The sequence below is a fragment of the Lolium perenne genome, chromosome 3, assembly GCF_019359855.2.
Source record: "Lolium perenne isolate Kyuss_39 chromosome 3, Kyuss_2.0, whole genome shotgun sequence".
Taxonomy (NCBI): Eukaryota; Viridiplantae; Streptophyta; class Magnoliopsida; order Poales; family Poaceae; genus Lolium; species Lolium perenne.
This window is the reverse complement of record NC_067246.2, coordinates 222,108,822-222,179,719: the sequence shown is the minus strand read 5'-3', so window position 1 is coordinate 222,179,719 and position 70,898 is coordinate 222,108,822. Positions and strand designations below refer to the sequence as shown.

General features: G+C 46.2%; 3 protein-coding genes, 1 long non-coding RNA gene and 1 pseudogene across 5 annotated transcripts; 2 read left to right on the top strand and 3 right to left on the bottom strand.

Moving 5' to 3' along the window:
- The first annotated feature begins 10,299 nt into the window (after positions 1–10,299).
- Positions 10,300–16,808, top strand: LOC139829683 (ABC transporter B family member 3-like). Its single transcript, XM_051369600.2, has 12 exons — positions 10,300–10,584; positions 10,670–10,724; positions 11,386–11,561; positions 11,769–11,990; positions 12,112–12,350; positions 13,070–13,595; positions 13,670–13,943; positions 14,044–14,677; positions 14,763–14,991; positions 15,106–15,372; positions 15,464–15,727; positions 15,970–16,808. The coding sequence occupies exons 1-12, from the start codon at positions 10,300–10,302 to the stop codon at positions 16,609–16,611; spliced, it is 3,813 nt and encodes a 1,270-aa protein (XP_051225560.1). The 3' UTR covers positions 16,612–16,808.
- Positions 16,809–32,170: 15,362 nt separating this feature from the next.
- Positions 32,171–33,427, bottom strand: LOC139837623 (uncharacterized; annotated as a pseudogene).
- A 2,711-nt stretch (positions 33,428–36,138) lies between these two features.
- Positions 36,139–37,589, bottom strand: LOC127343462 (uncharacterized). Its single transcript, XR_007877259.2, has 2 exons — positions 37,177–37,589; positions 36,139–37,074 (listed from the first exon to the last, which is right to left on the bottom strand). It is a non-coding gene; the product is annotated as an uncharacterized lncRNA (long non-coding RNA).
- LOC127343459 (ABC transporter B family member 11) lies at positions 36,327–43,509 on the top strand. The gene is made up of 12 exons (XM_051369599.2): positions 36,327–36,913; positions 36,987–37,041; positions 37,583–37,758; positions 37,951–38,172; positions 38,287–38,525; positions 39,872–40,397; positions 40,471–40,744; positions 40,846–41,482; positions 41,570–41,798; positions 41,901–42,167; positions 42,255–42,518; positions 42,761–43,509. Exons 1-12 carry the CDS (start codon positions 36,632–36,634, stop codon positions 43,400–43,402), a joined length of 3,813 nt encoding a protein of 1,270 aa, XP_051225559.1. The 5' UTR covers positions 36,327–36,631; the 3' UTR covers positions 43,403–43,509.
- Positions 43,510–57,915: 14,406 nt separating this feature from the next.
- LOC127343460 (ABC transporter B family member 4) lies at positions 57,916–66,218 on the bottom strand. 2 transcript variants are annotated; one of them, XM_051369603.2, is made up of 12 exons: positions 65,828–66,218; positions 63,932–63,986; positions 63,284–63,459; positions 62,963–63,184; positions 62,641–62,879; positions 61,806–62,331; positions 61,459–61,732; positions 60,723–61,350; positions 60,412–60,640; positions 59,951–60,217; positions 59,607–59,870; positions 57,916–58,611 (listed from the first exon to the last, which is right to left on the bottom strand). In XM_051369603.2, exons 1-12 carry the CDS (start codon positions 66,071–66,073, stop codon positions 57,967–57,969), a joined length of 3,771 nt encoding a protein of 1,256 aa, XP_051225563.1. In that variant the 5' UTR covers positions 66,074–66,218; the 3' UTR covers positions 57,916–57,966. The 2 variants fall into 2 exon arrangements, with proteins under 2 accessions (XP_051225563.1, XP_051225564.1); XM_051369604.2 differs by lacking the exon at positions 63,932–63,986 and having other exon boundaries at positions 65,828–65,948.
- Between the last annotated feature and the right edge of the window lie 4,680 nt (positions 66,219–70,898).

The window sequence follows — 70,898 nt, the reverse complement described above, 5'->3', positions numbered from 1 at the left end:
AGCAACTTCTTTATCTGAGTCTTGACTAACTGTTTTGGCAGTCATAGCGCTGAACCATGCGGAAGAGAACAAACGGATACACGAGCGGGTGCATGCTTTGACTCAGCTGTCCTCATCCGAAGAAATTTTCTGGCGGGAACACTCGAAGGCCTCGGCTGTCGTCAAATTTCAAGATCGAGTACACCAGGTCCACCAGTTTTTCGACAAATGCTACAAGGCTATGAGGGTAGTTTGGAAAACAATGTTTCCTCTTAATGCAGTTCCTCCTACCCTCTTGACTTTGATGTCTGAATTTGGGAGCGCCAAGAAGGTTCGGGAGCTGGTAAGATCTCAAGTCTTTGCAGGGGCCAAGTGCACACTTTCCCTTGTGCTTGCTTGTTATCCTTCAGCTTGCTTGTTGTCTATTGCCAATGCAACTGGCGATCTCGAAGAGTTGTACCCGAAGGTTTTGGCACCTGCCCATATGATTGTCGACAGGCTTGAGGAAATGTCAAAGGTACCTGAGGAAAAGGAAACTCCGCAAGGGTGATGTAAAGGTGTAAAATTACTTTTGTAAATTGTTTTGGCTAGTTCTTCCGAGTGTTCGGATTTTTGAGCCGCAACTTTTTTGTCTTGGTTGATACATGAGTATGTACTTTTACCATGCCGTTGGCAAATACTGAAAGGGGCGAAGCTTAATTGCCCGTTGTATGTATGCGTATTAGTTGGTTAGCAAATCATTATGAGTGATCAGCTCGTGTTGCAGGTTTTGCTAAACCTGTTGTATGCGCAACTTTGCTTTCAACCGTTTGTAAATTTCGACAGTCAATCCCGAATTTTTCGGGTGTATTGATTCTGCCGATGAGCCCGTTGCTCTCTGATATTTCCATAAGTGAAATATCGAGCGTGGGTTGTGTGTAATTTTTTCCGAACTCTTGCTTTATACGGCACTCGTAGAGGCATCTGAAGCAGAGGGAAAGGTTACGTCATTTTAGCACTCGTAGAGGCTTTTTTTTGGAGCATGATTTTCCGCCCTGTACTATGTTTGCATAGTGATGGGGCTTAGAAGTTTGTAGTTACTGCAATGCTGAACAAGAAGCGAAGCTTTAAGTTCTTATTAATAAGGTAAGCATGATGCTAGAGGGCGAAAAAGAGGAAGGCCCTGTTTATAATGAAAGGAAAATAAAGGCTAGTAAACTGCTTAGTCAAGGAAGGGGTTCTTCTCTTCTTCTGGCTTCTTCTCCGCGTTAGTGATTGTTGCAGCGTTGCTGGTTTCATCAGGGGTTTGAGCGGTGGTTGCCAGCGTCTTGCTTTCTCCTAAACCTTCTGTGCCATCAACTGCCGAACCCTTTGCTGCCGAGGCTTCTGCTGCCGAAGCTTCTGCTGCCGAAGCTTTAAGGGCGAGAGCGGCTGGCTTCTTCTTGATTTCTCTGCCATCTTTTTCTTCCTTGATCTCTCGTAAGGATAGCTTGGGCGGAGGACCGACGATTTCTCGCTGTGGCCCAAACTTTGCAGCAATCCTCTGAAAGTCGCGATCACAATTGTCCGAGCGTGAAAAGCTTCCATAGACTGTGATGTTTGTCCCATTGTTCCCAGGCATTTTCAGCTTGAGGTATGCATAATGTGGTACAGCCATGAACTTGGCATACGCTGGTCTCCCGAGTATAGCGTGATACTGTGACTCCCAGTTCACGACTTCAAACTCGATTTTTTCCTTCCTGAAATTATCGGCTCTACCGAAGATAACATTCAGGTAAACTTTGCCAAGAGAGTAGCCCGGTGCGGTTGGAAGGATCCCGTGGAAGTAGGTGTCTGTTTCTTCCAGCATGCTCATGGTGATCCCCATGCTTCTGATGGTGTCGACGAATATCAGGTTTAGTCCGCTTCCGCCATCCATGAAGACTTTGCTCATCTTGAACCCCCCAATTTGTGCTTCGACTACCAATGCGGCGTGTCCGGGTTTTGGTATGGTCATCGGGTGATCTGCTCGACTAAATGTAATGTTCTGAGTAGACCAATCGATGTACTCAGGGATATTTGCCATGATGCTTTCTGCCAAGTTGATCTCTCGGGTGAGCTTCTTCATCTCCCTTTTCGAAACACCAGTCCTGTGGATCATGCTCATCTGCCCACGTGGTGGTGGAAACGCCTCATTGGGTTGATGGGGTTGAGCCTGCTGGACCTGATGCTGCGGTGGAGGTGGGGGTGGTGGTGGTAGCTGTTGCTGACTGTTCTTTGGATGAGTTTGTGCATGTCAAGGAACTGCCGACAGTCCCTGAGCAGGTGACTTCACTTCGTTTTGCCGTCTTTGGAATCGACATACGAATGTAGGTAACAGGGGGCGTTGACCTGTTCGGCGTAAGGTAATTCGGGAGTTCTCTGCTGTCGTGGTTTATAGTTACCACGGTTCCCAGAGTTGTTCCGGTTACCATCGTGCCTGTCGTCTCGATCGTCCTGCCGATCGGAATACCCTGCAGCTACCAGATTGTTGTCATCGTAGTTGCGGTTTTTCCTTCTCTTGTGACGATCCCTTCGGCCACCTGAGTCGTGCTTCGGCTGGTAATCGTCTTCGTCATCACTACGCTGCCGTGGCCTTCGTACGTTGTCTTCACCATCAGCCCAGCTGTTGGCGATTTCCATTAATTTGGTTATGGTTTTTGGCTTTTTGCGCCCGAGTTCTTCTATGTAACTTTCCCGCTGGACGCCGTCGCTGAAAGCGTCGATTGCTCTGTCGACAGATACGTCTTCGGCAGCATTCAAGAGCTTTGTGAATCTCCCGATGTACGAACGCATCGACTCCTTCTGCTTCTATCGACAATTCCGTAGTTCTTCGATCCCGACGGGCCTCTTGTATGTTGCTTGGAAGTTGGCAACGAAGGCGTCTACTAGGTCGTCCCATGATTTGACAGAACCTTTCGGCAGCCCCCGTAGCGAGGCTCGTGCTGAATCCTTCAAGTAAAGCTGTAAGCATTGCATTGCCGCTATCTGGTTTCCTTTGTGCAAGATCACTGTCTGCAGGCAGTCGTCTATCCAGGATCTTGGTTCCTGCTGCCCATCGTACTTGGCAGCGTCGGTAGGGGTAGGCTTATACTTTTTGGGCGGCATCGCTTCGCGTATCTTGTAACTTAAACAGTCGGCTCCCCTGAGCTCGCCGTCGTACTCCTGATCTTCATCCGAAGAATCGCTGTCGTCGTCCTTCCTAATGGCGCGTCGTCGCCTTGCTTTGTCGATCCTACTCTGGGTGATCTCGTCCCGAGCATCTCTCGCATGATGTTTTGACCCACTGCCTTGGACCATAGTCCTTTCCTTCTGCAGGACTAGGTTGTTTCCCAATATCGCGAGACTTTCGAGGGCACCTCGGTGAGCTTGAGCCATGGATCCTTCGGGGCGCTGACTGATGAGGTAAGCGGCGAGGTTGGTCGTTGCTCCTGCAACGGTTTTCGGTCGTGGCATGCCCGTGGTATCCGTGGTCATAAAGGATTTAGTTAGATTCGATGTTATCTCTCTGGCGTCATCTTCCGAAAGCCTGGGCATCCTTGACCGATGCTTGCCTGCTCCCTGAGTGTTTCGGGAGGCGCTTCCTTGCGAACCCCTTCGCTTTTCACTGGATCGGTCCGCCGCGGATAGGCGTCTCTCGAGGGTGGCTTGCTCTTTAGACAAGTGTTCTCGGTTTTTCTCTAGTATAGAGCGGTAAGCATTGAGAGTTCCAACCGAAGTCCCTGCGGGGAGCGGCATGTTGTCGAGTACTGCTGCCCTTGCTGCTGCCCACTCCTCATCCGCGATGGTATAATCGCTATCGCGGTTGCTGGCGCTGTTCTCGAAACTTGCCCTTCTGCTGGAGCGGGGGGTATGGTCCTCGTCCCCTCCGCCTTGTGTTCCCTGTGTTGTTGGCGACATAGACCTGATGGTGTGCCGCCCTTCGGGTGGTTCCCTGGATGGTACTGTCGATACTATCCTCTCCTGATGAATACTGGGCATTGCAGATGAATGGCGTGTCGCTAGATCCCAGCCCGTGCCTGGTGTCGCAGTTCAGGCAATAATACAAAGTTAGTTTCGAAGATGAGGAATCGTCCGACCCTACTGACATGGAGGACACCGAGCGAGGAGTCGAGGGCACGGGGGAGCACGTCGATTCCGTCAGACCAGCCGACAGGTCGAGTGATGACGATGCGCTTGAACTCGTCGATCTGGAGGCGGGGGATTCCAGCAGTCGAAGGATTCCTTCTGCGTTGACGTTATAATGGACGCTGCCGAAGGTCATCTCCATGTTCCCTTGTAGATCCGAAAAGTTCGAGCGGGAGGAATCGCTGTGTGGAGTAAACTCGTAGGAGCCGAATCGAATCGGGCTTCCCAGGATTGGCGACGATGGTGTCGACGAAGTTGCTGACGAAGTTGCCGGAGAATTTGCCGATGAAGCTGCCGATGTCATGATCGGATCTGCCGATGCCCGGCCTTGTGCCAACTGGGTTCCCACAGACGGCGCCAATTGTCGAGGGTGCTCCTCGGCAATGCCCTCCGATAGGGGCTTAGGGTTGATGGAATCCTGCAAGCTGACACGAGACATCAGTACACAGACAAGCGGGGAGAGCGATTTACCCAGGTTCAGGGCCCTCGATGAGGTAAAACCCTTACATCCTGCCTGTCTGTTCTTTGATTACGATGAAAACAGGTTACAATGGGGTGCCGAATACTTCGGCTGAGATCTAGTCGAGATTGATGTTGCTAGGGTTACTTAGCTCTAAACTTTTTCTGGCTAAGGTTGCTAAGATTGTTCGTGTCCCTCGGCAGCCTCTCTCCTGGCCTTTATATAGGAGGCCAGGTCCCAAGAGGTCCAACCGAGTACGACTAGGTTTACAGTAATTTTAGATCTAATCTTTCCTTGTTCGGCTGCTTCTTTGTCTTGCTCGCCAAGGAATCTTCTGGTGTGCCACCCGGTTGGGCCGCCTTGCCTCCAAGTGCTTTCATGGGCCTCCAACTAGGGAATACAGGATAGGGCAACATCGGTTACCCGAAGGGTAATGCCCACGTCATCTTCATCAACGCTGTTGTCTCCCATGAGGAGGGAGTAGTTCTCCATCGAGGCTAAGGGCTCTACCGGTAGCTATGTGGTTAATCTCTCTCTCATGTACCCCAATACAATGATCTCATGAATTGCTTTGCATGATTGAGATCCATATGATGAGCTTTGTATCACTATTAGTCTATGTGCTACTCTTGTGATGTTATTAAAGTAGTCTATTCCTCCTCCACGGTGTAATGGTGACAGTGTGTGCATCGCGTAGTACTTGGCGTAGGTTATGATCATAATCTCTTGTAGGTTATGGAGTTAATTATTACTATGATAGTATTGATGTGATTTATTCCCCCTTCATAGTGTGATGGTGACAGTGTGCATGCTATGTTAGTACTCGGTTTAATTTGCAAAGATCTATTATGCTCTAAAGGTTACTTAAATATGAATGCCGAATGTTGTGGAGCTTGTTAACTCCGGCATTGAGGTGCTCTTGTAGCCCTACGCAATTAGTGGTGTTCATCATCCAACAAGAGTATATGTAGCACAAAGGAAGAGAACTTATTTATTTATGTGATCAATGTTGAGAGTGTCCACTAGTGAAAGTATGATCCCTAGGCCTTGTTTCCAAATACTGCAATCATCGCTTGTTTACTGTTCTGTTACATGTTTACTTCCTGCAATATTATTACCATCAACTGCACGCCAGCAAGCACTTTTCTGGCGCCGTTACTACTGCTCATATTCATTCATACCACTTGTATTTCACTATCTCTTCGCCGAACTAGTGCGCCTATACATCTGACAAGTGTATTAGGTGTGTTGGGGACACAAGAGACTTCTTGTATCGTGATTGCAGGGTTGCTTGAGAGGAATATCTTTGACCTCTTCCTCCCTGAGTTCGATAAACCTTGGGTGATCCACTTAAGGGAAACTTGCTGCTGTTCTACAAACCTCTGCTCTTGGAGGCCCAACACTGTCTACAAGAATAGAAGCACCCGTAGACATCACTGCTCGCTGCTTTTTTGATAATCATCTCGATTGTTTCCTTCATTATTTCCGCGGAAGCCGGCCAATATTTGGCCGGGACCGTTGTGATCTGAGTACTGTCGAGGAAAACGCCGTCTATTTTGGAAGTTTCTGTTACGATCCTCCTCGGGCGACCTATGCCGCTTATTATTGACATCATCCTCTCCATCTGCCCAGCGATTTGCTATCTCCGTGAGTGCTGCTACTGTCTTTGGATTAGTCCTTCCGAGGTCCTCAATGAAATCCTTCCTGCGGATTCCCCCGACAAAAGCATCTATCGCTCTCTCATCAGATACATTTTCTGCCGAGTTTTTGATAATATTCCACCTTTGTATGTACGCCCTCATCAACTCGTCATACTTCTGTCGACAGGCTCTCAACTCCTCTATTGATGCAGGTTTCTTGCACGTGGACAAGAAATTCTTTACGAACAGATCCTCGAAGGTTTCCCAACTGTCGATAGATCCAGGTGGTAGCTTCTTGATCCATGATCGAGCTGCGCCACTTAGATACACCTGGATGCTCTACATAGCTGTCGCCTTAGTTCCACCCATCAGCTTTACTGTCTCCAGGTAATCAACCAACCAATCCTCGGGATCTTGCAATCCGTCGAATTTCTTATAACTATCAGGCAATTTGAAATCTGACGGCACTCACGTTTTGCGGACTCGTCGAGTGAAACAGGGGAGTCCACATAGATCTTCGTCATCTACTTCAGGTGAGTGCCGACGTTCTCTCCTTTCTTGTCGCGCCCTGTCAACCCGTGTTTGCGCCACTGTGTCTCTAGCCGACGTTCTTGGGGTGGTTGGACTGCCCCCACAGGTCGTGGACTATTTTGCCTCACGGCACCTTCGGGAGGTGTGCTTGTACTTGCAAAAGCTGTTCCCATGACTCCGACTCCTGCCAAAGCCATGTTATACAATGCCTCTCTTGGATCTCCCGCAGGTGGCCTGTTTGCCAATATAAAGGCCTGTGTCGCCATATATCCTGCTTCCGGGGTTTTTGGGATAATGTTCCCTCTTGTGTCGATCGACATGAAGGACATGTCGAGGTTTTGAATTAAATTCTCCCTATCGGCCTCAGGTATATTTTGCAATCGAGATCTTGCTCTATTTCGAGCTGCTCTGTGACTATCTCCCGAAGTACCTGATTGTCGGCTCAACTCCGCCCTTCGCCTGCTTGACTCGGCAGCTGCCTCCCTTCTTCTATTCAGATCAGCTGTCTGTTTTTCTAATTCTCGTCCAACACGGGCGAGTCTGTATTGGTACGCTTGCAATTCTTCCGCCGTAGCAGTTGTGGTCAATGGTTCCGTACCATCCATGGCTCTTGCGGCTCTGTCCCACGCTGCTTGTGGGAGTTGAACCCTTAGACGTGGTGTGGGCCCGACATATTTCGTGCCTAAACCTCGCCTGAGATCGACATATGGGTTTCCCGCATCGTCAAAAGCCTCTGATGTTTCCGGCTCTGCTCGACTTGCCTCCTCAATGGCATATACTTGGTGATGTGTAGAAGCTTGATTGTCGTCGATATCGGTGACACCGTCATATAGATCGGCGAAAACCTCACGAATAGAAGTAGATCTGTCGACGAAATCGAAAGCATCGACGCTGTCGGAGTCGCTGCTTATATTTGAGTCCGCAGACGACCCGACGGATATGTTGCTCAAGATCTTGATGAGTTCGCCACTTGATGCAAGCTTGGTGGAGATTGCCAACGAAATTTCTTCATCGCCAGACTCGAACGATGAAACCGATCCCGATGAACCGGAGCCAGCTGCACCCGATCTCGCCGAATCCGATCTTGCGAGACGATGAGATCCTTCCTTCCCGACGCGGAAGTGGAACTTTCCGAACGCCATGTCCATGGGCTCCTCCAGATACGCATATGCATCCATACGGGAGGGTGGGTGAGGAACAAAATCGACTAGAGTGGTTTCGATCTGTTTACCTTGATCCATCACATTGCTTGCTACCGAATATGTTGATGATGTCGAACGTGCCATCGAGATCAAAACCTTGTCGCCTCTAATTCCCACAGACGGCGCCAATTGATAAGGGATTAACTTATCAATGCCTACGAGTTGTAGACTAGGGTTTAGTTGGAAGTAGAGGGCAAGTAGATCTCGAAGGTTTCAGCCGGAAAAGTACTCGACTGCTATGAAAACTAGGGTTGCGTGAAACAATGAGTCGATCCTTTCTTTGTCCCTCGACTCCCCCTTATATAGGAGGCGGAGCCGAGGATTTCGTGATGTACAAGTTACAGAGTCCGGGAGGGTTTCTGAACCGTCCCGTAACAATTACAAGTTAATATTCCTAATACAATTCTATCTTTCCAAACTATATAAAACCTCGGGTCGTGGGCCTTCAGTATACCCCGGGTACCTTCTTCGGCAGGCCCATTTGGGATGCCTATGTCAGTTCCTTCAATGATGTATGCATTCACGTTTGAATAAATAACATAAAAACCTGAAACTCTGCCGCGACAAAGAAACGGCCATTTTCTTTACCACGGCAGAGAGCCTTTAGTCCCGGTTCGTATTACAACCGGGACTAAAGCTCCTCCACCCTGAGCCTCTTGGCCGCACCACGTGAAGGACCCTTTAATTCCGGTTTATATTTAGAACTAAAGATGGAGGCCCTTAGTCCCGATTGAGCAGTCCCGGTTGCCTAACCAGGACTAAAGGCCCAAACAAACCGGGACTATGACCCTTTTTCTACTAGTGATTTGAGCAATGTAATAATAGACGAGTAGTTCCCTTGTACCCTTAGCTTTTCTTTCTTGTCAAACTCTATTCTTATTTAATGAAGCGAGGCAAGTCTTTTGCCTCCGCTTTAAAAAAAAATAGACCTTTTGTCCAAGGTTTGGTTATTTCCTCCACAAAAATGAACACTAACATCACGCTCAGAAATATAACATTTGTAGTCTTAGTAACAAGGTGAAGAAACAAGCTATTGGAGATGATTGCTTTTAGAGTTTGTTGTTTCTTTGTGCGATAGTTGGTGTTCTGTGCTCTCTCTTTCTGGTAACAGTCGAAGGAACAAATGGTTGAATGCTGTCTCAAGTGCAGGATGCGCCAACATGCATGCCCAGGCCTCTTGCGGAACAAGATGCTGATCTGCCGTTGAACAATCAGCTATGGTGAGGTCCAAAGGTGAAGAACGCCGCCAACTCTTGCGTGGAATAATTACGACCAGACCACATGCTATGCATGCTTGGCACCCAAGGAACGCCTGCCGTCCGTGTCCGTCCGTTCTTCCGCTCTCACGTGCCTGGAGCCGCCAAGAAAAAGGTCGACGAATTTTCCAGACCACCTTGCAGGTCAAGGCACAGTTAAAAATAAACTGGGTTGTCGCTTGTCGTGGAGACGCTGCGCCCCAATCGAGCTGCCTGGGCGTGCGGCTACGCTGACCAGTCTGTAGAAAGGAACGCCCGTCCCTGTCCATCTCTTTACACTGACGACTCAAGGGGGGAAATCAAAATTGGTATTTACAAGTTTTTAAAAGTATGAAAAACAACCAGACATAGTCAATTATGTATCCTAAAAATATGCAAAATTGCAACGCAAAATATTCCTTGCATTATTGGCAACACAAAAATGACAAATCTAATAAAATTTGGAGATTTAAAAATATGCATACTCTTAGATCCACAATTTTTTCATTTTTGTGTAGCTCAATATACAAAGTATTTGAAATTGAAATTTTGCACATGGGGTACATCCAGATTTTTTTAGATTTTTTAAAACTCTTAAATATGGTTTTTGATAAGAAAAAAATAACAGGATCTCCACTCGTGAATTGTTCCATGAATACACCCCCATTAGTCCTTCTTTTTGAAGTATATACTCCATATTCGATAGTCATATCAGCTTACTATGGTCCACTCATTTCCCCATCGAGAACAATTGTTTATGAACAATAGAGAGCCCCATCTAGGTAAGCTAGCGCATGATGTGAGGAGATCACTTGACTTGTTGCACCAGTACCTGTAGTCGTTCCGAATCTTCCCATAATCACATCTCATAACAACATAATAATCCCGTAGCACTTAGACTTGTTGCACTGCGTTCGCTCATTCGTGTGCCTTTTTTCCACCGCAAACTTTCCCGGTCGCTTCCAGCTACCAAGCACCCAACAACTATACCTTGGCGTCAAAGCACTTAGGGAGGCCGGCAGAGTGCGTATAAATAGTTGCCTACACCACTCCCCGGGGACAGGAACTACACGCGACCCACTGCGGCCGGGCTCGTACAGCACATCGGCAAAGCCAGCTGCCGGGAAATGGACGCGACAGCAGCAGCAGATAGTAGTGGAGAAGGAATACGCCATGGCGGCGGCGAGGGAGGAAAAGATGGCCGGCCGGAGAAGGACGAGGCCAAGAAGAAGGTGCCGTTGCTCGGCATGTTCAGTTACGCCGACCGCATGGACGTGCTGCTGATGGTGGTCGGCACGCTGGGCGCGATGGGCAACGGAGTGGCAGAGCCACTCATGTCCGTGCTCTTTGGGAACGTCATCAACTCCTTTGGCGAGAGCAGCAGCAGCGACGTCCTCCGCCGTGTGACCAAGGTGTGCCACGGCTTACGGTGATCAGTGATCACCACTTCACTTGAACAGTAGTTAGCCGATTTAACAGCGAGTGTTCTTTCAATAGGTTGTGCTGAACTTCATATATCTGGGCATTGGGACAGCAGTTGCTTCGTTTCTTCGTAAGTGCAATTTCCATTCTGTTCCTAGAATGCATGCATGTTACCTGTCAATGGAACTTTAGATGTCAAGCAATAGTACACAGGAAAAGATAATTATACATTGGGTATATAACATATGTAAATAAACTGAACTGCAGAGGATAATTTACCAACTTATTTCTTAGTGTAAGTATCACATGGAAACCTTATCCCTGAAAACTCCATGGGGAGAGCTGGTATTCTATAAACTTGCGAGACTTATCAAACTCAACTGCATTTCAAAGGCATGAAACAGTGATGCACGATCATATGGCGCTACGACACTCAAAAGCAGTTCTCACGATATTAATTCCACCTATATTCCATTGTTAGATTCCAATGTATGAGGTAAATACTTCCAGTTAAAGATTTTAATAGCTGAGCAATGCGGAACTAGGAAATGTAAATTAAAAAAAAAACTCGTTTGAGTGATGAAAATGCAGATAGAATGATTAGAACAGAGCAATCATCATCAGTTATCATGTATTTATCCCATGAGAAATGCCAATTGCATTCCCAATAATCGAATATGTTTTCTGCATGTTAGACCATGATCTGAGATGCGGATATGTAAACATGGAGTGTAGCGGAACTTTGGTTTCATTGATGCAATAAAATCGAAGGTTCATTGCTTTTTTTTCAGAGGTGTCTTGCTGGACGATGGCAGGAGAAAGGCAATCGGCCCGCATCCGTTCTTTTTACCTGCAATCAGTTCTGAGACAAGATATTGCATTCTTCGACACAGAAATGACAACTGGAGAAGCAGTTTCTAGAATGTCTAGCGATACGGTCATAGTTCAAGATGCTCTTGGTGAGAAGGTAATACTTTCTTTGGGATACCGAATAAATAAACATAATATCTTCATCACATTGCATGGCGTGAAATGAAAAGTGTCAGTGTTTTTTCTTTCAGAAAATTATGGCGATTACATAAGTATATGTGTTCGTTAACTAAGTGTGTCCCATAAATTCAAGGCAGTCCACCAAGTGCTGCAGGTGTTGACATTCATGCTTTCTCCTTTACAGGCAGGGAAGCTTTTACAACTCGCATCCGCCTTCTTTGGTGGTTTTATCATAGCATTCACAAGAGGCTGGCTCCTGACTCTTGTCATGCTAACATCGTTACCACTAGTCGCGATCGCTGCTGCAGTGTCTGGACAGATGCTAACCCGAGTTTCTAACAAAAGACTAACATCGTATAGTGATGCTGCAGACACGGTTGAACAGACAATTGGATCTATACGAACAGTGAGTTAAAATTATATCAGTTATTTGAAATAATATATTTTTCTCAGTTAGTTCGAATTATATCAGTTATCAGTTATTCAATAAAAAGCAAAAAATAAGTTAGCAACTCTCATGTGAGCAGGTTGTGTCCTTCAACGGTGAGAAGAAAGCTATAGCAATGTACAATAATTTCATAAAAAAGGCTTACAAGACAGTTATTGAGGAAGGTCTTATCAACGGTTTTGGAATGGGCTCTGTCTTTTGCATCTTATTTAGCAGCTATGGCCTAGCCTTCTGGTATGGTGGAAAGCTAATCATTGACAAAGGTTATACCGGAGGGAAGATCATCACTGTTTTGTTTTCTGTAGTGACTGGGGTAACGTGAGTTTCTAAAAACTTTACATTGCAAAGACCTTTGTTGATAATACAGTAGTCACGTTCAGTGCATCTAACTCTCAGTATTTTGGTCTAAATGGATGGTTGGAATATAAAACATCAAATAATAGGATTTTAAATCTAGAGAACCTTTTTCTTACACATGCCATGTGAATACATATTTTTCTCTAAATATTTATAAGAAACTCTACGTCGTGACTTGATATTCCTTTCAAGGAGCCTATTTACTCATTTATCGTTTAATGGTAAATAATGCAATTGTCAATAATTGAGCTCAAGATTAGTAGTTTAAAAAAATATAAATACATGTAACTCAAGAGATTCAAAGTGCCTGCTTCCCTTTGAGGATAAAAGAAATCCAACAATAATCCTAAAAGAAAAAACATAAAAATTCTACTTAAATAGAATTAAACTAGATTGATCCACTTGCTACTTTATCAGCTCATACAAGAAAATAAACTCTCTTGCTAAGAACATCAACCCAGTTTACGACAGGAAGCATAATCCACATGAAGCTATTGTGGAAATTCTGAGCAAATAAGTGTCTCAACCATAAGAAGATAGAACAACTACTAGAAAGTTATAAGATGAAGATATTGCCAAATAATTGAAAACTGTACTTCATGTCAAGAAATAGAAAATTTAACCATTGCATATTGTATAATAATGTCCTAAACGTGGCATTTTCCAAATGTTTGTAACAGTTCGTTAGGGAATGCAACACCATCAATTTCTGCAGTTGCAGAAGGTCAATCTGCAGCATACAGACTGTTCGAAACAATTGAGAGAAAACCAGAGATAAATTCAGATGATACTAGTGGTATGGTTTTAGAAAATATCAAGGGGGATGTTGAGCTAAAGGATGTGTACTTTCGCTACCCCGCAAGACCTGGGCAGTTAATATTAGATGGATTGTCATTACAAGTAGCCAGTGGAACAACAATGGCCATAGTTGGAGAGAGTGGAAGTGGTAAGTCAACAGTTATCAGCCTAGTTGAAAGATTCTACGATCCACAAGCTGGTGAAGTTTTGATAGATGGAATGAACATCAAGAATTTGAGTCTTGATTGGATAAGAGGGAAGATCGGTCTTGTTAGCCAAGAACCAGTGCTTTTTATGACCTCCATTAAAGAGAACATAATCTATGGTAAAGAAGATGCGACCCTTGAAGAGATCAAGAGAGCAGCCGAGCTTGCAAATGCAGCAAACTTCATTGACAAGCTACCAAATGTATACAAAATAAAATTGAATTCTCCAAATATTTTGTTGAAATTCAAACTAACACTATTTTCATTTCATACCAGGGCTATGATACATTGGTTGGCCAGCGTGGCACTCTGCTTTCTGGAGGACAAAAACAAAGAATTGCAATTGCGAGGGCTATCCTTAAAGATCCAAAAATTCTTTTGCTAGATGAAGCAACAAGTGCATTGGATGTGGAATCTGAGAGGATAGTTCAGGAGGCACTCAATAGGATAATGGTAGAAAGAACCACACTCGTCGTTGCTCATCGTTTGAGCACTGTAAGGAATGTGGACTGCATCACAGTTGTTCGTCAAGGGAAAATAGTTGAACAAGGTTAGAGTCTCTTGAATATGTATTACTTTTCCCATTCAATTTTTTCTGTTGTCACTCTATGACGATTCATTCACTCTACAAACATATCCTACATGTACAGGTCCTCATCATGAATTGGTGAAGGATCCCATTGGAGCTTACTCCCAGCTTATTAGGCTACAAGAAACTCGTGGTGATGAAAAGCGTAAAATACAAGATTCTGGAATGTCCAATTCCTTATCAAAAAGCAGTAGTTTGTCAATCAGACGGTCAATGACTAAAGATTCATTTGGCAATAGCAACAGATACTCCTTCAAGAATCCGTTAGGATTGTCATTTGAGTTGCATGAGGATGAAATCACGGACAACCACAGGAAAGACGACCTTCTCGATGGGAAGACCCTTAAGAATGCACCAATTGGACGTCTTTTTAATCTTAACAAGCCAGAGGTGCCATTTCTTCTGCTCGGTTCTATAGCAGCATCGGTGCATGGAATCCTTTTCCCATTATTTGGCATTATAATGTCCAGCATTTTAAAATCATTTTACGAGCCACCAGACAAGCTGCGAAAAGATTCTAGCTTTTGGGCACTGATATGTGTTGTTCTGGGGATTGCATCTTTGATTTCAATCCCAGCAGAATATTTTTTGTTTGGAATTGCTGGTGGTAAGCTTATAGAGCGTGTTCGTACTCTGTCATTTCAAAATATTGTGCGCCAAGAAGTTGCTTGGTTTGATAATCCCACAAATTCCAGGTATCATATTCAGATGTTTTCATAATTATTTCATATTCTCGTCTATGTGTATACAAATACTAACATTCTGCTTTATCACTTACAGTGGGGCACTTGGTACGCGGCTCTCAGTTGATGCATTAAATGTCCGGCGCTTAGTAGGAGATAACCTAGCTGTTATAGTGCAGTCTGCAGCTGCACTAATCACTGGCTTTGTCATAGCGTTTACAGCGGACTGGAGACTTGCACTGGTTATCACTTGTGTCATCCCTTTAGTGGGTGCACAGGGTTATGCTCAAGTGAAGTACTTGAAAGGGTTTAGCGAAGAAGCTAAGGTGAAGCATGAGAACTCCAAAATCTATTTCCTGATTGATTCAGGATGAACTATCCTAAGGATCCATGAATGTCTTATTCTCTTATCATGATAACATGATCTTATTATTAAACAGGAGATGTATGAAGATGCAAGTCAAGTTGCAACTGATGCTGTTGGCAGTATCAGGACTGTAGCATCTTTCTGTGCGGAGAAAAGAGTGGTTACAACATATAACAAGAAATGTGAAGCTTTAAGGAAACAGGGAATTCGAAGTGGAATTGTTGGAGGGCTTGGTTTTGGTTTAACATTCTTGGTGTTGTATCTTACATATGCTCTATGTTTCTATGTCGGTGCTCAGTTTGTACGTCAGGGAAAAACTACCTTTGCAGATGTTTTCAGAGTAAGATTTCCTAGACCATTTGAATTAAAAAGTTGTGCATGGGTATCAGCTTCTAATAATAATAATCACGAATTCATTGTATGTTCTTCAGGTTTTCTTCGCTTTAGTTTTGGCAGCTGTTGGGGTTTCCCAGGCAAGTGCATTGGCATCTAATGCAACAAAGGCAAGGGATTCCGCCATTTCTATTTTCAGTATTCTAGATCGGAAATCCAAAATCGATACAATTAGCGATGAGGGTTTGATGTTGGAAAATGTCACCGGCGATATCGACTTCACCAATGTCAGTTTCAAGTACCCATCACGCCCTGATGTCCAAATATTCAGTGACTTCACGTTGCACATTCCTTCCAGAAAGGTATTATTTGCAACTTCTTGATGTCTTCTTTATTTTAATAGCACCCAATTGTTTTTCATTAGGATAATTAACTTAAACTGCCACCTCTTGGCATAAAGCCAAGAATACATACTTAAAACCGGGTGGTGTATCTAGTTTCAGTTATATCATCTAAGCAAACCTTCTGCTGCTTTATTTCACATGTGATCATTGACAAGCACTAAAATAGGTGTTGATGCAACCATTTCCTTCCTTTTCCTCAGACCATAGCACTCGTTGGGGAGAGCGGTAGTGGCAAGTCCACAATAATTGCTTTACTGGAGCGTTTCTATGATCCTGATTCTGGTAGAATCTCAATAGATGGAGTCGAAATCAAGAGCTTAAGAATAAGCTGGTTAAGGGATCAGATGGGGCTGGTAGGCCAGGAGCCAGTGCTTTTCAACGACACAATCCGTGCCAACATAACATATGGGAAACATGGAGAGGTGACAGAGGAAGAAGTCACGACTGTGGCCAAGGCAGCCAATGCTCATGACTTCATATCAAGCTTGCCACAAGGATACGATACCCTGGTCGGCGAGAAAGGAGTGCAACTATCTGGTGGGCAGAAACAGCGGGTAGCCATCGCAAGGGCCATCATAAAGGACCCTAAGATACTATTACTTGATGAGGCAACCAGTGCCCTGGATGTGGAATCGGAGCGCATCGTTCAAGATGCATTGGATCGGGTCATGGTCAGCAGGACCACCATAGTGGTGGCGCACCGCCTCTCCACAATTAAAGGGGCTGATATGATTGCAGTCCTCAAGGAAGGCAAGATTGCAGAAAAGGGAAAACATGAGGCCCTCATGCGAATCAAGGGTGGAGTCTATGCTTCGCTAGTAGAACTTCGCTCAAATTCTTAGTAGAGTTGTGTATCTTTTGAATACTTGTACATTTGTTCGTAGTACGACTAAATACAATTATCTTTATCATTTGAGAAGTGGATGCAAGAGCTGCCACTTTTTTTCCATGAAGATCTATGATTAGGATAATAGTAGGTAATGAGAGTAATCAAACTGGTTACACGAGAAGATTGGTCCTGGACCAATACCATTACTCATCTGTTTGGCTTTAAAATTTAAATACTAAACTGCATCAATAATAAGATGTGATCGCACATGACATCTTGCGTGCGATCCATGCGCTTGAGGTTTGCCGCACTGACCGGATGGAGCTGCTCAATAATGCCACCATGATTTTGTTGCCCAAGAACCCAGCAGCCTGCAGCCGTCCACCCGCGTGAGTTCAGACCCATCAGCCTTCTCAATTTCTTCACGAAACTTGTCATGAAGACCTTTGCTAGCAGGTTGAGCCCAAGAATGGATGAATTAATCAGCCCCTGCCAAAACGCTTTTATCAAGAGGCGTTCCATTCATGATAACTTCATATATGTCCAATGCCAGGCAAAACTCTTCAGACAGTCTAAAACCCCAGCAATAATGCTAAAGCTTGGTGTCTAGAAGGCCTTCCGACACTGTCTCTTGGGAGTTCCTTCTTGAGGTCTTGGAAGTGAGAGGATTCAGTCAGCGCTACCGTGACCTGATTGCGGCTCTACTGGCAACAGCTACCACCAAGATCCTAGTCAATGGCAGCTTGACCGAGGCCATCCATCACTGCCGCGGCCTCCGCCAGGGGAGACCCGCTGTCGCCGCTGTTATTTGACATCGTCATGGACTCTCTGGCTAAAATGATTGCAGCAGCTGACCACCATGGTACTTTGCAACAGATCGGGCGCCACCCAATGCCACACAGAGTTTCCCTGTATGCCGACGATGTCGTGCTTTTTATCCGGCCTGAAGCTACTGAACTGTTGTTGATCAAAGCACTCCTTCAGGTCTTTGGCGATGCAACTGGGCTTCGTACCAACTTCCAGAAAAGTACAATCACTCCCATCCAATGCACGGGCATTGACATCGATGCCATGGCTGTTACTTTCGGTTGCCCGGTGGCCCAATTCCCCTGCTGCTACCTGGGTATGTCGTTATCTGACAAGAAACTTTGCAAGCGCGATCTGCAACCCGCGCTAGACAAGCTAAGCGGCAAGGTGAAAGGCTGGATTCAGGGATCCTTCTCGATCGACGCGAGGCTTACCTTGGTCAAGCATGTCCTGGCAGCCATGCCAATTTTCCAAATGCTGGGCATTGCTCCGCCGGTGTGGCTCACCAAGGCTATAGACAAGATTGGGCGTAGCTTCTTCTGGGCCAAGGACGAGGTCGCGCCAGGTGGGAAATGCCTTGTCAAATGGCGATCAGTATGCCGCCCGACACTCTACGGTGGCCTAGGAATCCGTGATCTACAGGCCACGAGCATCACGCTGAGAGCGCGCTGTCTGTGGCAGACTTGGACAATGCCATCCAAGCCGTGGCATGGCCTACCTCTCCCCATCGACGACAAGGTCAGAGCCCTATTCGCGGCCTCTGTTGTTTTTCACCTGGGCGACGGTGAGCACCTTCTTTTTCGGACTGACCGCTGGCTGGGCGACAATTGTTTCAAGGACCTGGCACCAAATCTGTTCAATGTCTGTACCCGCAAGAAGTTGACGGTCGCTCAAGCCATGAAGGATCAATGTTGGTTGAGACACCTAAAGGGCGACATTCCGCAGCAGGCCGTGATCGAGCTGGTCACAGTTTGGGAGAAGCTGCAGGAGGCGGTACTCACGCCGGGCATGCAAGACCGTTACTTGGCGTTGGACCGCGGATGGTGCTTACACCGCCACCTCAGCATATGACGCGCAATTCATTGGTGCCACTGAAACAGTTTTCATTTCTTGCATCTGGGATAGTGACGCCCCTATGCGATGCCGTATTTTCGCTGTTCAAGGTCGGTGCCTAATGGCTGATATGCGAGGCTGGCCTCACAACGACACCTGCCCCCTTTGCACGGCTACTGAAGAATCTGCACATCATCTGCTGGGTTGCTGCCCCTTCACGATTCAGGTGTGGTGTAGAATCCTGCCTTTGGCCAATCTGCCGTCATGCTTCCTTCAATCGCAGCATCAACCCCTGTTTGAATGGATCTCAAACACGCGAAGCATGCTACCCAAGAACAAGCACAGAGGTTGGATAGCTCTAACACAACTTGTCTGGTGGACCATCTGGAAGGAAAGAAACAAGCGTATTTTTCAGGTGCGTGAGGACTCAATGGCAAACACCATTGCAACAATTCTGGGTGAAGCAGATCAATGGTTGATTGCTGGACGCAGAAAAGTGTGCGAGCTTCTCCAAAGACCACGAGAACCTGACTAATCCATACTCTGTTCAAGTCTGTTGTTGAGTTTTTGTAGCTTAGCTCAGTGTTTTACTATTGTTTCTAGCTTGTCCTTAATTTTGTAACTTTTTCCTCTATTATCAATGAAAAGCAGCTCTGCACTGCCTTTTCAGTCAAAAAAAAAGTAGAAAATAAACCAAATTTCGAGCTCCAAGCCTCTAGTTCACGAAACCTTCAGGGTTCTGCTCTAACAATTTCGCATGCGGGATGAGCAATCTTCGTCCCCCATGCTTCAACGAACATCAAATTACTATGAGCACTTCTGTGGGAAAGGGGCGAAGGGCGACATCGGCTAGAACTGCTAAACGCGCCTGCTGAAAGCAAAGGGCGACATCGGCTAAATCAAGGTGATTGCGAATTTCAGAACAGGGCTTACCTCTGGAGGCCTCTTCCTCGCTGGCGGCAACCGCGCCGCCGCCGTCTTCGCCGGTATCTTTATATCTCTCACTTTTTTTTCGAGAACTACCTTTTTTTTTTGGTAAATACTATCTACCGGAGTCTGATAGGAAGCCAAACATCGGACGATACCGATGCCGTCAATTGCTAATTGAATCTGACGCTTGAGCTTGGCTCAAACAAAAATCACATTAACGTACGCCTCCCCTAATCCAGCATACACATTAATGTGCAGCGCTCCCATCCCCTCCCCCAGATCTCATCTTTTCGTTCCCCTCGCCAGACCCGACCTGCTCTGCTTCATCCCTCGGCCCTGACCTTCCTGCTTCATCCGATCGCTCCGACCTGCTCTGCTTCCTCCGGCGGCCGCGCGCACACTGCTACCCTGGCTCTTCTACCTAAGCATCTGCGCGCCGGCATGGATGTCGCTCCGACACGAGGAAACATCGACGGAGCATAACCTGACCGGCGGCCGGCGGAAGTAGGTGGCGGAGATGTTCTGGTTGCATCTTTCCTCCAAATGGGTTGGTCATTGACTGATTCCACCGCCCACGGGAGGCCTATCTATACCTCGGGAGAAAGGTAATAACCCAATTTTGTGCATGTTTCCCTCCCCCCGCGGATAATCATTTATTCATATCAATCCGTGTTAGAATATTATTGTTTTGACTCGTTTTAGTGTGTGCAAGCTCACAAAACCAATAATTGATTCTACTGAATGGTTTGTACTGCCCGGTTTGTACATCATACAATTGTGATATACTGATGGTAGATAATCGCTGATTTTGAATTTTAACTTTTTATGCTTCCACTAAAGATGAGTTATGCTAAGATACCATGAATTTCATGCTTCCTTGTTGTATTCACATTCCATCTAATGGAATTGATCTGTTCTTATTGCAGGTATCCTTGTTAATTTGTAGATGCTTCATGTCATGAATCAAGCTTCACCCAGTTTGCGTATCGTCGTGGTAGTTTGACCGCCGCGAGGATGACGATGCGAGCAATTGTAATCCTCTATGTATAAAGTGAATAGCAGGATCAATGAAAACTCCAAATTGTTTCCAATTTGTTCATGGAAGCACGTTCCTAATTTGATAGGAGCAAATTTGGAACATTATCAAATTTGTATGAAGCACGTTTAAATTATCTGTGCCAATGGTCATTTTGATCCAGATAAAAAAAATCTTATTTGGATGGAAGCAATTTTATAGTTGACGAAAGCATTGTTGTGATCCTTTCAAATAAGTATCCTTTACATAAGGCACACGTTTATGTTTAAGCTGAAGCACACTTCATTCACCTTGAAGCAAGTATTTGTAAACATCATGTGCTTCAAGTGTTTGTAAAAAGAAAAGTGCGTCGGAAGGAAGCAAAGTAAGTTTACTAGAAACAAAGTGTGTTTCAGAAGGAAGCAAAGGATATAAATATTTCTGTAATCGTTAGACATGGAAGCAAATTATACAGTGTATGGAAGTAAGATTTGATGTTTTTGAAGCAAAATTTTGTTGCATAGAAGCAAAGTTTAAATATGCATGTTAAACTGGTAATGGAAACCAAAATCTGTTGTGTTCGAAGCAAACTTCAATTTGTAGGATGCAAAGTAGAATACTTTGAAAACAAAGCGTGCTTCATAAGTTAGCATAGCTAAAATACGTAATTCATTTCCTTAAAATAAAGAATTATGTTCCTAAAATCCAGCAGCTGGTTTCCTAGAAATGTGGAATCAGGAGTGGTTAGCGGAAGAAGTCAAAGACACGTAGGTTAACTGATTTTTTTTTATTTGGAGAGCCCTGGTGGGACGGGCAACATGCATGTGACGGTTCTTCATCTCACGTCTAGCCTGCTTTCAATCGTACGGTGATACGCTGGTCCGATAAAAGCTACATATCGGATGCCGATTGCTAGTGATGCCCTTTTTTTTTCTTGTGAAGGAATCTCTTTTGTCTGTGCTACTGGACTGGGCTTGGCAGGGCTGGGCTGAAATGGACAACTATTCATCAGATCAAGCAATCGAAGCCCTCGATTCAGCTCTTCAGATGGCTGACGAACGGTACGCGCTTGCAGTTTCTTTGGAGCGGCGGCGAACCCATCTCCGGCGGCCTGCGGGTAGGATGACGAGATCGTAGCGGGCACCAACTCGGGTGCCGCGTCTACCTCGGCATCCGACGGTGTCCAGGACGAGGTGGGAGACCTCGCAGTAGCAAAGGTACTCCGTCCTACACTTCACATACCCCGGATCCATATGGTTGATATTTTTTTGGCTAGTTTAGTTGTTATATTTGCTGTGTATCAATTACTCTACTTGCTGATTTGGTTTTTCATTGTACAGATAATTTGTTCACAGACTGACTGATGTGCTTTTTTGTACTATTAATCCATATACCCCCAGAAAACAACAGAGACACATGCTGAGGCAATCTCTGATGTCTTATGCGTAGCCGAAAATAGACTCATATATGCAATTAGCCTTAACATTTGTTTAGAGTTTACATCACTCGACTTGCAATGCAAATGCCACATGAGTTTTTCATTTTTAGCTACAAGGGGAGAGATGCAGTAAATATCGGCACATCTCCTTAAGACGCCTTTGAGTGTAGTTCGACCAGTGATGCGTAGACTCCATCCTTGATGCTCATGAGGGATTCATGCTTTCCCTTCTCAGCAAGTGAACCATCTTTAATGACAGCTATCATATCTGCCCCTTTATTCTAGGGTCCTTCAAGATCGTCCTTGCAATAGCTACCCGTTGTTTCTGCCCTCCAGACAGCCGTTGTGTTCATCTCTCGCCAACGTTAGTGTTGTATCCCTGAGGCAAGCTTGATATGAACTCATGAGCGTTGGCTGTCTTGGCGACAGTGATAATCTCCTCTTCCGTAGCTTCTTCTTGTTTTCCGTATGCTATGCAAGGTTTTTTTTCTCTGAAGCAATTTTTTACCGGGGGCACCGGAAAATACGGTTACCGCGAAATCTCGGAAATCTTGGGTTTTTCTCATCCGAGTTTTTCAAATAAATTTTGAATTCAAAAATTTCTACGCATCAAACAAATAAATTTCTACCGTTATCTAACCTAACTTCGCATGCAACGCAGCGGTAGGACGTTTACCTCCAGTAGCAGCAGGTTGTTGTGATCGAATCACGTTTCCGCATAGTTTTGTAATTTTTTTACAGAAAAACAGTTTAACGACATAAAAAAATATCTCCGAGCTTGGTTGAGTTTTCGAACTAGTGACTTGACGAGGCTTACAAGGGACCTAACCACCAGGACAAAGTTGGTTTGACAAATAACGTGGCGGGAGGCCCAGGAACATACGCCGGTAAATTGATAAAATCTTCCGGGCATCTGTTCCGGACATAGAAAAAGGATTTTTGCCAGATCCGGACTGATTCCAGACCGGCAAACTTGTAAAACATGCTCCCTTGGCGGGGCGCAACGATGCACCCCCCGCACCGGACAAAGGGTTTGGGAAGCGGAAGCTTCCGATCTTGGATCGAGTTCTTCCGCAAGTTATAGAAGTAAGAGAAGTTATCAACAGTGGGAGTGATACCGGCGTATCCCTCCATGAAAGCGGTAAAAAAAGAAAGATAAAAGATAGAGTTGCCCGGAAGGTGGTGGGGCTGAAGCTTGTAGAAATCAAGAAACTGCCGGAAGAAATCCGACGCTGGAAGGCCTAAGCCGCGCTCAAAATGGGCGGCAAAGACAACATATTCGCCCGGCCTGGGCGCAGGCTGCCGCTCCTTGCCGGGAATCCGGCAGAAGACCTCCTCTGGTATACTTCGGGACCGGTAGAGCCAGTCTATCTCAGCCTGAGTCACGTCGGAACCTATCCAGGCTCCGCGTGTATATGAATCAAGATCTATACCGGAACAGTTGGCATCGGCGCCCTGGCTCGAGCTGCCGGTATGTTTTCCTTGATCGCCGGTAGCTTGACCAGAGCCACCGGCCTCTTCCTCGGACTGGGCGAGGTCCTCCTCGAGCCCATCGGCAGGTTGATCTACCGGGAGCTCTTCTCCCGAGGAGATTTCCGGGCTCTCACTGTGCCGGGTGCTGCAGAGAGTTCCGGCAAAGAGTCTTCGGATGACATTTTCGGCTAAGTTTGGAAGCTAAGTAAAAACAAGTTTCCTCAAATCTATCTCTTCGCGAAGATCTACGCAGGAGAGAAAAACGAGAAAAATAGGGGATAAATACCCTACCGTATCCAAGAACAGCGGTAAAAAGAGGGAGAGTGAACCAGATCAAAAGGGCTAACCAGAGAATGGCGGCGGAGATCCTTAGGGTTGAAGGGCCCGAGGATTCGCCGGAGTTCGTCGAGGGGAGCGTCGGCGGCGGCAAACACAGAAGCGGAAGAGGGCGTCGTCCCAGGACTGAGGAAGAACAGCGATGTGGGGTCTCGACGGAGATGGGCGAGCGAGGTCCACTACGCGCTCCCGCGAAGTTTCGTCGGAGGACCTGCGGGTGGCGGCGGACGGCGGCGCTAAAGCTCGAGCGGCACTGGGCGCAGAGGGCTAGAACTTGGAGAATGCGAGAGGAAGTGAGAGCGTGGGGGCGGTAAGGAACCGTCGCGCCCTTTATAGAGGAGGATAGTGGGCCGAAAAACAGCCAGGCCCGCTCCGTTTCGCACCGTGGGCCGCCACGTGGCACGGAAATACACGAGTTGTTGAGAGGTGCCACAGGGATCCGGTGCGGCACATTAACTGCGCGCGGGAGTCGAAGGATTTGACGCCTGACACTGGCGCGTCAGATACAGTACGCATGTCACTGACAGTCACGATTTCCAATATATTCTCGGCTTCGTCGAGGAGGATTTAAAGGCAAAGCAACCAGAAAAAAGATACCTTAAGGTTTTGTTGAGAAGGGTATGTTGAGTCCGGCAAAGATGCCAGATAATTTAACTTGAAACCGGAAGGATTAATCCGGTACGTTTGGAGTGGGAACCTGGCATAGTCCGTCGGATAGAATCCGCCGGACTACACCAGCTTCATGGACTAATGTCGGGGGGATGGCCCCCGGTAGGCCAAGGGCCTGGAAAACTTGCCCTGTTTAGCTATCAAGATACCGGATTAAAGATTAATCCGGATGACCAAGTTAAGATAGCTAGCGCTGAGTTAAAGTGTACCGGTATACCAGGAGGGGTATACCGGAATGCGGTAAACATGAGAGAGGCCGGAGTACCGGCATGAACTCAACTGTAGCATGTCGGCATTCTGGTCAAAGATTCCACCAAGGACTAGAGGACAAGGATGAGCGAAGCACATTAGCTTTAATCGAAGCTCTGAAGCCAAAGCAGAAGGTGACGTAAAAGGTACCGGACGAAGTCATCGCTCCCTGATTAAAGACAGGACGGGTGTCATCAAGGCCAAAGAAGCTTTATAAAGTAGTTTAGCTCATCCAAGATGCCATTAGGGTTTCTTCCCATGTAAGCCACCCTCTCCCCTATATAAGGAGAGGGGGCACACCCCTGCGCGGGACAGATGGCATTAGACAGAAGTTGGCTCGCATAGCAAGTAGAACAGGATCCTGTAATCCGTACGTTTTTCAACCTCTGGCCAAGAGCCAAGTTCATCAATCTGTACCGGAAATTCTTCCCAAATCCTTCCCCTTGTTACCAAAACCCTCCCCCGGATCCTCTAGCGCTTACCGCATGTGGGGCCCACAGTGGGGCCAGCAGCTGCGCTTGCTGGAGTTTGACCAGACGGCGGATCAGGCTGAATTTAACTAACCCCGGTCATGCCGGTTTTTTGTGAAAAATTTCGAATTATTTCTAAGTTCAAGAAAATGCTTGCTTGGCAAAAGAACTTTGAGTCTCATACGCCAAACGCCCAAAAGAGGTAGGCAGAGCCAAAGCAAAAGAACCAAGTGTGCATCAGATTGGATGCGGAAACGAATCCGGAATCTTCACTGTGCAAGATCAAAGCAAACCAAAACAGACCAAAAGGATCTCAATCACATAAGTTACCAGCTTAACATATAAGCCTACCGGCGTACCGGTTAAGTTAAAAGTAGCACAACCAAAAGGACTTAAGTATCATACATCTCTCCACCCCGGCATACCGGGGGCAAATTTTACGACATTGTTTTCACTGAGACGGGATCAGGGGGTGTGATACAAAGGGGACGAGTTATTCTGGGCTTGCACGACAGGGGGTTCAGGGGCAGCTTCGGGCACAACCGGCGCTCCCGGGGCTTGTTCTGGAGGGGCATCAGCTTCTTCATACTTGCACCAGCATGCACCAACACAACGTCCCATAGGGTAAGAATACCCTGATTCATCATCATCATCTGGTCCTAGACCATGTGATGCTGCCAATAAGGGGGAGGCCAGAGATACAAAACCATATAGAAACCATGGACATGCCCAGATAAGCCAAGACAGATGCATAGCCAAGTGAATCCAATATGGATTCAATCCACTGCAAAGCCTACCCAAAATCACCTAGCAGCACTAGCCTAGCAAAACCATCAGAAAATATAGACATTAATTGTATGTGTTGTTTTCAACATCAAAAGTTACTGGTAAATCAAACAATTGATCACCAGTAAGCATAAGCCTTGCACAGTAAGCCTCACAACTGGTAGGAGCAACCATAACTAGAAGTGAATCACTGCTAGGGTCACAAAAGACACCAAATCATCCAAACCAACAAGCTATACACATTTATCATTACTCCAGGGAGTTAAAAATCAAGCTGGGGTACCAACAGTAGTTGGCTTCCATCCAAGCTTATGAAAATAACAAGGAAACCATCACTGCATAAGCAGTTCATTCCAAATATCTGACATTAATGAAGTAAAGCTTCTCAGATAAACACATCAAGCAACAACAAGCATACATGGATGCTATACAAGCATCAGGTATATCACCACAACCCTCCAATATGCTTTTACCAGCATAAGCAACCACCAGTACATGGTGAGGAGCTTCACAAACCAAGCAGTAACACATGATAACAAGTAAAGCATATAGAAGCCAGGAAGTAAAGTAGCTAGCATGTGATGATCATTGGATCATCCAGGGCCTGCACACACGGGCAGGAGCATCAGCAGCCACCAGTAATGGTGAGCAACTGCATTCAATTGCAGCAACAGTAACAGCTAGATAATTTAAACATATAATTGTATCCAGAAGCACACAAGCAAGGAATAGATGCACCACAGCAGTAGGCAACCCAAGTAGAGCATACCAAATCCTAGCAAGGATTCCACAAGCACCAGTGGCACTTGCTCAAGCAAGAACTTCTAGCAACAGTAAGCCAGGGAAAACCTTACAGAGGTAAATGGGTGAGGAACCCAACAGTAGCAGCAACTAGATCAAGCATAGCCAAGTATCTACACCATCAGTAGCAGCAGCAAGAGCAAGTAAGCTAGGCCATTACAGGACTAGAAGCACATCAGTAGCAGCAACAAGAGCAAGCAAGCTAGGCCATTACAGGACCAGAAGCACAACAGTAGCAGCAGCAGTGGCTAGCACAAACATACTGGCAACATAGTCAGGATCACTACCTGAGAAGCAGAGCTAGCCAGTGAATCTAGAGGAAGAAGATGAAGGAGGGGAGAGAGAAGGGAGTAGCCTCGTGTACCTGGAGCTAGAGCACTGCAGACGCAACCTTGGCGGCACGGACTGGCCACGGCAGCGCCAAGCCGCGGCCAAGCCAGGCAACGCCGAGCGTCGCATCTACCAGCATGCCACCGGCGAGCCGCCGAGCAACACCAGGTAGCCCTGGAACACCAGCCCGACGTGCATCGCCAGAATCACCGCAACCCTAGTTGCAGTAGGGGGTCGTGGACGAGCGGGAGGAGCTGTCCCTTCCAAATCAACACGGATAGGAAGCATCAGCATCGTGGGGCGCGCGATTGCGACCCACGGCGAGGTACAAGACCACCGGAATCGGCCGGAGACGGCCGTCGACCGCGGAGGCGAAAGGGGAATCGCGGGAGCTCGCGAGGTTAGGGTTAGGGTTTGACTCGGGCGAGAGAGTGGGGTCGAATGAGGCCAGTTGGGCCAAGCCAGGTGGGCTGGTCCGACCTAACCAATTGGTTGGCCTGACCAGTGGGCCCAAGGGCACTTTGGGCATTTGACCACCAGGATTTATTTGAAAATTAATAATAAATCCAAAAACCCTAGAAAAATGCTAAAAAATAAAATAAAATATGTAGACCACTTTAAAAATTGTGATCTATTCAAAACAAATGTTTCCCAGAAAAGTTGAACCAAAGTGAAAAAGGATTATTAAGAAAAAGTACAAAAGAAATTATTCAACCATTAAAAAAATAATAAGAAAAGAAGGAATTAAACCCAACCTCATATTTTCTTAATAATCAACAAAGTAAATGAATATTTCTTTGACATGGTTTTTCTTTGAAACACATCAAAATGTTATTTTATATGACTCTTAAGGACGAACTATAAATCTTTCTTATCCTTAAAACTCTGAAAATTGAACTAAAACCCTAAAAACACCAGCTGGGGGGAAACAACCTTAAAACCCTAAAAGCATGCATCATTTGGATCTTTACCATTGCCCTTATCGGACAATGATGCTATCTTTCAGAAACCGAGGACAAGGGTCAGTCCACACTATCCAACTACAATAACTTGCAGTATTCAGGCATGTTCATCGCTTGCTCATGACACTTTGAGTATTTTTACCAAATTACTTGCAAAGTACTATACTTATCACTCTTGCATTAAAATCAAAGTATTACTTTCATAATTATGAGTATGACTATGTGGTGGGCAATGGAACCATGGTATGTGTTTGGTGGAGGTTCCATTGCACTGGGTTATTCACCTAGGACTTAACAACAATGTCGTTCAGTGATTCTTGCGCCGTAATACCCGTGTTTACCATAAGATCTGGAGTGGGACAGAGTAGTCAGTTGTTCTTTTCCCTCTCGCATACCAACGGGTACATCTGCTGGTGGGCTAGCATATGCTAGCAGGGAGGAAGCCCCTATCGCTTCTACTGCGGGTTGTATCTATGATGGATTGTAACGGGCTGGCCCAAGGGACTAGATCAGAGAATCAGTTCATCGTCAGTGGTTTACAAAAGGTGGGTATGCGGGGGTCACGGTAAGGCCCAGTGATTTGCTATGACTTATACCTGGCCTCACACCAAGGAAGTTTGGACGAGAACTAGACTCGGCTGGTAACAAGGATAAGATCTCTTATGTGTAAAGTACACACCTCTGCAGAGTGTATCAAATTGTGGGCTTGTCACTCCCTGTTCCGAGTTTGGAACTGCGAACGCCGCTGGAAATGAACTCCATGAAGTTCTAGACACCCGGTGAAGGCTGGTGGACATAGTTCTTGAGAATAAAAGCAACTTTTTGAAGAAATGATTACAAAAACCTGCATTGCCTTGGACTTTCTGGTTCATGGCCGTAGTTAGTGCATTAAACACCTGTTTTCTATAATGAACTTGTTGACTAAGCTCGTACTCATCCCTCTTTGAATCCCATGCTTAGATTACCAGAACAGCTCAGAGGGGAACAACGAAGGAGCTGAGAACGCATAGGATGTCTACTACGAGGAGCCAAATCTCTCGGGAGGCATCGAAGGGGTGGACTATCTGATCGAGTACGGAACCAAGGAAGTTGAAGAGAAGGCTTAATATAGAAGGTGTTACCTTAGTCGTAGTCGAGCAGCACCGAACAATATAGAATAATGTTGCTCGACTAGTAATGGTACTTAGCCTAGTTCTACCACTAGTTCATAGGCTTCGTAGAGTTCAATTAGAACTTCTGAGTTATCCTCTATGGACCCAGGAGGAGCTCCCTTTTATGATGTACACTTCTTGTAATAATATTAAGTGAGTAAGTTTGGACAAGCTATGTTTCTGTTGTACCACTCTGAGGGATGTGATATTTGCGGATTGGTACTTCGCACATGTTATATCCACGACTAGCATACTACAACATGCAGTGGTATGCAGGGTCGCTACAACACGATTGTTTTTTCCTCGATCTAGAAGTTCGTTCCTATGGAGCTCCTGGTTATACATAGGATGAATACATGTGCATGGCCGAGTCCACTGCCATTATTGCATGTATGGGTTATGCAGGGCAGTGGTGGCATCGTTTGGAGAACTATACTTGAGATCACCAACTGCAGAAGACACTACCCGGGATTATGGCACATAACATGGCGAGAGGATTTTCTGGGATGCTTGGAAGCATCGATTGCATGTATAGGGCATGGAAGAACTATCCATTTGCTTGGCAAGGAATGTGCAAAGGTCACAAAGGAGCTTGCTCAGTGTGGTACTTGAGGCAGTGGCGGATCAAGATCTATGGATTTGTCATGCTTTATTTGGTATGATTGGATCTCGCAATGACATCAATGTGTTGCAGTGCTCGAATGTGTTTGCTAAGCATGTTGAAGGTCACTCTCCTGTAGTGAATTATGTGATAAATTGAATATACCAAGGGATACTACTTGGGAGATGGCATCTATCCAAGATGGTCAACATTTGTGAAGACGATCTCAAGCCCTAGTGTGGGAAAAAATATTGCTCTACTAAGTGCTAGGAGGCTTGCAGGAAGGATGCCGACCGGGCATTTGGTGTGTTCCAAGCTTGGTTTGCTATTGTCCGGTACCCCGCTCTTACCTGGTCGAAAAGATTAGATGTGGGAGGCAATGACTGCATGCATGATCATGCACAACATTGTCATAGAGAGTGAGTGGGAGCATCCAGTGCATGGAAATGAACTGTATCCCATGTCATCTTGCGGATGTTGATCACCATGCACCGATTGCATTTGGTGTCTTCATCGCCATGCGTTAGGAAATCTAAGACTCAACTACTCATCTCCACTGCAAGATGATCTGGTGGATCATTTGTGGATGTGCAGAGGAAGGGCCTAGTTTTATTGGTTTCAAAATTTGTACAATTTATTGAACTTTTTTTTTTGAACTTGTTAATTTTATAATGTAAAACTATGATTTATATTCTATTTATGTGAAACTATACAATTACAAAACTATGTAATTAAGTCGTTGGGGGCGTCTGGGAGACGCACTCAGCAATGCGCCTACTACATACCACCCCCTTCGGGGCAAAAAATTCCACGGCCGGACACCGTATGGGATTGGAGGGTATGTGACGATACCGTTTCGGCCTAGGCCTCAGAATCCCGGGAATTTGTCTAGAAGTACCTCTCGGGCTGATTTTGGGTTTATACACGATTTCAGTTTCGTTGTGGAAATAAGCAGCCCAAAATCTAGACCCTTCTTTTGGACTTGTGTTGTTGTGGACCTCGAATCTTCCACAGAAGCTAAAAAAAGGGGCCTAAGGGGGAGCGTGGATTGCAAAGATCAAGATGGATGCAAACTTCTTTTTGAACCACCTTCATGAATTCATATGGCTTTGGGTTGAGCTTAGTAATGTGAATCTAGATGAAGATATTGAGGATTCCATTGTGTGACACCTAAAAACTAATGGAGAATACACATCTTCTTTGGCTTACAAGGCACAATTCTTTGTGGCCATATCTACCATTTTCAACAAGGTCGTGTGGAAGCCTTGGGCGCCTTCAAAGGGGCCATTTAAAATACTCCCTCCGTTTCTTGATATAAGGTGTATAGTTTTTGGCACGGAAATTAAGAAAACGCATGTGGAGAGAAAATTACACAAGGTTATGGCATGATTGATCATGGAAAATTGACATGATAAAAAGAGGTGTCTTCAAAAGATATGGAAACACAAGAAAATTCTAAAAGAAAATACACACAAGTTGTCGAACGCAATATACCTTATATTTTGGAGACTTTTCCCAAAAAACTATACACCTTATATCTAGGAACGGAGGAAGTAGGCTATAGACGGCGGACTGTCTTTAGAAATGAGGTTGGAACAATTGTGGCATATGCCTCATTTGCAAGCAAACTCAAAAGACGGCGACGTGCCTCTTTTTCCATTGCCATTTTTTTCCAAAATACTATGGACCTACCCGGTCTTACTTTGTGGGCTAGCTTGTTAAGTAAAGATGCCCGAACCGCAAGGCGATGACATCCCTCACCATGCTCACTAGTTGGACCATTTAGAATGAGAGGAATGCGCGGGTGTTCCGTAACAAATCCGCCCCTACAACGGTTCTTCTTGGCTCCATTAAGAGTGAGGTTAGGCTTTGGATAGCTGTGGGTGCCAAGCATTTGAGCAATGTAATAATGGACGAGTAGTCCCGTTGTACCCTTAGCTTTTCTTTCTTGTCAAACTCTATTCTTAATTAATGAAATGAGGCAAGTCTTTTGCCTCCCCTTCAAAAAAAATGGACCTTTTGTCGAAGGCTTGGTTATTTCCTCCACAAAACTGAAGTACCACTAACATCATGCTCAAGAATATAACATGTGTAGGCTTAGTAACATGGTGAAGAAACAAGCTATGGGAGATGATTGCTTTTAGGCCCCCTTTGTTTGGGCTTTGGATTCTGAGATTCTGCTGTCAATCCTGATTCTATGATTCTTGATTCTGAGAATTAGAAGTTGTCTGTTTGTTTTCCCTATTGTGGGATATGCGAATCAGAATCTCTCTGTTTGTTTACTTTGCTGTTTGGGCAGCTTTACGGACCGTAATTAATGTAAAATGTATGTTATGTCTTCATTTGTGCATGTTCTAGTTATTGCTTCTATCGGGGTTTCATCGAAATGACAAGTATGTATACAAATATTTAAGAATGAAACTATCATCCAAAATGCACGTTCAATTACCAACCATCATCCAAAACGTATGTCAACCATCATCCGAAAGTAGTGCGTAAAACTAAACTCCATCTATAGCTGCCAATAATCCATCAGCTATTCTCTCCCTTGTTACTTTCATGAGAGCATCATCACCATGCACAATGTTAGATACATGACCAGTATGTGGAGGTAGTAGATCCCCTGGCATGTAGTACTCATCACGGTCACATCTATCAAACTCTTTATCTCTCAAGTGGCTGTCCCTGATAAAATTTTGAAGTTCCATACAAGCAACAATGATCAAATCTTGCTTGTCATAGGGGTAAGATGGTATATGCAATAAAATACGCCACTTCATCTTTAACACACCAAATGCACGCTCAATGATATTTCGTAGCGACGAATGGGCATGGTTAAATATTTCATTTTTACCATTGGGGGGGGGGGGGGGTCACCATTGATAAATTCGGGCACATGGTATTTTGTCTACTTGTATGGAGCTAGATACCCCCCACTATTTGGATAACCCGAATCAGCAAGATAGTACCTACCTGAAAAAACAACCCGTGTATTGTTATGTAATATGGTATTGTATTACGGTAATGTGATAATACAAGAAACAATTGTAATGTTACCTTTCGGCGGGTGTGGAAACTTGGTTGCATACTTCACCAAAGTGTCCTTAAATATCCTTGTGTCATGTGCCGACCCTAGCCATACCACAACTACGGAGGTGAATCTCATATCAAAGTCGCACACTGCAATGATATTCTGTGTTGGATACCCATGCCGACCAACATGGTTCACTATCTCATCAGCTGGAACAACAACAGGGATATGAGACTCATTAATTGCACCAATGCAATCATCAAAGTGAGGTGAAAATCTAGAATCTCGAAGCCTTTCATGCACGTCTCTGAAGTCCGAATGTTTTGGCTTAATAGTATCTACAATCATCTTGTTCAAGCACTCTAGCACATGGTTGAATTTCCTGTGTATTACCTCGGTTGACCGCTTGAATCGATTCTCCACTTGACTAACATATTGAGGACCACCAACTATCCACAAGAACATACCCAAGCACTCCTCTAAGCTCATGTTCCTTGTTGACGCCAAACCATAATTTTGCACAAGAGACTCATGCAATCTATCAAAACACGGTCTGTACATCCTAAACATGGCATAGCAATCTTTGTTTGTACTCAAATTTTCAGTAACCCATTGTTGACCGATCATGATAGGAATTCTCCTATTCCTTTTGGTTAAGAACTTCTCACCGTACATGACGGCAACATGTGCAGCTCGCATGTAGTACTCCCTCCTTTTCCTTTTTGCCGCAGCTGCAACCATTTCAGAATTAACTCCATCCTCATCGCTCTCACTATGACTTGTGCTCATTTAAAACACAATATAAGAGCAAATAAAATATCATGATACATAGACAGAAATTAAACATAACATCATACAAACTGTCATCATACATAGCCACAAATTAAACATAACATCAAATAAAATGTCATCATACATAACCACAAATTAAACAGAACAACAAATAAAATGTCATCTTACATAGCCACAAATTAAACATAACAACAAATAAAATTTCATGATACATAGCATAGATCATCTAATTCTTCCTACGGTCCTCATACATCCTCTTCAGCCAATTCATCTTGCCTTCATTTGTCTTAAATGTACGAAAAAGGCATGGTTTTCCAACTTAGCAAACAACTTTGTTGCCATGTAATGCTCATCACTTCCTTCTTTTGCTCCACACATCACTACTTCTTCCGGTATCTTTTCAATTTTAGTGACAATGGTCATTTTGCTAGAAGCAACTGGCGCATCTTCATTAATCATATGATCGACCATACACTTCAATTCATCGTTGCACATGATTTTTTTTTGAATTCTCAAGCTGTCCAGCGCTTCTCTTTGCAAGAACACTTGGAGTAATGTGTATTCTTCATCATCATCATCTTCAAGATTATGAAGCTCCGCACCCTCCGGCAACACCGTACCAAGATATTGTACCAGGTATGAATGAGCTCTCTCCACTAACAAAGACCTTCTCAAACATTCTGCTCATCTCATCCAAATGTTCAGCTCCATGTTTACGAAATGCCAGAAACTCCTTGTTTTCCTGAAAACAAAATATATTGTTTTTTCTTGTAATCACACATTCTCAAAATTACTACAATAGAGTAAAACTTACTTCTCCCATTTTCTTCCACCAATCATCATCAGCTACCACAGTGTTTGCTTCATCATTCCAACCTAAACCCGTGGTCTTGTTCTTGAAGGTCATCCAATTGGTGTACTCCTTCTTCATACTATCCCATTTATTTTTGAAATGTTGTTTGTTATAATCTCTCCTTGTTTCTCTAAAAAAAACCTCAGCAAGGTTTTTGTAACCAATGGGACTCAGAAACTTCAGAAGAAAATTCCCCTTTTCTTTCTCAATCACACAAAGTTTGCAAAAAATAGCAGTAGCTTCCGCATCCCAAATTGCTTTCTCTTTTGCCATCTATATGTGTATACGATTAAATTAAATTTACACAAACATAAACTAGCAGTGAACAACATAGCAGTAGTATTCATATTTTCTAACAACACGTAGTATCCATAATAGTTTCTAACAACATGTATATGTGAACAACATATTTACAGAGAGCAAAGCAAAGCAGATCACAGAGAACAAGAACACATACGTACCTTCACAGGGACGTGCCGAAGGGACTAGGAGCCGGAGCAGGGCGTGGTGGAGCGCAGAGAGTCGACTAGGCGTGAGGTGCCGGCGTAGTGCGGGAGCCAGAGGAGAGAAGTGGGGCGTGGTGCAGCGCCGGAGGAACGGGTGTGAGAAGCGGGAGGCGCTAGAGACGAGCGGGAGTCAGCGGCCGGAGGAGCAGGTGGGAGCCGTGAGGCGGCGGCCGGAGGAGCGGGAGCCCTCGGCGGAAATCGTGAAGGGCGAGGCGGCCTGATGCGGGGGACGGGGGAAGGCGGGGTGCGCTCGTGAGGGGGCAGAGATAAGAGGAGGCCACATGCAGAAAAACGATTCGGCCCAAATGAAAAAGTTCGGGAATCACCTATTTTGCCAATTCTAAGATTGTAGTACTATGTGTGTATTTTTTTAGAATCAATTCTGGATAATCTGGGTACTGTGGAGGGCTGTTTGTTCCAGATTCTAATTCTACAATAGCTAGAATCCAAGAATCAAGAATTTAAGCCCAAACAAAGGGGTACTTAGAGTATGTTGTTCTTTGTGCAATAGTTGATGTTCTGTGCTCACTCTTTCTGGTAACAATCTAAGGAACAAACTGTTGAATGCTCTCTCAAGTGCAGGATGCGCCAACATGCATGCCCAGGCCTCTTGCGGAACAAGATGTTGTATGACCAGACCACATGGTATGCATGCTTGGCACCCAAGGAACGCCTGCCGTCCGTGTCCGTCCGTTCTTCCGCTCTCACGTGCCTGGAGCGGCCAAGCAAAAGGTCGACGAATTTTCCATTCCAGACCACCTTGCAGGTCAAGGCACAGTTAAAAGGAAACTGGATTGTCGACTGTCGTGGAGATGCTGCGCCCCAATCAAGCTGCATGGCCGTGCGGCTACGCTGACCAGTCTGTAGAAAGGAACGTCCGTCCCTGTCCATCTCTTTACACTGACAACTCAATGGGGGAAAAATAAAAAATGGTATTTACAAGTTATAAAAAATATGAAAAACAATCAGACATAGTCAATTATGCATCCTAAAAATATCAAAAATATTCCTCGCATTATTAGCAAGTAGCAACACAAAAATGACAAATCTAATAAAATTTGGAGATTTAAAAATATGCATACTCAGATCCACACTGTTGTCATTTTTGTGTAGCTTAAAATACAAAATATTTGAAATTGGAATTTTGCACATGGGCTACATCCGGTTTTATTTTCAGATTTTTTTTAACTAAAACTCGTAAATATGGTTTTTGATTTTTTTTTAAACAATGGGATCACTGGAGCTTGGGAGCCAAAAATCTCCACGCGTGAATTATTCCCCATTAGCCCTTTTTGAAGTTTATTATAATCCATATTCGATAGTCATATCAGCTTACTATCGGTCCACTCATTTCCCCCACCAAGAACAATTGGTTTGTGAACCATAGAGAGCCCAGCTAGGTAAGCTAGCGCATGATGTGAGGAGATTAGAAGAGAAACGCAACCCATTTGACTGTTCTATAGAAAGCTAGAGACACGCAGCACTTGACTTGTTGCACCTGTACCTGTACTAGTAGTTCTGAATCTTCCCATAATCACATGTTAATAATCCCGTAGCACTTGACTTGTTGCTCATTCGTGTATGCTTCTTTTTCATCGCAAACTTTCCCGGTCGCTTCCAGCTTCCAAGCACCCAGCAACTATACCTTGCTGATCAAAGCACTTCGGGAGGCCGGCAGAGTGCGTATAAATAGTTGCCTCCACCACTCCCCGGGGACAGGAACTACACGCGACCCACTGCGGCCGGGCTCGTACAGCACATCGAAGCCAGCTGCCGGGAAATGGACGCGACAGTAGCAGCAGATAGTAGTGGAGAAGGAGCACGCCATGGCAGCGGCGAGCGAGGAAACGATGGCCGGCAGGAGAAGGACGAAGCCAAGAAGGTGTCGTTGTTTGGCATGTTCAGGTACGCCGACCGCATCGATGTGCTGTTGATGGTGGTTGGCACGCTGGGGGCGATAGGCAACGGCGTGTCAGAGCCCCTCATATCGGTGCTCTTTGGGAACGTCATCAACTCCTTCGGCGAGAGCACCAGCAGCGACGTCCTCCGCCGTGTGACCAAGGTACGCAATGGCTACAGTGATCACCTCACTTGAAGAGTAGCTTCCCGATTCACAGCGAATGTTCTTTCTCCAGGTTGTGCTGAACTTCGTATATCTGGGTATTGGGACAGCAGTTGCTTCCTTTCTTCGTAAGTGCAATCTCCATTCTATACGTAGAATACCTGTCAATGAAACTTTAGATATCAAGCAATATTTCTACGTTCCTTATATAACATTTGCAAACTGCAGAGGATACTTATTTATAGCGTAAATATCTCATGTACCTTCTCCGTGAAAACTCCATGGAGACTTGTGAAGCTTCAATATCAAACTTAACTACATTACGAAAATATGAAACACTGATGCACAATCATATAGCTCTAAGACTCAAAATCAGTTCTCTCGATATTTATTTCACTATTCCTTTGTAATATTCCATAGTACTTATGAGGAAATACTTCAACTTGAAGACTTTCATAACTGAACATTGTGGAACTAGGACACAAATTTGTTCTCGCTTGAGTAACGGACATGCAGATACGAAATCAGAACAGAGAATTCTGTCATGTATTCATACCATGAGAAGTGCCTTTTGCAATCCTACTAACCGAATATTTCATTGATGCAATGGAACCGGGGAGGTTTCCCTCCCTAATCATTGGAAAAAGGCTCACTCTTCAGTTTCTTCAGAGGTGTCATGCTGGACGATGGCAGGAGAAAGGCAGTCAGCCCGCATCCGCTCTTTTTACCTGAAATCAGTTCTGAGGCAAGATATTGCATTCTTCGACACAGAAATGACAACCGGCGAAGCAGTTTCTAGGATGTCGAGCGATACGGTCATAATTCAAGATGCTCTTGGTGAGAAGGTAATACTTTTTTGGGGTACTAAATAAAGAAATATAATATTTCATCACATTGCAAGGTGTGCACTAACTGCACGCACAAGTTAATGGCAAGCTTGAGCGTTTTTTTACTTTCATAATATTTTTTGCAACTACATAAGTATTTGTGTTATTTTTAGAAGTGTATTTCATACATTCATGCATTCTCATTTACAGGCAGGGAAGCTTGTACAACTCACATCTGCTTTCGTTGGTGGTTTTATCATAGCATTCACAAGAGGCTGGCTCCTAACTCTTGTCATGCTAACATCACTACCGCTAGTTGCGATCGCTGGTGCAGTGTCTGCACAGATGCTAACCCGGGTTTCTAGCAAGAGACTAACATCGTATAGTGATGCTGCAGATACAGTCGAACAGACAATTGCATCTATACGAACAGTGAGTTCAAATTACATCAGTTATTCGAATTTAAATCAATTTCTTAGTTAATTCAAATTTTATAAATTATTCGGTAAATAGAAAGCATTAAGTTAGCAACTATCATGTGAACAGGTTGTGTCCTTCAACGGTGAGAAGAAAGCCATAGCATCGTACAATAATTTCATTAAAAAGGCTTACAAGACTGTTATTGAGGAAGGCCTTATAAATGGTTTTGGCATGGGCTCTGTCTTTTGCATCTTATTTAGCAGCTATGGTCTAGCATTTTGGTATGGTGGAAAGCTAATAATCGACAAAGGTTATACTGGAGGGAAGATCCTCACTGTCTTGTTTGCCGTATTGACTGGCGCAACGTGAGTTTCTTACATCTTTACATTGCAAAGACCTTTATTGATCATACAGTAGTGACTTTCAGTGCACCTAACTCCCAATTTATTGGATTAGTTCGATAAATGGAAATAATAAACATTAAATAATAGTATTTTGAAATCTAGAGAACCTTTATTTTCTTACGTATGCCATGCGACATTTTTCTGTATATCCGATAAAAAAAATCGATGTGGTGGTTTGATGTTTCTTTCAAGTTGGTTTCAGAAATTACCTTCCATAGTTAATATTTATTTAATTACTTATTTTTAATTGTAAATAATTCAGTTGGCAATGCTTGAGCTCAGCACTAGTATCTTTTTCATATAAATACAAGTAATACATGAGATTCAAAGTGCCTCCTTCCCTTTGAGGACAAAAGAAATCCAACAATAATCCTAAAAAGAAAAACACAGAAATTGTACACAAATCAAAAGAAAAAATAGAATGATCCACCTGTTACTTTCTAAAGAAAAAAATGCTCTTGCTAAGAAGATCAACTCAATGTACAATAGCAAGCACAATTTCGAATCAGGGATGTAAATATTACACCCTCACAGCAGAGTCCCAAGAATCCCGAGAAAGCTAGAGCGTCAATTGCTAGATATTTTCAAGGCTACTGCAGATTGCAATCAATTATGTCTTAAGTATTCAATTAACAAATAATTGTGTTATTGAGAACTAAAAATTTCTGTCAAAATTAAATATGATAATATCAAGTTTATACATTAAGTATAACATTATCATAATTCTAATTTGAGTAAAAAATATCAGATACTGCACTATCTACTAACTATGAACAACAATCATAATCTGCTTTACTAAGTTAGAAGACAAAATAATAGTAACAGGTATACATAGTATTTTCTAAAAAAAAGGTATATATAGTATGATAGGAATTGTATAACAAAGACAAACAAAGGCAGAGAAAATATATGATCTTCTGCACTGACTGGAGGAAGTACTCAGCTACAAGAAGTTACAAGTCGCATTTTATACACATAAGATTAAATTTAATGATGCTGCTGTACCTAGATGATACGTATATACGTTCAAATTAATGTGTTGACCTACAACACATGAACTTGAATCAAATTACCATTTAATTTTCATTCCAATTGATGGGTATAAATCATGCGATGACCAGCTTGTAATCCCTCCGCAGGACGCTAGTTATTCTTTTTTTTTAACATATAGTTATTCTATTTACGTTGCTCTATCTTCATCTCTGTTTTCTCAGAAAAGCATACATACATGCAGCTAGTTATTGAAAACTGCACTTGCATATGGTATGTTAATGTCCTAAACCTGACAATTTTCAAATTTGTAACAGTTCATTAGGTAATGCAACACCATCAATTTCTGCAATTGCAGAAGGTCAATCTGCAGCATACAGACTGTTTGAAACAATTGAAAGAAGACCTAAGATAGATTCAGACGATACCAGCGGCATGGTTTTAGAAAATATCAAGGGTGACGTTGAGCTAAAGGATGTGTACTTTCGCTACCCAGCAAGACCTGGGCAGTTAATATTAGATGGATTGTCATTACAAGTAGCCAGTGGAACAACAATGGCCATAGTTGGAGAGAGTGGAAGTGGTAAATCAACTGTTATTAGTCTAGTTGAAAGATTCTATGATCCAGAGGCTGGTGAAGTTTTGATAGATGGAATAAACATCAAGAATCTGAGTCTTAATTGGATAAGAGGGAAGATCAGTCTAGTTAGCCAAGAACCGTTGCTTTTTATGACGTCCATTAAAGAGAACATAATCTACGGTAAAGAAGATGCAACCCTTGAGGAGATCAAGAGAGCAGCCGAGCTTGCAAATGCAGCAAACTTCATCGACAAGTTACCAAATGTATACAAAATAAATTGAATGCTCCGAATAACTTGTTGAAATTTGAGCTAACACTATCTTCATTTCATAACAGGGCTATGATACATTGGTTGGCCAGCGTGGCACTCTGCTTTCTGGAGGACAAAAACAAAGAATTGCAATTGCGAGAGCCATCCTTAAAGATCCAAAAATCCTTTTGCTAGATGAAGCAACAAGTGCATTGGATGTGGAATCTGAGAGGATAGTTCAGGAGGCACTCAATAGGATAATGGTAGAAAGAACCACACTTGTCGTTGCTCATCGTTTGAGCACTGTAAGGAATGTTGACTGCATCACAGTTGTCCGGCAAGGGAAAATAGTCGAACAAGGTTAGAGTTTCTTAATATACACTACTTTTCCCATTCTAGAATTTTTCTATTTAAATCTATGATGATTCATTCAGCACCAAAAACATATATTATATGTACAGGTACTCATCATGCATTAGTGAAGGATCCAAATGGAGCTTACTCCCAGCTTATTAGGCTACAAGAAACTCGTGGTGATGAAAGGCGTAAAATACATGATTCTGGGGTGCCCAATTCATCATTATCAAAAAGCACTAGCTTATCGATCAGACGGTCAAGGACTAAAGATTCTTTTGGCAATAGCAACAGATACTCCTTCAAGAATCCCCTGGGATTATCTGTTGAGTTGCATGAGGACGAAATCACAGGCGAACAGAACAAAGACGGCCTTTCCGATGGGAAGACCATTAAGAAAGCACCAATTGGACGTCTATTTAATCTTAACAAGCCAGAAGTGCCATTTCTTCTGCTCGGTTCTATAGCAGCATCGGTGCATGGAGTTATTTTCCCATTGTTTGGCATAATAATGTCCAGCATTATAAAATCATTCTACGAGCCGCCAGATAAGCTGCGAAAAGATTCTAGCTTTTGGGCACTGATATGTGTTGTTCTGGGGGTTGCATCCTTGATTTCAATCCCAGCAGAATATTTTTTGTTTGGAATTGCTGGTGGCAAGCTTATAGAGCGTGTTCGTACTCTGTCATTTCAAAATATTGTGCGCCAAGAAGTTGCTTGGTTTGATAATCCCTCAAATTCCAGGTATCATATTCAGATGTTTTCTTAATTATTACATCTTCTCATATATAGTTCTACAGAAATACTAACATTCTGCTTTATTACTTACAGTGGGGCACTTGGTACGCGGCTCTCAGTTGATGCATTAAATGTCCGGCGCTTAGTAGGAGATAACCTAGCTGTTATGGTGCAGTCTGCAGCTGCACTAATCACTGGTTTTGTCATATCGTTTACGGCTGACTGGAGGCTTGCCCTGGTTATAACTTGTGTCATCCCTTTAGTGGGTATACAGGGTTATGCTCAAGTGAAGTACTTGAAAGGGTTTAGTGAAGAATCTAAGGTAATGTATGAATAACTCTGATAATTATTTCCTGATTGATTCAGGATGAACAATCTGAAGGATATTCTCTTATCATGATAATGTGACCTTATTATTAAACAGGAGATGTATGAAGATGCAAGTCAAGTTGCAACTGATGCTGTTGGTAGTATCAGAACTGTAGCATCTTTCTGTGCAGAGAAAAGAGTGATTACAACATATAACAAGAAATGTGAAGCTTTACGGAAACAGGGAGTTCGAAGTGGAATCGTTGGTGGGCTTGGTTTTGGTTTCTCATTCTTGGTGTTATATCTTACGTATGCTCTATGTTTCTATGTTGGTGCACTGTTTGTACGTCAGGGAAAAACTACCTTTGCAGATGTTTTCAGAGTAAGATTTCCAGACCATTTCAAGTTAAAATTTGTGTATGGGTATTAGCTTCTAATAAAAGTAACAAATTCATTGTATGTTCTTCAGGTATTCTTTGCTTTAGTTTTGGCAGCTGTTGGGGTGTCACAAGCGAGTGCATTGGCATCTAATGCAACAAAGGCCAGGGATTCCGCCATTTCTGTTTTCAGTATTCTAGATCGGAAGTCCAAAATCGATACAATTAGCGATGAAGGTCTGATGTTGGAAAATGTCATCGGCGATATCGATTTCACTAATGTCAGTTTCAAGTACCCATCACGTCCTGATGTCCAAATATTCAGTGACTTCACGTTGCACATTCCTTCCAGAAAGGTATAATTTGCAACTTCTTGCTGCCTTCTTTATTTTCGTAGCAACCAATTGTTTTTCATTAGGATAATTAACTTAAACTGCCACCTCTTGGCATAAAGCCAAGAATACATACTTAAAACCGAGTGGTGTATCTAGTTTCAGTTATAGCATCTAAGCAAACCTTCAGCTGCTTTATTTCACATGTGATCATTGACAAGCACTAAAATATGTGCTGATGTAAGTATCTCCTTTCTTTTCCACAGACCATAGCACTCGTTGGGGAGAGCGGTAGTGGCAAGTCAACAATAATTGCTTTACTGGAGCGTTTCTATGATCCTGATTCTGGTAGGATCTCACTAGATGGAGTCGAAATTAAGAGATTAAGAATAAGCTGGTTAAGAGATCAGATGGGACTGGTAGGCCAGGAGCCAGTGCTTTTCAATGACTCGATCCGTGCCAACATAACATATGGGAAACACGGAGAGGTGACAGAGGAAGAAGTCACGGCTGTGTCCAAGGCAGCCAATGCTCATGACTTCATATCAAGCTTGCCGCAAGGATACGATACCCTGGTTGGAGAGAAAGGAGTGCAACTATCTGGTGGGCAGAAACAGCGGGTAGCCATCGCAAGGGCCATCATAAAGGACCCTAAGATACTACTACTTGATGAGGCAACCAGTGCCCTGGATGCGGAATCGGAGCGCATCGTTCAAGATGCATTGGATCGGGTCATGGTCAGCAGGACCACCATAGTGGTGGCGCACCGTCTCTCCACAATTAAAGGGGCTGATATGATTGCAGTCCTCAAGGAAGGCAAGATTGCAGAAAAGGGAAAGCATGAGGCCCTCATGCGAATCAAGGGTGGAGTCTATGCTTCGCTAGTAGAACTTCGCTCAAATTCTTAGTAGAGTTGTGTATCTTTTGAATATGTGTATATTAGTTCCTAGTACGACTAAATACAACTATCTTTATGATTTGAGAAGTGGATGCAAGAGTTGGCACTTTTTTTCCATGAAGATCTATGATTAGGATAATAGTAGGCAATGAGTGTTGTGGGTATACTTCATGGGTGTACCATCGACAGTGCCTAGATCCGGCAAGCCCGGGTGGCCCACAGACGGTGTGTGGCCCATCGGGCGGCCCAGTTGCTGTTGATCATGAAGGAAGAAGTCCAGCCCAGGATCAGCAGGCCGGATCCGAACCGACCTTAGGAGTAACCCGGATCCATGGAGGCCCATGAGGAACCCGGATCCAGTACGACGTGTATGGAAGGCGGATCCGTGACGTGCACGGCAAGATATTGTACCGTAGCTAGGCTATCTGTAATCCGGCTAGGACTCTCCATGTAAACCCTAGATCCGTGCGCCTTTATAAGCCGGATCCCGGGAGCCCTAGAGAAAAGAGGACAACTCATTGTAACAACGCGAAAGCGCCCAGATAATTCCAGACAAGCAGCAGTAGGCCCTGTCATCGTGCAGGTGTTCCGAAGCTGGGTAACTCGCGTACCACCGTCCCGTGTGCACTCCGCCCTATGGCCCCTACTTCTTCACCCCCTCGTGAGGATCCTACCTCCGAGGTACCGTCGATTAGGCAACGACAGTTGGCGCCCACCGTGGGGCCTGTGGCGTCTGGAGGCCGGAACCGGGAGGGTTCCGCCATGGAAAGCTACGACGACACCATCGCTGTGGGGCGCGTCCTTTACGCCGGAAATCTGCCGATCGTCCCTCCGGATGAGTGCTGGATTCCGGCTAGAACAAACCCCGTCAAGCTCTCCATCGTCCCAATTGGCGGCATACACATCTTCATCGGGGAAACCGTCGATTCCGACGGAAACCCGCTGGTAAATGCATGACGCGACCGCCGCAGAGCTGGACGCCGGCCGCGAAGATCCGATCTGAGACGCAGGAGCTTCCCAAGGAAGATTCCGCCTTGGATCTGGAAATTTCAAAGCCCACCCAATCCGCCCCTGAAGCGGGAAACAAAGGTGGAAGACCAATGCGAGATCCGCCTGGGTCTCCCAGGTGTTAGAAAAGCAGAGGTGCCACTTCGTACACTTCTTGGCCCATACCGCCGGAACCGCCCCTCAAGAAGACGGAGCTGGTCCTGAGCAGGAAGAAGCACCGGAACACAACGCGGATCCGGATCAGGCTGAGCTTGTCGGAGAGAGCGAGACTCCGGTTGAAGAGTCGATTTTGGGCAACCTGAGCCCAATTTCCGGAGATACCCCCTCCATAGAATCTGATGACTTCGTTCGCAAGATAAGGGAATACGGATACAGTGATCAGCCCGAAGTCGACTCCGCCCAGCCTAAGCAGGTTCTCGCAACGGTAGCAGCGCTGGGACAAACTGGATCTGGAGACCAAGTCAGCCAATCCGACCCTCAACCATCCCAACAAGGATCTCCAATGTCTCGGGTACGACCCCAAAGGGATTCTTCCTCGGAGGAAATCACGTCGGCGAGAGGAGGTGGCCGCGCGAGCGATTCTTAACACACCTCTAACCCCGGGCGACGCCGCAGATCCGGAGGCTCTAGAGACCGCCGAAAGGAAATGCTGGCCACAGCCAAGAGGCTCGCCGATACCGAAGGCTGCGTTAAAGGTAGGAAGGGCGGATCATGCGGCACAGGTGGAAAACTTCGACAGACAGGACCGCGAGATTACTGCCACACTCGAGCAGGTCAAGAGCATGAGGGCTGAGTGGGAAGTAAAGATGATCTATGCGCAGGCGGAGGCCGATCGTATTGTTAGAGAAGCAATTCTGCCTCGCAGGATACCTTTCAACACGCCCGCAGATCACCAGCCGCTGGAAACTCCAAAGGACAACATGCTAAAAGCTGCGGAACTACTGCAGAAGAAGGACGAAGAGGTCGATATCAACTATCTTCGCACACTCGTCGCTTCAGCAATGCAGCAGCAAAGCAAGGCGGATACTTCGCGCAGGTTGGAATCCAATCCGGATATCTGTATATCTACCGCGCAGAAGGACGCCCGCGCTGATCGGCGAACCGATGACGAATCACATACCGGATCGTCGGAGCGCAGAAGGAAAGCCAGGGAACACCCAAATCCAATCCCCGTACCATCAAAGACGCCACCGTCAGATCCAAGAAAGGGAAAGGATGCGATGTACTCTGGACGAGACAAATACCGCAACCCCTCTCCTCCGCCCAACGGTTACCCGCGACCCCCTCGCCGCCGTAGTCCAGCCGGAAACACCAGGCCCCCAGGGCATGGAGGGATTGTTATCCGCGACAACGTGCTGCCAAGAAACAGAAACAGGGAGCGCTCGCCGGAACCTCGCCGGAACCGGAACATTGTTCATGAGCCCGAGCCCAGGAGGAGTCGGAATGAGGACCGCGGTCCAGAACCTCGCCGGAGCCGGGACCCAGAGCCTCGCCGGAGCCGTGATCCGGAGCCTCGCCGGAACGACCAGGGCAGCCAGCGCCAAGGCGAAGGCAGCCACAGGAGCCGGAGCCAGCACCAGGAAGGCCGAGGAGATTCAGATGGCGGAAGCAAGAGGTCAGACCGCCCACCTCGCAGGTCTCCCTCACCACCACCTAGCGGTGGCAGCGGAGGTGGAGGCGGAGGCAATGGCCGGAGATCTCGCTCTCGCTCAAAATCTCCTCGCCACGGCTCGCGCGACGCGCGGGACCGCCTTAACGAGTACAGAACCGACTACATTGGTCCGAAGTGCTTTGGCAGAATGATTCGAGAGGAACCAAAGCCAAGGATGAACCTCAAGCTACCCGGAAATCTGAAGCATTATGATGGCACCGAAAGGCCGGATACCTGGATTGAGGATTACTATAATGCTGTAACCTTCGCCGGAGGAACCCCTAACATCGCCTGCCGCATGCTTCGATTGTACCTTATAGGTCCAGCCCGGATGCAGCTCGGCGACCTTGAGAAGAACTCCATCTTTTGCTGGTTCGACACGAAGAACGCTTTTGAGAAACACTTCGGGGGCACCTACCAGAGACCCGCCACACCAAGCGCCCTGCGGGCATGCATCCGGAAGAAGGGCGAAACATCGAGGAACTTCCTCACCCGACGGTTGGCATGCGAACGAGTGCGAGAACGTCGACAACCGCACAGCAATGCACGCTTTCATTGGGGGCTTGCGGCGAGGAGGATTGCTGCGACACAAGCTAACTTGCATGGTCAATGCAAATCAAGCGACGTTGGACGACATGATCACCATCGCCGGCGACCACCTGCCGCCGATGACGACGCGGCGGTGACCTCGCTGCCACGACAATCCCCCGCATCAACAAAAGAAGAACCGTGACAACGGCGGTAGCAGCAGCCATAAGCGCAAGAACCACGATGACCGGAAGAGTGGCGGATCCGAGATGGTCGCCATGGCGTTTCAACGCGGAGGTCCGGGAGGCGGAAGAGGACGCGGACGCGGAGGCGGAGCCGGCAGGGTCGGCGACATACCTCCGAGGTCACTGCTGCCGGATCCCGCGCCCGCAAACCTATGAGGAATACGAGAGACATGCCCTGCACAGCCCATCTGGATCCGGTTACGGGGAAGTCCACTCATACCAACCGCAACTGCAAGTGGGTCAATGATCTAAAGAACGACCCGGAGGCCGGATACAAGCGCGCCCGGAAGCACCGCCCTCGCGGAAAAGGTGGCAAGGGCAAGAACAAAGACAAGGAGGACGATAGTTCCGAGGCGATGGATGAGGATGATAACTCGCCGGATCCCAAGGCAGGAGCCGCAGGTAAATCAAATCCATTCGACAAAAAGAGCGTGGGGGCTTACCACACTTTCCTCGGAACCCCAACGATGCGCGCATCCAAGTCGGCTACCCGGATCCTAAACGCCATAGTTCCGGCTGTGCCGCAGTACGTCAGGTGGTCGGAAATTCCGTGCACATTTGATCGGAAGGATCATCCCGCAATTGTGCCAAAGGAATGCTACGCCTTGGTTGTAAGTCCCCGCATAGACGGGTATGACTTCTCCAAGTGCCTCATGGATGGCGGAGCCAGCTTGAACATCATGTACTGGAGACTCTAGAGCGGATGAACCTCACCAAGGAACAGCTCAAACACGGCTGCCGAGTTTCATGGTGTGGTTCCGGGTAAGAAGGCAAACTCCCTCGGCAGCATCACACTTCCCGTGGCTTTTGGCGATGTTCATAATTTCCGCGAAGAGAAGATCACGTTTGAAGTTGTGCCCTTCAAGAGCTCCTACCACGTCATCTTCGGCAGGCCCACTTACCACAAGTTCCACGCAAGAGCGTGCTACATTTACAACAAGCTCAAGATTCCGGGTCCTAAAGGTATGATTACCGTATCCGGAGACTACAAAAAGGCTCATGAGTGCGAGTTAGGCGAAGCCGCCTTCGCAGAGTCTGTGATATCCGGAGAAGAGCCGAAAGGCTACGAGCCGCGGTGGATCCGGCGAGATGCAAACCACCAAGAAGCAAATCTCCGAGCAGAAAACCTCCTTCAAGCCCGCGATAGAAACCAAGAAGCATGACCTCATTCCAGGTGACTCTTCCAAGCAGGTTTCAGTCGGAGCCAACATGGACCCCAAATAGGAAAGCGCGCTCGTCGAGTTCCTCCGCGCTAACATGGATATCTTCGCATGGCAACCTTCTGACATGTCCGGAGTACCTAGGGAACTCGCCGAGCACTACCTCAACATAAATCCGGGGGCCAAACCAGTGAAGCAAGCTATGCGACGCTTTGGAGATAAGAAGCGCCGCGCCATAGGAATGGAACTAGCAAAGTTACTAGAAGCGAGGTTTTGTAATGGAAGTTATCCATACCGATTGGGTCGCGAATCCCGTCCTTGTACCCAAAAAGAACACTGAAATACTAAGAATGTGCATCGATTACTCTGGCTTGAACAAACATTGCCCGAAGGATCCGTTCCCCTTGCCGCGCATTGACCAAGTCATTGATTCGACGGCGGGGGCGGAACTTCTGTGTTTTCTTGATGCGTATTCCGGGTATCATCAGATCCGGATGAAGGAATCCGACCAAAAGGCGACTTCATTCATTACCCCGTTCGGTACTTATTGCTATGTTACTATGCCCTTTGGTTTGAAAAATGCAGGTGCTACCTACCAACGTACGATGCAGCGGTGCACGAAGGACCAAATTGGCCGGAACGTGCACGCTTACGTCGACGACATCGCGGTCATGACCCGGAAAGGATCCGACTTGATCGGCGACCTCACGAGAAACCTTTGACAACCTCCGTAGGTACAAGATGATGTTGAATCCGCTGAAGTGCGTCTTTGGCGTGCCGGTAGGAAAACTCCTTGGCTTCATAGTCTCTCACGGAGGCATTGAGGTTAACCCGGAAAAGATCAAGGCAATCCTGTGCATCAAAAGGCCAACTTGTCTCAAAGATGTGCAACGACTAGCGGTTGTGTTGCAGCAATCGGTAGGTTTGTTAGCCGTCTTGGCGAGAAGGCGCTACCTCTGTACAAGTTCTTTGAAGAAAACAGACAAATTTGTCTGGGACGACGCAGCTGACGCAGCTCTTCGAGGGTTGAAGGAAATTCTCACCTCCCCACCTATCTTGGCAGCTCCAGCAGAGTCAGAGCCAATGCTCCTTTATCTGGCAGCTTCCAACAAAGTCATCAGCCTCGTCATCGTGGTGGAGCGAAAGGAAGAAGGTCATGAATATGACGTCCAAAGACCTGTCTACTACATTAGCGAGGTGCTGACGGAGTCAAAACAAAGGTACCCTCACTTTCGAAGCTAGCCTATGGAGTGTTCCTGGGTAGCCGGAAGTTGAGGCACTATTTCCAAGAGCATCCGATGTGATCGTGAGCAAGGCTCCGCTGTCTACAATTCTCAACAACGCTGACGCAACGGGACGTACGGCTAAATGGGGCATCGAATTATCCGCCTTCGACATCGCTTACAAGCCCGGGACTGCGGTTAAATCCCAAGTCTTGGCGATTTCGTCGCATGATTGGACGAAGCTCCGGATGCAAGTACGGAGCCGGAACCGAGAAACATGGGTCATGCACTTCGACGGATCCAAGCAGCATCAAGGCTCAGGAGCCGGAGTCACCCTGAAGTCCCCTACCGGAGAAGAACTGCAGTATGTTCTGCAGATCCACTTCGAAGCTACTAACAACATGGCGGAATATGAGGCCCTCCTACACGGTCTGCGCATCGCTAAGGAAATTGGGATCAAGCACATCATATCTTTGTGGAGATTCCGACCTGGTGGCACAACAAGTAGCCGGAACCTGGAACGCCGAAATTCCGTCATGGCGGCCTACGAGAGACGAAGTTGATGAGCTCGCCAAGTGCTTCCTCGGATACGAAGTCAAGTACGTCGGAAGAGACGACAACACGGCGCGGACATGCTATCCAAGCTCGGATCCGGCGGGAAACAAATTCCGCACTGGCATTTTCTGGAGCATCTCCGGATACCCTCGATTAAGGGCGCTAACCCGGAAAACCCGAGAGGTGGCTGTGTCTCCGGCTAGGGAAGTGATGGCTATCATTCCGGCTTGGACACGGCCTTTCCTGGATTACCTCATCGATCAAAAGTTGCCGGAGGACGAGGTCCTCGCACGACGAATCGTCGGGCAGAGCAAGAACCTACACAATAGTTGATGGACAGCTCTACAAACGAAGTGCGACGGGGGTATTTCTTAAATGCGTCTCCAATCAAGATGGCATTGAAATCCTCGAGAGAGATCCACGCAGGGGATTGCGGGCATCATGCCGCTCCCGGATCACTCGTTGCAAAAGCTTTTCGGTTAGGTTTCTATTGGCTTACACTAAAGAAGACGCCGATAAAATAGTCAAGACACTGCCGAGGTTGTCGGTACTACGCTACTCAACCAAACGCTCCGGCCAAGAGCTGAAGACCATACCTATCACACAGCCGTTTGCGGTTTGGGGGCTCGATATGGTTGGTAAGTTAAAAGATCATCTCCTGGCGGTTTTGAGTACCTCCTGGTCGCTGTTGACAAGTTCGGCAAATGGATCGAGGCTAAGCCGGTGAGAAAAGCCGACGGTGCTACGGCACTAAAATTCGTCTGCAGCCTCGTGATGAGATTCGGCATCCCACACGGCATAATCACGAGATAATGGCACAAACTTCGCTCGGGGAGAGTTAAGGGATTATTGTGACACAATGGGGATCCGGCGGACCTTGCATCGGTGGCTCATCCACAATCTAACGGTCGGGTTGAACGGGCTAACGGTCTAATTTTATCGGGAATTAAGCCGCGCCTTGAAGAACCGCTGCGACGAGCAGGCGGAGCTTGGGCTGACGAGTTGGAAGCTGTTTTGTGGAGTTTACGAACTACCCTAACGAGATCAACGGGGTTTACCCCATTTTTCCTGGTATACGGATCCGAAGCCGTGCTTCCCTCCGACATCATCCACGACTCACCGCGAGTTTCCGCCTACAATGAAGAAACAGTGACGAGGCCGGACAGCTATCTGTGGACCTGATCGAGGAAGCTCGGAACTTAGCTGACCAGCGTTCCGCCATCTACCCAGAAGCTCCGACGCTATCACGGTCGTCGAGTTCGGAAACGCTCCTTTATGGCGGGAGACCTGGTCCTCCGCCTTCGACGGGTGAAAGACCATAAGCTGCAATCTCCATGGGAAGGACCCTTCGTCGTTAGCAAAGTGCTTCATAACGGGTCGTACTACCTTGTTGATTTCCGCGAGCTAAGGGATAGACCTGCTAATCGCACCGGAAACGCATAGCGTGAGGATCCGGATGACATCTACGATGAAACAGATCGCCCTTGGAATATCGCACAGCTACGTCCTTTCTACACTTAGCATATTTTTTCCGAGTTATAAAATCGTAATAGTTATACATGATCAATGAAATAAAGCTTATGGTTCACTCTTTGAGTCTTTTACCTCCTTTACTTGTTCATTTTAGATCGTGTATGTTTTTCCGACTAAAACCGCATGAGCTGGATATTTCCGCCTAGGCGTGTATGAAAGTTGTGATTTTCAAAATCGTCCTTTAGGACGTAAGCTTAAGTTTTACGATTAAGTTGTTATCTGTTGCGAACTCGTGGATTCCTAGTAGCGATTTCCGGCACCTATGCTTGGGGGCTTGTTTCCGCGGTTATGGACGGACTGCCATTGGGCTTCGTCGCCGGCGGCGCGTTTCCGGCTAAGGTTTTCCGGCTCGTGGAAGGTCAAGCGGGCAAGCCGGAAAATAACGAAGTCAGCACTTGCTTTCCGACATAAAACGAAACATGCACATAATATTTAACGGATAGCGAGGATAAGTGTTTCCGCCCCATGCATAATCGTTTCGTTCCTAGCTACTTAAGAATTTAAAGTCTTATTACAAACCCTCGGCGGGGCCAAAATGATGCATTGTTTTTCCCGCAGGAATAAAAGTTTCACTCCCCCTTAGCCGGAGAAGTCTTGCCTTCTGGATCCTGTTCCTTGGCGCCTTCGGCCGGAGAAGACACGTCTTCTTCGCTTTCTTTCTCTTCCGAAGCAGCGGTGCTGGTCTTGGGTTCCTCTTGGGGAGCATCCTTGGAGCTGGTCCAGGTAAACTGGGTTCCGGATTCCGCAGGTCGCGCCTTGGCCTCGAGTTCCTCTTGAAGTTCCTCTTCTAAGGGCTCGTCCGCAGGGAGGACGACCTTGTCGTAGAATTCCTCGTGCCGGATCCTGCGCGCGATACGGGTGTCGTAGCCGCTCACTTTGCATCAAGCGGCGCGCCGACATCCGCATCCGGAGGAACGCCCGTGGTCACTTCATCAAGTTCAAGACCCGGAGTATGTGCTAGGCACATGGTCAAGGCCATTGCAGCTGCGCCTCGGGCTGAAGATGCTTGCGGATCTGTCACCGACTCCGTGAGAACATCCATCTGACCAATAAGCTTGCGCACGTCGCAAGTGCGGCTCCTCTTGATGTTCAAGTTATAGCATATCTTGCGGGAGGCGGAGATGAGATCTTTGCAGTCATCGCCCGCGAGTTGCAGAAGGTCGTCCCGCGGGAACAAATTCCGGCGCTGTTCCGGGTACCCAAGCGGCTCTGCATAAAAGATAATCAGGATATAAGCACGCAATTTGAGCGCAAAGTAAAAAAAATCGGAGCAAATATCTTGACAAGGTTCCGATATCATACCCAAGATGTTCTCATTGAGCAAGTCCCAGTGTTTCTCCGCCGTCTCCATATATTTCCGGAGTCCATTGAGCTCTTTTTGCGCCTCTGATGGTCTCGCTATCGGCATTCTTTTTCAGTTCCAGCTCGCCCTTTTCCACTGATATGCTCGGAGTTTTTCTCCGCCGCTTTCGGCCTGCTCCCTTTTAAGTTCCGCCTCCTTTAGTTTTGTCTCCGGCTCTTGAGTACGAGGAGCGCGAGGTTCTCAAGTTCGAGGACGAAGCTGTTGCAAGGGAGGAGGATGCGCCTATAATAACATAAGTTAACGACAAATCTAAAGTCGGAATTTGGTTAATGACGAAGAAGGCGGAAACCAACCTTGGGCGTCGCCGATTGTTTAGCCGATTCTGCATTTTCATCCTTCGAAGTCCGGATATTTTCCGCACGACTTAGAGTAGCAACGCGGCGCTGCGAGCAATGTTCTTGTGCGGCTCGTAGTGCGGCGCCTTTCTTGTTCTGTAAAATTTAAACAGTGCAGGAGTAAAAATTCCGCCTGTACAAGTAGTTTCTTTTAAAGCATCATTGCCGGAACTTTTCCGCCATAATGCTTGGGGGCTACTAGTCCATTCTAAAAAACTTTCCCGGAAGTAATCTTTCTCTAAGCATCTAAGCGCTAACTACTTTTTGAGTTTCCGCCTACATGCTTGGGGGCTACTGGGGAGTACCTTTTGCTTGCAGATAAGTTGATCGCAGAAGCGGCCAACGTTTTTCTTGAAGTCCTGGATTTCCGATGTCACGGAATCGAGGCTTCCCCCAGTCGTTGTTCAGCATTGCGTATAGCAGGTCTTGTTCAAGCTCCCACTTCTCCGCTTCGATCGGCTTGTTGAAAAACTTAGTGGCATACGCCTTGGGGGTGGAAGTGGTGTCAGCCGGATCTCCAAAGTTCTTCGGAAAAACGACCATGTCGCCAGCGCCCTCTCCAGCTTTCTCGGAAGAAGTTACTTCAACCTCTCCTTGGCCTTGTTTTTCCGCCTCTTCTTGGGCAGGGCCTTTGGCCTTAGGATCTTCTTCGCCCGCATGCCCGCTGCTAACCGGAATTATTTCCGGTGGCGTGTTTGCGGCAGGTGGGGGAGATGGATCAGCTTGAGGGGGCGACGGTTGGGGAGTTGGGTGGGAGACGCTTGGTGGAACTGGAGTAGAGGGACCAACAGCCGGAGATTTCTTCATGTATTTTGTGATGGGCTCTGGCTGGTGGTCCGCGTGGCAGCGGTTTTCGGATTCCTGCAAACAAGTGAAAGGGTTTAGACAAGAGATAATTTCGCTAAGTTAAAATTGCATCATGCTCGGAAACTTACGGGCGCCGGGGGATGATGGGGCGTGTGCCCTGGCCAGCTGTCGAGAGCATTCTTAGACGCGCACGCTCCGCTTTCCTTGAGTCTAGCGGAGGTGGTTTTGTCGTCTTCGGCTTCTTGGCGGAGGCCTCGCCGCTAGCTCCGGCTTCGGAGCCGGAAGCTTTGGCGCGGGGACGCTTTGTAGGTCGAGGGGCCGCCTTGTGGGGTGCCTGGTCCTCTTCCTCCTCGTCGTCTTCCGGAGCCTCCTCCGCCGTGTCGTCGGTGACGGGGACGCGAATGATGGTGCGGAAGTTTTCCTCCGCCAAAGTGTTGAGCTGGAAGGAAAGTGAACAAGAGTTAGAGTTAAACATCAAAAAACTTGTGAAGTTTGAAATAACGAAAAGAACAAAGCTTACCGGAGGACACTGATCGTTCGTGTAAATGTCCTTGAACAGTTCCGGGACCTGTTGGCCCCTCGGAATCTTCACCAGCGTCTTGATCCTTCTCTTCAGAGAATCGGCCGGAAGATCGTGGCGGGTAACCCGGAGAAGATCGTCCGCCCCGGTATAAGCGCACATCAGGCGCGCGTTGTAGCGTAGAGGCTGGATTCTCCGGGAGAACCAGCTAAGTGTGAGCTGGGCTCCGGTCAGTCCGTCGTGGACTAGCCAGGAGATTCTCCGCGCAGCCTTCTCCAAGGTTGGGGTCAGGGCGAGTGGAGGGACGAAGCTCCAGCTGGCAAGTTCTTCCGGAGGTTCGTTGACGAACTGGGGCAGGCCTTTGTGGACATCCGGAACAGAAACATTCTTCTCGTAGAACCATCCGGCATTCCAGTACCGGACGGATTCATGCGAGTCGTGGGGAGGATACATGCGGTTAGGACGGAGCATAAATGTCATGCTTCCGCAGTTCACCATTGCTTTGTCCTTGGTTTCTTTCTTCACCCGGAAAAAGAATTGCCACAACTTGACATCTGGCCGGATCCCAAGATGTCCTTCACAGAGAGTCACGAAGTTGGACAAGAGAAGATATGAATTTGGGCAGATGTTGTGGGGCTGGAGCCCGTAGGTGTTGAGGATGGAGAGAAAAAATTCCGAACAGGGAAGTGACAGCCCGCGTTCCACCCAAGCCTTGGTCATGACAATTTCTCCGGGTTCTGGCTTGGGGACGTCGGAGTCACGAGTGAAACTCCAATGTGAGGAGATCATGCCCTCGTTCTGGAGCTCTCTAAGCTCCACGTCGGTAGTTGCGCAAGGCCACCATTGACCCCGTTCTCCTTCGCGGATCCGGGCCTTGGACGCCTTCTTGTTTTCCGCCTCCTGCACCTTTGCTGCCATCCGAGCTTGTCCCTCGAGTTCTTCTTGGAGCTCTTGGAGGGTAGGAATCCGGCCTGGAGCGGTGCTGGAAGATGCGGAAAAAGGTTGAGCTAGTCTGATGTCGGAAACATATGGTGGCAGGAATGATATAGGATCCGGGCATATGGGTTCTATTTGATTGGGATCCGGGCTACTCGAAGAACTGCCGGTACAAAGTGACGATTCGAGTGGCATGCTTCCGGCTGCACCCATACAAAGTGTTTGAGTACCCGGATCACTAAGTCTATCTTCTACACTAGGTTGTCTTCTACAAGGCCGGCGTACTTACCGCTAATGGCGCGGTGGCTCGACGGAACTCCGGCGAAGATGAGGTCGCCGAACTTGAAGGAAATCGTCCCGCGTGACCACGAATCGGCGGCGGAGCGAATTTCTCGTTCAAACGTGGGAATCTTGGCGCGAGGGGAGCCTTGGTTCGGCGGCGCGCGAAGCTCACCGTGGCAAAGCTCGCCGGAATCAAGATCTGGCGGGCGGCGCGGCGCGAGCAGGAAGACGATGTGGTGCGAAGGGGTGAAAAGAATGGATTTTTACCGGGCCGCGGAGTATTTATAGCCCACGCTCGGAGATTCGGGATCCGGATCCAACGGTGGAAACTGAACGGTCACGCCGTTGGATGGATGACACGTGTTTAGGTCAACTGCGGTAAAACGACGTGGAGGTAACTTAACCCTGCACTCCCGAAAATTCCGGCTGAAGATTTGCATCTGCGAAAATTTAGCGCGGGAAATGAGGAAGTTGTACGCGGGAAATGTGGAACTTCCGTTGTTAAGTATGATCTGAAGGTGAAGGATTTCCGGAACCGTTTGAGTCTTTTAAGATTCCGGGTAATTCCGTGAAGATAAGTTGTCTCTCATTCGAGCAGGGAGTAACCCGAAAATGTTCTTTGGAACGTCGATGGATGAAGTCCCGCGGGATGGGAGCATTTTCCGGCTATAAGTTAGAAAGAGAAGAAAATGCAAAGTTGGAGCTCTTCAAGTTTCTCCGCGTTACCAACGTTTGCCGAGGATCATGATGGACCAGCAAGGCGGAAACAGCAGGCGAAACTCGGAGAACTCTGGGGGCTACTGTTGTGGGTATACTTCATGGGTGTACCATCGACAGTGCCTAGATCCGGCAAGCCCGGGTGGCCCACAGACGGTGATGAGGCATGTGGCCCATCGGGCGGCCGATTCTTTGTTGATCATGAAGGAAGAAGTCCAGCCCAGGATCAGCAGGCCGGATCCGAACCGACCTTAGGAGTAACCCGGATCCATGGAGGCCCATGAGGAACCCGGATCCAGTACGACGTGTATGGAAGGCGGATCCGTGACGTGCACGGCAAGATATTGTACCGTAGCTAGGCTATCTGTAATCCGGCTAGGACTCTCCATGTAAACCCTAGATCCGTGCGCCTTTATAAGCCGGATCCCGGGAGCCCTAGAGAAAAGAGGACAACTCATTGTAACAACGCGAAAGCGCCCAGATAATTCCAGACAAGCAGCAGTAGGCCCTGTCATCGTGCAGGTGTTCCGAAGCTGGGTAACTCGCGTACCACCGTCCCGTGTGCACTCCGCCCTATGGCCCCTACTTCTTCACCCTCTCGTGAGGATCCTACCTCCGAGGTACCGTTGATTAGGCAACGACAATGAGAGTAATCCAACTGGTTACACGAGAAGATTGGTCCTGGACCAACACCATTACTCATCTGTTTGGCTTTACAATTTAAATGCTAATCTGCGTCAATAATAGTAGTAGAAAATAAACCAAATTTCGAGCTCCGAGCCTCCGAGCCTCTAGTTCACGAAACCTTCAGGGTTCGGCTCTAACAATTTCGCATGCGGCGATGAGCAATCTTCGTCCCCCATGCTTCAACGAACATCAAACTACTAATAGTTTAAGAACATCTACAGATTCTGTACTTCTGTGGGAAAGGGGCAAAGGGCGACATCGACTAAAACTGCTAAACGCGCCTGCTGAACGAAAAAATCAAGATGCATGCAAATTTCAGAACAGGGCTTACCTCCGGACTGGTGTTTGGTGACCTCTTCTTCGCTGCTGGCAGCCGCGCCGCCGCCGTCGGCCGCGCCGTCTTCCCTTTTTCTTGCGAAGGCATCTCTTTTGTCTGTGCTACTGGACTGGGCTTGGCAGGGCTGGGCCGAAATGGAGAACTATTCAGACCAAGCAATAGAAGCCCTTGATTCAGCTCTTCAGATGGCTGTTGAACGGTACGCGCTAGCAGTTTCTTTGGGGCGGCGGCGCCCATCTCCGGCGGCCGGAGGCGGCTCCCTGCGGGTAGGATGACGAGATCGCCGGCAGGCACCAACTCAGGCGCCGCGTCTACCTCGGCATCCGATGGTGTCCAGGACGAAGTGGGAGACCTCGCAGTACCAAAGGTACTCCGTCAGTCCGTCCTACACTTCACATACCCCGGATCCGCATGGTTGATATTTTTCGGTGTATCAATTACTCTACTTGCTAGCGTGGTTCGAGATTTGTTTTTTCATTGTATAGATAATCCATAGATAATTTGTTCAGAGACACATGCTCAGGCAATCTCTGATGTCTTATGCGTAGCTGAAACTAGAATCATGGGCGATTAACCTTAACATTTGTTTAGAATTTACATCGCTCGACTTGCAATGCAAATGCCATATGAGTTTCCTCATTTTTAGCTACAAGGGGAGAGGCGAACAATAAATATCGGCACATCTCCTTAAGACGCCTTTGAGTGTAGTTCGACCAGTGATGCGTAGACTCCATCCTTGATGCTCACGAGGGATTCATGCTTTCCCTTCTCAGCAACTGAACCATCTTTAATGACGGCTATCATATCTGCCCCTTTGATCGTGGACAGACGGTGTGCTACCACAATGGTGGTCCTGCTGACCATTACCTGGTCCAATGTGTCTTGAACAATACGCTCTGATTCAGCATCCAAGGCACTTGTTGCCTCGTCGAGTAGAAGTATTCTAGGGTCCTTCAAGATCGCCCTTGCAATAGCTACCCGTTGTTTCTGCCCTCCAGATAGTTGTGTTCCTCTCTCGCCAACGTTAGTGTTGTATCCCTGAGGCAAGCTCGATATGAACTCATGAGCGTTGGCTGCCTTGGCGACAGTGATAATCTCCTCTTCCGTAGCTTCTCCTCGTTTTCCGTATGCTATGTTGGCACGGATTGTGTCGTTAAAAAGCACTGGTTCTTGGCTTACCAGTCCCATTTGGTCTCTTAACCAACTCAGTGTCAAGTTTTTGAGTTCTATTCCGTCTAGTGAGATTGTGCCAGAATCCGGATCATAGAATCGCTCAAGCAAAGCAATTACTGTGGACTTGCCACTGCCACTCTCTCCAACTAGTGCAAAAGTCTGCATATTAAATTAGTTTTAAACCTATCAGTACAGAGGAAAATATAAACACAAAGAAAATACATTGTTGTTTTACGTGCTTCCATTCTGCTGACATGGAATGTATTGAGGATCAATCTAACGTCTTCTATAGGGACCAGAAATCTGATAAGAAAAATCTTAGTACACAGTAAGATTATCGCCTTTATCGACCTTCTTGTTTCTAAGTTTATCTCGTTGTCTCTTTTTGTTCTTGTGTACATGGTGTTTAAACTTTGAGCTTTGCAGACTGACAGATGAAATTTGTTTCCAATATCTGGAATTTTTATGAAACTTAATTAATGTTAAGGGCTGGGCATTCTAATACTTGGAGAATACAAAAAACTTTATCTGTAGCACTTGGTGTTCCCCCCATCATTCATCTTGAAATAAAGAAGTTCAAGGTTGCTGATGCCCTCTTCCGAAACATACGGTGCGGTATTACATTACAGCGTGCTCTAATCTTCATGCCCAGGCAGCAAACCAGGTACAGTAAGACTTTTCTGTGGCCTAAAACTCTCTCTCACACACTCTCAATCTCACACAACCAATGCAAGAACACACAGAGAGCAGAGACAAGGATTTTGTTGCTGCGTACAGCGTACGGCTTTTCAGGTTTCTTCCTTCCTTTTATATCTGAAGAACTGAACAAACTCAACAGCGCGAGCTAAAACCCCGCTGCACGATCCTACTAAATCGTGCCATCCCACGACTTGATCGTGTTGTTGAAGGTAAAGACCACTACCTGACGTTGGAACCGGTCAGCTAACAAACTCCTGCCATCCCAAGACTCGGTCACTGTCGGCTAAGACCCAACGACGCTAACTGAACTAACTGACAGAGACACTAAACTTATTGACACCTAGAACTGAAGAAAAAGGCTAGATTACCCAACATTTTCTCCTCTTTTTGCAATGAACAACTATTGAAATTTTAATATAATAATAAGGATGCAAGTCATGTCGAGTTAAATTTACCTTTCTGGAAGGAATACCCAAAGTAAAATCGCTGAATACTTGGACATCTGGACGGGAGGGGTACTTGAAGGTGACATGGTTGAAATGTATGTTGCCATCAACTTTATCTAACTTTATGCCTTCATCACTAGTTGAGTTAATTTTGGACCTCATATCTATCAAAGCTAGTATGGATGTTGCGGATTCTCGAGCTTTTGTTGAATCTGATGCCATTGCACTTGTTTGGGCAATTCCAAAAGCTGTGAAAACCAAAGCAAAATAAACCTGCAAAGTACCAGATCAATTTATCAAGTCATTCAATAAAACAAGCTCACATGTCAAATGTGTATAACGGTATATCTTACCCTGAAAACATCTTTAAAGGTTGATTTGCCCTCATGTACAAATTGTGCACCAACATAGAAACAAAGAGCATATGTCAGATACAACATTAGGCTGGAGAAACTGAAACCGAGGCCTCCAACCATTCCACTTCTAATTCCCTGTTTCATTGAATCTTGGCATTTTTGGCTGTACACTGCAATTACTCTCTTCTCTGCACAGAAAGATGCTACAGTTCGAATGCTACCAATTGCTTCAGCCACAATTTGACTTGCATCTTCATACATCACCTGTAGAAATCATTTGTTGGAAGAGTTCATTTTATAACACATATTTCGAAGGACCAGATTATGTTTATTGTAAGCTTCGAATTATTTGACTATTAAAAGGAAAATTACACAATATCTGTAAAAGTGCACACTTTGCTTCTTTAATTTAAAACAAAAGGCTAAGATGTTCAAAACAGGGTTTTCTATGATTTCACCTTAGCATCTTCACTGAAGCCTTTCAAAAACTTCACTTGAATATAATTCTGCAAGCCCAGAAAAGGAATCACACCTATGATGATCAGTGTAAGCTTCCAGTCAGAAACAAATGCTATGGCGAAGCCAGAAACAAGTGTTACTGTACACTGCACTAGTATGGCCAAGTTATCTCCCACAAGGCTTCGGATGTTCAATGCGTCAACAGACAGCCTTGCACCAAGTGCACCACTGTAAAAGGCAGAAAGAAAAACTTGATGCCCACAGTGTTGGTGATAAAGATATACTTGCAGAGGAAAAGTGAGTAGCAAACCTGGAATTAGAAGAATCATCAAACCAAGAAACCTCTTGATGCATGATGCTTTTGAAAGACAAAGCACGGACACGTTCTATAAGTTTCCCACCAGCCATTCCAAATAGGAAAAATTCCAATTGGATTGAAACCAGAGAAATGATTGCCATCAGAAGGCACAACAATGCCCAATACCTAGAATCTTTTCGAAGTTGATGTGCTGGATAGTAGAAAGTTCTTATACCACCTGACATCATAATACTAAATGATGGGAAAAGAAGTCCATGCACAAAGGCAGCTATAAGAGCTAGCAAGAGAATTGGTGCTTCTGGCTTATTGAGAATAAAAAGACGGCCGATTGGTGCTTTCTTAGCAGCTTCACTATCACCACATTCCTTGTGTTCATGTCTGCTCGTATTAGCTTGCCCGTGCAAATCATCAGATCCAGACAGTCCAAGTAGTTTTATGGACTGTTGTCTTCTGTTCCTGTGAGAATCTCTGATTGATTTTTCTATAGATAAACTTGTACTTTTAAGTCTTGAATCCGACACGGATGGCACCTCACGCATTTCGTCAGTGTGGGCCTGTTGTAACCGAGTAAGCTGACAGTAAGCTCCATCAGGATCCTTGATCAACTGGTCATGGGCACCTGTATGAAATGGATTTAAGGAAAATAATTGAATAACCTCCTATTCATACTGGTTAATTGGTTGAAGGAAGAAGATAAACTAGCAACTGATGTCGAAGTGCCTCTTACCTTGTTCAACTACCTTTCCTTGATGAACCACCGCTATGCAATCTGCATTCCTTACGGTACTCATACGGTGAGCAACAATGAGTGTAGTTATCCCTACCATGATCCTATTTAGTGCTTCTTGAACTACTCGCTCAGACTCTACATCCAAAGCACTAGTAGCTTCATCCAACAAAAGGACTCTTGGATTTTTAAGGATCGCTCTTGCAATGGCAATCCTTTGCTTCTGTCCTCCAGAAAGCTGAGCACCGTTCTGACCAACCATTGTCTCATATGCCTGTATTATGGGGAAGTCAGATAAGTGATAATTGCAGGAAAGTTCAGTAAGGTAAGTAGTTTTTTGTAAGTACGTTTGGCAACTTTTCGACAAAGTTGGCTGCATTTGCAAGCTCAGCTGCCCTTTTGATCTCCTCAAGTGTAGCATCCTCTTTACCATATGTTATGTTATCTTTGATGGAGGTCATAAAAAGTAATGGTTCTTGGCTAACAAGACTGATCTTTCCTCTTATCCACTGGAGTTTCAAGGTCTTGATGTTGATTCCATCTATCAGCACTTCACCAGCCTGTGGATCATAGAATCTCTCTACCAGACTAAGTAATGTTGATTTACCACTCCCACTCTCTCCAACTATAGCCATTGTAGTACCACTAGGGACTTTCAAAGACAGCCCATTGAGTATCATCTGCTCAGGCCTTGCTGGATATCTAAATAACACATTGTTAAGTTCGACATCACCCTTGATATCGTCTAATACTATTCCAGAAGTGTCGGTGATGTCAATCTTTGGTTTTCTGTTGATTATTTCAAACAATCTGTGTGCTGCAGATTGACCTTCGGCAATGGCAGAAATAGAGGGTGATGCATTACCTATAGCCCTGTTGAAACAAATCAAGACTTTAGTTTCCAAATTTACTACAATTTCCCACAGAACCATATCCTATTGGTCATTATTATTTTATTCAATTTTGAATTATTATAGCAGTATACACTAACTTAGAAGTAGCAATAGCTAGTAAAATTATCAGCTCTAGTTGTTTTTCTGCTTTTGATAAATGGAAGTAATGTTCTTGTTTATGGGTCAAATATTTTGATTTTTTCTGTGCAAGGCTCTTCTTAATTGTTACTTTACCCTAACATCTCATATTAATATTTAAGATACTATGGTCAACAATTGGAATGCTCACATTGAACCAGTTAGTATTGCAAATACGACGTTGATGATCTGCCCTCCAGTATATCCGTTGCTGATGATTAACTTGGCGCCATACCAAAAGGCTAGAGAGTAACTGCAGAAGACAACACAGAAGATGCAACCTATTCCAAGACCAGTGACAATCCCTTCCAAGACAGTTGCCTTGTATGCCTTTTTTATGAGACTATTATACAGTGCAATTGCTTTCTTCTCACCATTGAAGGAGACAACCTGCATTGAAATTTTATCAATATTATAAAATTTCATCTAACCATCAAATAGTTAGCTCTACTTTCAAAACCATTAGCACCCACCGTTCTTATAGCTCCAGTGCTCTGCTCAACAACATTGCCCGCATCTCCATATGATGCTTGCCTCCTGGCAGCTATTTGGGCACGTAATCGAGAGACAGCTGCGCAAGAGAGAATACATGGAGGTATGCATGCCAGCATAACAAGAGCCAACATCCAGCCCCTTATAAATCCGATGACAAAACCTCCAAGAAAGGTTGTCAAAAGCTGTGCATACTTGCCTACCTGATAGTGAAGAACACATATTTTCGTGAAATTAAATAATGCATTACAGAAATAAATTTGTTCCGTTGTTTCTTCTATGTTGTCTATTGCATTTATTACCTTCTCTCCAAGGGCATCTTGTACCAGTACAGTATCTGCAGACATCATAGAAATTGCTTCCCCAGTTGTCATCTCCACATCAAAGAATGAAATATCCTGTTTTAGAACAGCTTCGAGGTATAGAGATCGGATACATGTTGACTGCCTTTCTCCTACCATTGTCCAGCATGACACCTCTATCACAGGTAATTTCAGCCACTCATTTGAAATTCTGTTGCATGTGTGTGTAATCCAACTAAAAACAGAGATCATGCGTGTTTTTTGAACTCCTTTGTATTACTTGGTATTAGGGTACTGGCAAACTTGCGATAATTTTAGCCTAAAGTTGTGAAGCAGTGACACTAGTGTAAATAAAATACAGGAATTTCACTACATTAGTAGCAAGTTGTGTTCTTTTTTTAGACGGTAGACTCGAAATGAGAGCAAGTAGTGTTCAGGTGTTGGCAGCCAATTTATGCTCCATGTGTGAATTACAGCTGAGATTCCATGTTTTTCTTGGGTTTTTTTAAGTGTCCTGACTGTTTATCATGTGTCCTGACCTGATCAGATGAATGCAAGCTATTTCAATTCATGACTGAATAGGATTGGCCGATTGAGTTTCAGCTATCCATTTAGAAACATTTAGTCCAACAGTAGAAGTGTACTTACGAAGAAATGAAGCTACTGCCGTCATAATTCCCAAATAGATGTAGTACATAACAACCTGGAGAAAGTAACTGTCAATAAAAGAGTACTGAACTTTTGGGGCATTCGTTTTGTATGCATTATAAATTAAGCAAGAATCGGTGGCTGAGTACTGCCATTCCAGCTAAACATACTATTTTTTCTCAAATTATTTTCTGTTATCCTAATTATTATTCTTTGGAGCTAGATCGATTCCATCGTGGGAGTTGAGGGGCGTTGGCGCTCCTCGCTAGATTTGCCTCCAAACCAGATGCTCCAAGGAGTGCCAAGGTTTCTCATGCCGACTCAGAGGCGATTAGACGGATGAGGATGGGCTGTCATCGCTCAATCGAGAGGCTCTGTGTCTGTTGGCACCCATTCCCATCTCTGGCCTTGAGGAAGACGCAAGGAGGAATAGGAACCTTGACAGCATCGCTTCCTCCGGGCTGCCTGCCAATGATGAGAACTCCAGCAGGAATGGCCACGATGAGTTGAAGGCTAGGGCACTGTCCAGCATCAGGAGCAGAGTGAGCGGGGAACACGGCGATTCTACCATACACGCTACCTAGCGTGCATGTTTCTGATGTCGATTTAGTGATGTGACGTTTCATCATGTTTCCATCATCTTTTTTGGACCGCAGAAAAACTGGACCGACTGAAACGCAATTAACTAGACGTGACAGTGCATGCTAGGTAGCCTGCACGGTAGAAACACATTTCTCGGCGGAAGGGTGCTGCTGGTGGAAGTTTCCACCGACGGCTGATATCCTGAATGGGTTGCCCCACGCATGGACTCGTTCTGTTTTGTCGTGATTAGCGCGTTAATCGAGGCTGATGTCCACGGTGCAATCTTTCTTTGGTTGATGCGTGATCTGAGCGCCACAACACGGTGCAATCTTTCTTTTGGGAGGCACTTGATCACATGTGTTTCAGGCCTGTATAGTAGCAGCCACAAGCTGGGACTGCAATAATCCGCATGTCATCCACGAAATTTCGTGCCCAGGGTGCACGACATCGTCTTCATAATCTCCGATTGATACCGTTATCTACCGATCGATCTCCAGTTGATCGCTATTCCAGGTATTGCACGCCAGCCGGGAAGTAATTAACCAGCCTGCAGGCTGCAGCGACGTCTCAACTCTCAACGCAACGCAAACATATCCATCCCACGACTAAGATCCTGTGACTTCCATATGAGTCACCTTGCGACTTTACCTATGCAAGTAACAATCCAACTCACATGGTCGATCCAAATTTTAAGTAAATGAAATGTGGTTAAATATTTTTATGTTTTGATCTAAAAAAACCAATTAAATCATAAACAAGTTTTCAAATAAAACCAAACTAGACGCAGGGAACGGGTGCAAAGCCACACGGCCGACCACCATACGCAGCAACGCCCAAGTTCAACCAAGTATGATGGGTGCTTAGTTCTAACTTCTAAAGTACACCTTTTTAAATATCTCTTAGCCAATCCAAACTGCGGTAAGGATTTGTTAACCTCTTGCTCCTACTTTAATCAAGTCTGGCAAAATAATTTGTCCCGGCCAAACAGGGCTCAGCGTCTTAGGTTGAATATTCAAAACCAGATGTTCAAACTACAGTTTTGTTTTTAGATGTGTTCAAAACTATTTTTCTTAGGCAATTTCACGGTAAGGATTTGTTAACCTCATGCTCCTACTTTAATCAAGTCTGGCAAAATAATTTATCCCCACCAAACATACTCAGCGTCTTAGGTTGAATATTCAAAACCAGTTGTTCAAAACTATAGTTTTGTTTTTAGATGTGCTCAAAACTATAGTTCTTAGGCAGTTTCCCATAAACGTTCGTCTCACGGGCATATTATGGCGGGCAGAAAAAAAGCTATGCGTTCCTACGTACCTTGCTGACCCGGTGGAGGATAGTGTTGTCGTCGCTACTGCCGAAGGTCTCGATGACCGTGGAGAAGACGACCGTCATGAGCGGCTCCGACATGCCGTTCACCATCGCTGCCACCGTGCCGACAGCCATCAGCACCAAGTCGGCGCGCCCGGCGTACCTGAACATACCGAAGAACGGAACCTTCGTCGCAACCGCGTTCTTCCTCTTGCTCCCCTCCCTCTCTTCATCATCGCCTCTTTCTCTCATTGCCTTACCAGTTAGTATTACTCCCTATCTCTCTCTCCTTCACCTTCAGTATATAAGCTGCCACCGATTTTGCTTCTCTCTCTCTTCAAATGTTTGTGTGGTGGACTGGTGGTTACCGATATATGGAGCCGGGTGCTTGATTATAGCATATATGTTAAGCAAGGGGGACTGACATGATGTCTTGTTGTCTGTAACTCTGTATAGAAGGCACGTTTTCTTTTCTTTTATTTTTCGGAGAAATGATGCGTTGCCTTTTCTTTTCATGGGTATCTGGTACCGCCTGTTTACTTTATGACGCAGATTATTCATTAGCACAAATAACGGGAGTGATGTCTTTATCTGATTCAGTATTAATTTAGCATCAGGCAGGCCCAAGACCAAGAGCATCAATGGTTGGTAAGCCAGGGCTACGGAAAATTGTTGGGTTCGTCCGTGGTTATTCACGTACAATCAAACCAAGGTTTATCATCTATATGTTATGTGACCGTCAAGGAACACGATAGCGTTCAATTTAGATCCAGCTTCCATGTTCTCTTCTTTGTTTACAAAATTACTACCTTTCCGGAGGGTATGTTTTGAACAGATATGTTGCTGAAATGCTAGAATAATGCACGGCGCGGACTGAGACACAAATGTTTCTCTCTTTAGGAATTGCCCCACATCTACGAATAGAGGTAATACTTTAGAGTGGATGTGGTTGATTTTCTTCAAACCCCTATTGGCTAAACATTTCCAACACACCTTTGAACTGCGCCTATATATGTCTCTTGTTTCTTCAGAGAAGCCTGCCGTTTTTTCTTCACATGGAATGAGAACCTTTTTGGAAGAAAAAAAGGGGGACTAACCCTGGCCTCTGCATCAGATTGATGCACACAACCTTTTTTTTTTTTGCAAAGTTCATAATTCATAAAGTTTACATCTCAAAGATTTCATGGAATGGGGCACTCTCTGTTTAACAAAACATGTGTTTCTTTGTTCATTTGGTTAGTGCACCTGGATATAATGCCTTGGTGTTATTTCAGCTTGCTCTCCGAGCTTACACTAACTTGTGAAAGGATTATTTTTTCTAAGATTCGTAGCATCATATAACGAGCAAAATACAGCAAATGTCGGAATAACTAACTTGATGAGATAGTAGAATAGAAAAAGAGTCATCTCCCCCGTCGCCCCCCCGGGCGACAGGAGAGCCCCCCCCCCCCCCCCCCGCTGCCGCCCCCTCTCGCCCTCCCCCGACCTCTCCCTCCCCTCGCCGCCGCCTGGATGGCGCCATCGGCCAAAGGCCGGCTGTGGGCGGTGGCGGGCCCCCTCCCCCCTCGCGTGGTGTGCTCGGCGCGGGCCGAAATCCCCGGGCCTGGGCGTCGCGCGGAGCGCGGTGGCGCAGTTGTTGTGGCGACGGCGTGGCGGCCAGCTGCGGCGGCGGCGGTTCTAGTGATGGCGGCCGTCGCGGTTCCCCGGATCGGTGGTTTGGCGGGCCCGATCTGGGCCCGCATGGGCCGGCTCGGGCGCCTCCCTCTGCGGGCGGTGCGTGGCATCGGTTGGCCCTGGTCGGCGTCGGTGGTGGTGGCAGGTTGGTGGTGCTTTTGGGGCCGGTTACTCCCAAGCTTTGGGGTCGGTTGCTCCCAAGTTGTGCTTCTCGGCGTGGTGCCGGGCATCTCCCCCGGGCTCCTGGTGCTTCCCGGCTAGGTGGTGTGGGCTGGCCCAGTTTACCGGCCGGCGTGGTGCTGGGCGGTGGGTGGCTGCCCTTGGTGTGCTTGCCACTGGTGGTCGGTGGTGTGCTCTCTGGTGGTTGCGCGGGTTGTCCACCTCTGTGCTTGGTCATCATCCTCAGCGGGGTGCCGTTGGGGCTGGCTGGTGCCGTGGTTTTGCAGTGGCGACCATGGTGGCGACTTGCTCCCCACGTGGGGGAGCCGTCGGGGCCGAGTGTTGAGCCTCTTCTGTCTTGCCATCAGCTTTAGAGGGTGCTGCTCCCTCTGTACTAGTGTGCCCCTTGGTTATGCAGTTGGCAGCCATGTGTGCGGTCTCGCTCTACCAAGGCGAGCCGTGGCAGTGGTGGTGGTGGTTTCTCCATGCTGGTTGCTAAGCTCTTGCGTCGGGTTCTTGTCGGAGCTCTATGGCGTGGCTGGCGCGGGTGGTCTTCACTCGTGATGCCCTTCGACTCCAGCTGGTAGGCACACAGGCGTCGTGGCGTCGTCTTGGCCGCGCGCGCCCCTTCGACCACTCCCCCTACACAGGTGGTATCGGCGCGCCGGGTTGTCTCGAATGCGCGTTGCCTGTCGATTACGTCGACGGTGCAGTGACGTGGCCGGGTCTTGGCTGACCATTGCCGTTCGATTACCCCGGGATGCCTCAAGCTGTGATGTCCCTCCTGATGCCGTTTCGCTAACTCTTCCTTGTGATCGTTGTGCTTGTGCCGCGATGGGTTTTATCATCGGCCAACCGTCTCCAAGATTTCTCGGAGTGACCTCCTTGTCTTTCTTGCTTCCATGTGTTGTTGGGTGTGTTCTTTTCCTCTTTCTTTCTCTTCTCTTGTATCCCCTGTAAAACTCCGGTTCACTTGAACTCTATCTTGTAGAGGCTGAAAAGCCTTATAGACAACTTTGAATGAAATATATTCAGGTGGGGACCCGGCCCCCCCCCCCCCCCCCCCCTCCCCTCTAATTTTGAGCTAGGAAGACAGGTACTTGGCATAGGACACAAAAGGAAAATAGATGTGCACGCGGCGTTTTAGCTCCAGGAGCATATGCTCTTGATTTTTTTAAGGTTATACGCATTTTGAAATGTCAAAAAAAATAGATGAAAAAATACCACGCCTACATCTTGATGTTCTATGACATAAAGTCGTTTCACGAAAAACCGATATGTATGTATCGTGTGTAAAAAAGACAAATTTTGGTCCTTCAAAAAATGCTCTTCAAGAGATATTTTCTTATCCTTTTTACACATGACACAAAAAATGTTGTTTTCCGTGAAAGTTGACATGAATATATAGAATGTCGAGATGTATACGCAAAAATTTTGTTCATAATTTTATTTACATTTTAAAATATTTTTCCGGTACCAAGAGCATATGAACCCCAGATCAAAAGTGGATTTGCCAAAATAGACGCACTAGTAATGATGCAACTTGCTGACCATTCATGAATTAAGTAATCGCAGAATTAATCATGCGGGAGTCGAACAGAGAACAAAAAGGACAACCACATCATCATTGTTCTTAACAAAATAAGAACGAGATTCTAACGTAGAATGGCGCTTCCAATGGTGTGTAAAATTACTCGCAAGAAAAGAAAATCTAGGTAGGCGTATGTCAGCAGTTTTTTGAGAAACACAGTACAACGCAGACGCTCACATACACGCGCATACACTCACCCCCATGAACGCACACACGCACACCCTACCCCTACGAGCACCTCCGAAAGACCGAGCCGACGGGATCTTGAAATTGACGAAGTCACCACTGGCGCCTCGCTGTCGACGGGAACGTCGCCTCCCACTGAATGAATATTCCGCCTTAATGAGACACACAGATGTCAAATCTGGGATTTGAACTCTGGTGGGCTGGGGGTACAACCACCCTCCTAACCACCCAACCTCAGGTTGGTTCTCCAGCAGTTTAAAACTCTATCAGATCGGTCATATAGTAATTGGCCTTGCACATATGCATATGCTAAATGAAATTAGCATGTCATGTCAATCATGTAAGTATATCGATCCTTGGCCTAATTCTTCACTCTCCTCAGTCCTCAGTCCTCACCCACCAATCTCGCACATTAAAGGTACTGGTAGCAAATTTCTTGAGAGCAAAGCTTCAGTTTTTTTTTAGCGGGTAAAAGCTTCAGTTATATTCACGCGTGTCGACCCGCGACGGAAGCGTGAATCGACGGTGAAAATGATTAGAGCTTGGCTTACGAATCTCCGCAGTTGGAATATGAGGGTCCATATCTGAGTATCTTTGGCATCTAGTAAAACAGGAATCATGCATGAGGCAGTGCCGATGGGGCGATGACGGAGGCTGCCGGAGGTGTTGTGGTACATAAGCTGGTCACGTCGTGGTTCCAGAGAAGATGAAATGACGTAAGCTGATGATCATCGTCACCGGAGCCCGGAGGAACCAAAAGCATCAATGGATTTTCACTTTTTCAGCTGTTGTTTTCGAGTGGGTTGTTGATCGAAGATCGTGTTCATATGATGACGCGGTGGCGCCTTCGCCTCCAAGTCCAAGGTCACAAAGATGTCTGTCCGTGTGCTGTCTATCAGATGTACACATCTGCTTTCGTGTTCCCTTAATTCTCACCTTGTTGTCGGTCGATCGAGTTGGTGCTTCTCGCATCGTAAAGCTTACTTCACGTGGACACCTGATGATCGTATCAGAGACCAATAAACTGGCCGGGCCTGGGCGGAGATAGTACAGCTACAGGAGTACTCTCCGTTACGTCCAGATCGCCATAGATTTGATCGAGACCCAGGCACCATTCTGGCTTGTCTAGTAACTAAAGAACGCCGGGCCGACACGCCCTCTGCCGGTAAGCTGGAAGCCTAGAAAACCTAATCGGTTCCGTCGATCGGCTGGGGTGTCGGCATCTGAGATTGATTCATTTCATCTCATCTGCGTCGTCAAGCATGGAGCCGCGGTAGATCGGCCTACCACTCCAGTGGGTACGCGAGTCAATTGCCCATGTAACAAATTTCGTGACAAAATGTTTCAGCGCAGTGTTAGAGTTTGTAGATGCGATGTTAGATCCTTTGGGTTTGATAAAGACCTGGACAACAGATGGGGTGCACAATATTTGTCATTGTGTGCTGGTGGCAAGCCATTTTCAGAAGA

Coding starts and splice junctions, on each gene's coding strand:
- LOC139829683 (XM_051369600.2), top strand. CDS start 10,300: ATGGACGCGACAGCAGCAGCAGATAGTAGTGGAGAAGGAATACGCCAT. Junction 10,585..10,669: donor TCCTCCGCCGTGTGACCAAG/GTGTGCCACGGC, acceptor TTCTTTCAATAG/GTTGTGCTGAACTTCATATA. Junction 11,991..12,111: donor CAATTGGATCTATACGAACA/GTGAGTTAAAAT, acceptor TCATGTGAGCAG/GTTGTGTCCTTCAACGGTGA.
- LOC127343459 (XM_051369599.2), top strand. CDS start 36,632: ATGGACGCGACAGTAGCAGCAGATAGTAGTGGAGAAGGAGCACGCCAT. Junction 36,914..36,986: donor TCCTCCGCCGTGTGACCAAG/GTACGCAATGGC, acceptor TTCTTTCTCCAG/GTTGTGCTGAACTTCGTATA. Junction 41,483..41,569: donor GATAATCCCTCAAATTCCAG/GTATCATATTCA, acceptor TATTACTTACAG/TGGGGCACTTGGTACGCGGC.
- LOC127343460 (XM_051369603.2), bottom strand. CDS start 66,073: ATGAGAGAAAGAGGCGATGATGAAGAGAGGGAGGGGAGCAAGAGGAAG. Junction 61,733..61,805: donor TTGTCGAAAAGTTGCCAAAC/GTACTTACAAAA, acceptor CCCATAATACAG/GCATATGAGACAATGGTTGG. Junction 60,218..60,411: donor GCTTCAGTGAAGATGCTAAG/GTGAAATCATAG, acceptor TGATTTCTACAG/GTGATGTATGAAGATGCAAG.